We start from the raw sequence: 72,089 nt of genomic DNA, 5'->3' as shown, positions 1-72,089 counted from the left end.
TACATTGTAATTAGACTAAGGTTAAAGTTGGTATTCGTATTTGCCTGATTTACATTCCCATAGGGTAACTCGGATCGAGCCAATGGTAGTAAACAATCAGGGCTATCTGGTATTTCATCATGAGCTACTAAACTCTGCAGCATCGTGAAATTATTCCATTTGTCCTTTTATATTGGACCTCTTCTACTAAGGGTTCTATCAAGTCAATAGGGTAACTTCGTCCCCTAAACGTGGTACTTAAGCTTTCACATTCAACTATGAAGTCCGAGTCTAATGAGACTATTTTTGCTGCTCTAATTAATTGACCTTTTACTATGGAACGCTTTTGTGTAAAGGGATGGCAACTGGAAACATGTAAGAAAGAGTTAGAATAAGTACTCTTTCTGAATATTTTAGACACATATCTCTTGTTGTTGAGATCTTTAATCAATCTGATATCTAAATAGTCTATTTATTTCGTATTAAAGTGGAAAGTAAATTCAAGAAATTTAGTTGTGTTATTCAGATAGCTAACTAATGCAGTTGCCTGTTCTAGATCTCCTTTAAACAAAATAAAGTTGTCATCAAGGTAATGTGTATAAAAAATTAGCTTCTCCATGTGGTCTGAGTTCTTAAAAATGTATTCCTTTTCCAATACGCCATCACAAGATTGGCTATACTTGCACCACATGGAGAGCCCATGGCCACACCTATTTTTTTGGAGGTAATACCCTTGGTCAAAAATGAAATAACTGTTGGTAAGTATTATCTCAAGTAATTCTTCTACCAAGGAAATCTCCAAATAATTTACCCCTTTAGATTTTAGCATTAGGCTGACCCACTCAACACCTTCCTGAGGTGGTATGGAAGTCTAAAGATCCCTGACATCTATAGTTACAAAATTATGTTCCACATTGAAACTAAAAATATATATATTTTCTCGAGAAATGTCCAAGAATCTTTACATATTTGGCATTCAAGCTTTAAATATTTCTGCAGTATTGATTCCACTACTTTTGCACAAGAGTACATAACTGAGTCTCGACCATCTATAAAGGGTCTTATTGGTGGAGTCATAAGGTTTTTGTGAACCTTAGCGATGCCAAACAATATCGATATCTTTGGAAAAGGCATTGTCATGTAATTATATAACTCTATACTTATATTGGCCTCTATAAATAAATCATTCAGATATCCCTTAATACGATTTTGTGCTATATTCCAACTCATTGAGTGAGACTTTCGAATAAGCCTCACTCTCTAAAGCTTCTTTCATCCATTGTATATAATTGTCTTGGTCAAAAATTGCCTACCCTCCACTTTTGTCGGGTTTTGTTACTCCAACCTTTGAAAATCTCAACTGATTCAGTGTCTGCCATTTGTCTATTGTAACATTCTTCCTACTTGATGCATTCCCAATCATGTCCATAAAATTAGACACATGTCTCAAATCTAGTTTACACATACTTTCAGATAAATTTAGCACTGGATGTAAGGGTGGATTATACATGCTAGAGATCTTAAATTTGTTGTCTACCCCTTGATTATTACCCAACAAGACTGCTAAGTTAAGTTTTCTAACAAAATGTTTTAGATCTGTGATTGTTCTAGCTACATTCAAGTATTGGCTAGGTACAAATGTATTGACCTTAGCCAATAGATCCACAACAATTGGATCAACAGTACATGATGAGTAGTTAAATATTTTAAAATCACCAGTGCTGTTAGTTATAATATTAAAATTATCATTTCACTCCGTGACTACCATCTGTGCTTGTTGTAGCACTGCTTCTTCCTGGATTTCTGGAAAGATTTCTGTTTTGGAACAGCCCCTGCTTGCTTGGCATAGTAAAAATTTGGATTGTTATTGTTTCTAACCCACGGTAGTGGTGCTGTGGTAGCATTGTTGCCTCACAGTAAGACGCTGTCCGGTTCAATTCTCAGCTAGAGCGCCTTCTGCGTGGAGACATGCATGAATGGGTGTACCTTCATTGAAGGCTGTGCATCAGGGCTGGCAACTGGATATGTAAAAATCAACTGCCAATCATTAGCAGACCAGAGTTCCGCTGTGGCGACCCCTAACCGGGAAAAGCCAAAAGACACAACAACATTGTTTCTAAGCTGTTCATTGACGAGGTTACTATTATTGTACAAGTTGCACTAGTTGAACTAGTTTCTACATTTAGAATGTTAGTCAAACTTTCATTCTCCCTATGGGAGTCTGTTGATGACCAAACTTGGGATGGCAGTGGCTGTGGATATGCTGCGCCTTGGTCATAGGCTAAATGATCAGCCGTAATTTTTAGAGTTTAGTACCCCTCAGTTTCTCAGTGTGTTGGTCAAGAATGGAAAAAAATCCTGGTGTAGTCATACTTGTATCTAAGAAAAGCTAAATATGTTATTATAACATTGTCCAATTCAGAAATGTCTTGTTTAATCATAAGTTCTGTCAGGTGAAATCCTTGTTGGTCAAACAAACTAAGAAGTTCTAAGTGAAAAGTAGAGTCAGGTATTAATCCTGTTGGATATTGGTGCAATCATAAGCCTTTAGGCACAATGTGTTGTTGTAAGCATTCATGGAAACATGACACTTCCAATTGGAGTTTTTTTAAGTTTTAATAGTTTATGGTCAAATATTTTGAGTTTTTCTGAAAGCATTGGTTCACCAACCTGTTCCGCTCTGGTGCTCCCGGCTGGTCCCCTGCAATGACTGTAAAGATCCAAAAGTCAGCTTAGTAGTGTTATTAAGCCATTTGGATAAAGACAGGGATCCAATCAGCCCTATAGCACCTTGTTCATCATTTCTTGATGCCCTCATTTTTCCATCTCTTGTTTCAATGTTCCTTTGTGATAATTGTTGAGACAGATTGCCCACATTGTTGATGCCATGGTCAACACATACAGCTGCTGTAAGGTGGCCTGGGGCGTAAGGTTAAGTGAACTATGAGGTGGTAAACCATTTGGAGATTTAGACATACTGCCAGTTAAATTAATAGAGCCTCTTGGTTGCTGACTCGCATCCACCGTCTCCAACCGAGATGCTATCGTTGGGTTAAAACGTTGATTAATGCTGTCAGGTTCAATAGGTCCATTTGATACTGCTGCTGACTAAACAAACTCTGACTGTTCGATCCACCTGTTGCCATGAAACTAACCAAACTAATGAGCAAAACACAAAACAAACTTGAAACTGCAAAAATCCAGAGACCGAACTATGAATGAAAAAGTAGTTTAATGAAACTCATTTCATTTTGTGGTACATAAACTTCTTCAGGTATCAATGTTAGTAAAAGACAAGGAATTTAAAAAATGTACCATATTATCACATGATTTGCAACAACCAATCTGTGTTCTCCTGAACAAGCAGGAAATACTTCATAAAGATTTAAAAACACAAACGTTTACAAAAAGAACTTTACCCCCATCGATTTCATATCTGCCCTTAAAAGTTGTAATTGGGCTCCTCTCAAACTACTTGACCTTGAGGAAGCTGTTAAATACTTCAGCTCTGCCTTTCTAGAGATCTTAAACCTATGCCCCTCCCACAACTATCAGAATCAAATCTAATTTTGCTCCTTGGCTATTTAAAGAAAACAGGTCACTGTTTAAAGCTTGAGACAAAGCCTGGGACCAGTGGCACACAATTAAGACCCTAGTCACAAAACAAGCTTACCTAGAGCTCAGAAATAAAGCAAAAAAAAAAATAGTTAAACTGGACAAGATTAATTACTATTGCAGCATACAAATTAAGCATCAAAACAAACTTTAAAAGTTCTGGGCAGCCATTAATAAGATAATCCTTTTAGGTAAATCTGGTACTCCCTCCCCAATAACTGGAACCACCTCAGAGAATATATCTACTCAGTTCAATAAATACTTCGGAGACCATTCTTGCCCTATTTAACCACCAAAACTATCCCCTCCACAGAACCTTTCCAAGTCATGTAATAACAACTTCTTCAACCTTTAACCTGTATCTAAAGATATGATAAGAAAATGGCTTGAAAAGCTAAAGCCAACAATACTGGCAGTAGACAAGCTACCAGCCAACTTTCTGTGAATCGCTGCTGATGTGTTCGCCTATCCAGAAGCCATTCTTATTAACAGATCTATGTCTGAAAATCTAGTCCCTGAAATTTGGAAAATTTCCCATATTATTCCAGTATGCAAAGTGGGTAATTCTGCAGAACTGACTAATTACTGCCCAATTGCTATACTGTCCTCTCTGTTCAAAATCATAGCGAGATGAATGCATACACAAATTATGAACTACTTACATAAACTTTTGTCAAACACTCAACATGTCTTTCAACCATTTTATAGCACTACCACTGTCTTTCACCAATACAGTAAACCACCACAGAAACAATGGGAAATTTTGTATCTGATATCTTTCTCGACCTTTCTAAGGCCTTTGATATGATTGCACATAGTAAACTTATCGATGTTCTTTCAGATCTAGGTCTCAGTCAATCCTCCATTGCCTGGTTCCAAAGTTATTTATCAGGATGCCAGCAGACAGTTCATTGGCAGCAGGATCTCTCCCCTCTTCTTCCAGTTACTCTAGCTAAGAGGTCCCAAGGTTCCATCCTAGGATCCCTACTGTTCTCTCTTTCTATACTAATAACCTTCACATTTCTACTCTGCATGCTTCTGTCATCTAATATGCAGATGATTCTACACTAATATGTGCCGCTTCTTCCTTACAAGAACTCTACTCACTAACAACATTCCTTCCTTTCTTTCAGTTGGACATGGCTTACTAATTTCCAACTAACTCAGAATCCTATTAAATCTAAACTTCTACTCTTCCAACCTACATGATCCACTGCACCTGGTCCCTCATTTAACATTATATCCAGGGATCAAACCATTATTTCTCCTGTAACTCACACCAAACTTCTAGGAGTAGAGATTGGCAATACTATGAGACTTGATATACACATCTCCCAGACCATAAAGAAAGTACACAAAAAACTGATGTTCTATATAGAAATACACCAAGTCCACCATTGCACACACTCATCTCGTCTGAACACTTCTGTATCTTTCCCCATTTCTTACTAACCTGAAAAAGACTGATTTAGATAAACTCGACTCCTGGTACAACAAAATAGCCAGGTTTGCCTCTGACTCTCCTAATAGGTCGCATCATTGTACAGCCCAAAAGCAACTCAGCTGGTTGTAAATTCCTCAGCTTTTACTCTACGACTAATTAACTTTAGCCCATAAACTTCTGAACCAGCCAGAGGAAGCCCCTGCACTTCAAAATCTACTACATCCTTACTCCAGTACTAGAATTCTCTGCTTCAGTAATAAATTCCTGCTAGACGTAATGAAAGCCAATAATACAGCTGGTGAAGCCTTCTTTTCTAACTTCATACCCAAAATATGGAATACACTGCCCACTTATATATCATCCAATTCTTCCTTAGTACAATTTAAAAAATCACTAAAAACTCACCTAGCTACTACTAGTCTCAGTCCTGTACCAGTCCTGGCTAGTTTTTACCCTCACTACCCTATTAGCCCTTGTCTGAATAAACATGTAGTAGAAGTCTTTATTTGATTCTTTGACACATTTAAGAAAAATTTCTTAACTATATGTATTTTTTGATTTTATCTGTATTTGTATATTTTATGTTCTCTCATATTTAATGTCGCTATATATATTCTATACATACCTTAATCAAATTGTATTACTGTAGATTTATTTGTGTTCTATATAGATTTTGTTCTGTGGAGCTTTTCTCGCTGGGCCTCAGCTGAAAAAGGATATGTGTCCAGTAGTCTGACTTTCCTGGTTAACAAATGCAAAATAAAAAAAATAAATACTAAATAAGGATTGAGACAAGAAAGGCAATGCTGTTGGCTGTTATGTTAAGGTACTCAATTGAAAAGTCATTAGCTGAGGTACAGCATGGCTTGAGTTTAAAAGGTAAAAGTGGATATGGTGCCATGTTGCTGCTGGGCAGGGATGGGATTAGATGGGAAAATACTTGTTTAGGGACACTATACTGTCTGGGCAGGGATGGGATTAGATGGGAAAATACTTGTTTAGGGACACTATACTGTCTGGGCAGGGATGGGATTAGATGGGAAAATACTTGTTTAGGGACACTATACTATCTGGGCAGGGTTGGGATTAGATGGGAAAATACTTGTTTAGGGACACTATACTATCTGGGCAGGGATGGGATTAGATGGGAAAATACTTGTTTAGGGACACTATACTATCTGGGCAGGGATGAGATTAGATGGGAAAATACTTGTTTAGGGACACTATACTATCTGGGCAGGGATGGGATTAGATGGGAAAATACTTGTTTAGGGACACTATACTATCTGGGCAGGGATGGGATTAGATGGGAAAATACTTGTTTAGAGACACTATACTATCTGGGCATGGATGGGATTAGATGGGAAAATACTTGTTTGGGGACACTATACTATCTGGGCAGGGATGGGATTAGATGGGAAAATACTTGTTTGGGGACACTATACTATCTGGGCAGGGATGAGATTAGATGGGAAAATACTTGTTTAGAGACACTATACTGTCTGGGCAGGGATGGGATTAGATGGGAAAATACTTGTTTGGGGACACTATACTATCTGGGCAGGGATGGGATTAGATGGGAAAATACTTGTTTAGGGACACTATACTATCTGGGCAGGGATGGGATTAGATGGGAAAATACTTGTTTAGGGACACTATACTATCTATGAAATAAGAGTTGAATACTATTGCAGTTTTGTGTAGTGAATTATTAGGCAAGGAGTTGGGTTTAATATTTGGCTGGAATGTAGGAATTCTTTATTAGTTCACCAGAATTTTTTAGGGCTGTGTTTACTACTGTTCCTAAAGTTGTTATAGTATAGTTTTGTCATCATTTATTTGCTTTTTATTATGGTTGTGAAGCAATTTGAAGTTTGAAATATCGTGATGTTTTATAATTTTACCATTCTTTTCACATGTTTTCTCTATCCTGCATTAGCATTCCACACTTTTGGATAGCCAAACCATATTATTTGTTTTAGCATGTTCTTTCTAGGGGTCCCCTCCTCTTTAACATTCTCACCAACCCTCTCCACACATCCACACAACAGGCTTAATGCTGTCTTTTTATTGTGTCTGTCTTGTATGTGGAAGTCTGTGTGTGTGTTGATGTTCAGTCTTGCTGTAGTGCTGTCTTCATAATATGTGGGTGCCTGTGTACTGTATGCGGGAATCTGTGTAACTGTCTGTCTTGTGTCTCTCTATGCCCTGTGTGAGGGATTCTGTGCGGGTGGATCTATTCAGTATTGCAGTACTGCTGTCTTTGTCCAGTGTGTGGGAGTCAGTGTGGGTGTCTTGGTGTACCTCTGTGGGACTGGCTACCTTGATGCAGTACAGACGCTTGTTGTAATGTAACAGCATTGTTATTAAATTCCAATCAGTGTGTGTGTGTACCTCTCTGAGTGACTATCTTGCTGTGATATAGGGGCTTGTCATAATGTAACATTGGTACTAAATGCCAGTCAGTGTGTGCACTTTGGCACTTCCAATTCTTTTTAATGGTTTGAATGTAGTAACACTATACAGTGATGGTTAAATGGTGCTGGATGAGCTTGACAGCAACATGGTCACACTTTATATTCTCCTGGCTAGGGCTCCCAACTTGAAACTTGCTTAGGGCCTCCAAAAGACTAGCACCAGTCCTGACTCTAATCCTCAGATCATCCCATTGATTTTCTGTAAAACCACACATTTTATGAGGAACAGATCAAAATTATGAGGCAAAATTCTGGACATTCTGTGAAAATCTGAACAGTTGAGAGGTATGACTGGAATGCTATTCAGTTTCCTAAAACTATTACAGAATCTGATGCTTCCATTAGGCAAAGAAACTAGTTCTGTTGGGCTGCTCCAATAAGTTTGCAACTCTTATTATGCCTAGGTTGAACATATTTTGAACTTTCACATTTATTAATTGCTTCTGTTCCTCTGGTAATATATAAGATACAAACTCAGGGAAAAACAATAAACTGCTGTAAACTCAAACACCGGAAACCCGCTCAGGCAAGCCAGCCAGCAAAACACTGACACATGAACCAGTCGAATAAAACCAAGGTTGCTTTTAATAAATTTAAGCACAATACAAGCTTTTCATTGAATTAAATAAACCAACTTCCTCAGAAAAAAATCTATACAGGAAACAGGGGTTTAAATTCCCCTCTTCCTTGTCACATGATTACTAAACATAAATAGATAGGTTGACTGCATGATAAAACACTCATAATCCCCTCCCCAGCCTTACCAACTCCAAATGATACATATTATATGATACAGTTTCACGGTACCAAGTGGCAACAACAAAAACAAACACTCAGTAAAGTGTATCTGACATGAAGAAACATTCTTGACATCAACGAAAAATAAATAGAATAGTATAATATACCTAATGTTACTGACCTGTTGCCTTGCTAACAAAGCAAAATTAAACCACAAGTTAAAAACAAATATTCAACTGACAGGTTTAAAATTAATAAATCTTTGGAAATCATGTGTGTGTGTATATATATATATATATATATATATATATATATATATATATATATATATATATGTATATATAATTTGAACAATATTGCACACTTTTAACATTTTAATGTAAAAAAAAATCTTTTTTTAAGACTCTTATAAGGTAATGAGGTATGTTTAATGTTGGTAAAATAAACTTAATTTATGGTAAACTTTATATAACAAGTTCATCATCCATCAACATTATCCAAAAAACTATTATTTATGTATTGTTTTTGTTTTAATAAAACTGGAACTCTAGAGGTAAAAGACCATAAAGTCCCCATAGTTTATCTACTTAAACTGTTCAGTTTCAAAATACACATAATGGAACTCAGTTCATTTATACCTGGATAGTGACAGGCATCTAATCCTAGTTGCCAAATTAATTCACAACGCTCTAAAATGAAGGACTCTGGTCCCCCTCTACTGTCTATAGGTACTTGGTCAATAGCTTGAAAAGTGAAACAGTGGGTTGGATGGTCCATAATGTGTCTCGCAAGGGCGTTCTCCCCTTTACGTCTCCCTACAGCGTATAGATGTTCATACACGCGTTCTTGCAATTTTCTGTCTGTCTTTCCTATATAGAAGACCGGACAGTGAGAACACCTTGCTAGGTATACCACCTGTTTACTCTGACAATTAAATTTACCCCCAATTTTATACCTCCTGTCTTTCACCTCAAAGGTATGTCCTGTTTCCATGTGTTTGCAATACCAACACATGGTGCACTTAGACATACCTAACAAGCTTCCTAGCTTCCTCGGTTTCCTCTCCAGTAACTTTTTCAAATTTGGTCCCCATTTATAGACTATAGTGGGGTGACACTGGAGTTTATTTCTCAGTGCTGCATCGTTCATGAACAAGTTCCAGTTTTTCTGAACTATAGCCTTCACTGTTTTAGCATCCAAGCTAAATGTGAGAATAAAGCTATAAGGACTTATGCCTTCTACAACCTGACGTGTATTTGTCTGGTATTCTGCATTCTGGTTGAGGATGGGTGAATAAATTCCCCTATTTCTTTTTGACTGGACTTTGTTCATCAGGTCTAGAATCAGTTCCAGAGGGTACCCTCTTTTTAAAAACAATTCCTTCATGAAGTTGCACTCGTCCCAAAAGTCTGCATCTCTTGTAACCGTTCGCGCAACTCTAACCAGTTGGCCCTTGACCACAGATTTCTTCTGTGAAAAAGGGTGACAACTGGAGAACTGTAGGAAGGTGTTGGAGTAAGTTTCCTTACGAAATATTCTTGCCAAATAACACGTATTAATGCAGTCTTTGATCAAGTGCACATTAAGATAAGCTATTCTATCTTCAGCAAAGCATGAAGTAAATTTAAGGAATACTGTCGCTGAGTTAAAATGCCGCGGTGGTATGGAGGTAGCGTTGTTACCCCACAGTAAGAGGTTCTCCCATTTGATTCTCGGCTTGGCTTGCGAGTGCCTTCTGTGTGGAGTCTGCATGTCCTCCCCGCGGTTGGGTAGAGTTCAAAAGACATGCGTGCATAAATGGGCATGCCTTCGTTGAAGGTGGGGAGTCGAGCTGGCACCTTGGCATTTCTACTGCCAATCATTAGTGGACCGGAGTTCCGCTGTGGTGACCCCTTACTGGGAAAAAGCTGAAAGACCAACAACAATAACTGTTGTTGAGTTAAAAAATTTGACTATCTCTTATGCTACATCAATGTCTCCTTTTAGTATAATAAAAATATCATCCAGGAAACATGTATAGAATAAAATTTTATCCTGGATATTAGGGTTGGCCATGACAAACTCCCTCTCCCAGCAAAATTAAACCACAAGTTAAAACCAACCTGTCAGTTCAATATTTGCTTTTAACTTGTGGTTTAATTTTGCTTTATTAGCAAGGCAACAGGTCAGTAACATTAGGTATATTATACTATTCTATTTATTTTTCGTTGATGTCAAGAATGTTTCTTCATATCAGCTGCACTTTACTGAGTGTTTTTTTGTTGTTGCCACTTGGGACCATGAAACTGTATCATATATGTATCATTTGGAGTTTGTAAGGCTGGGGAGGGGTTTATGAGTGTTTTATCATGCAGTCAGCCTATCTATTTATGTTTAGTAATCATGTGACAAGGAAGAGGGGGATTTAAACCCCTGTTTCCTGTATAGATTTTTTTCTGAGGAAGTTGGTTTATTTAATTCAATGAAAAGCTTGTATTGTGCTTAAATTTATTAAAAGGAACCTTGGTTTTATTCAACTGGTTCATGCATCTGTGTTTTGCTGGCTGGCTTGCCTGAGCGGGTTTCCTGTGTTTGAGTTTACAGTAATCAATAAGATGTTAGCCTCATTTCCATTCTGGGTATTGTCTCTGTATTATGCTGTATTGGTTTAGTTCTCCCAGGTATTTTTGAGAACATTCTTTTACTTTTTCTGATGTTTTATTTAAGTCTCTTTCTTCTTGCATATTGCTTTTATATTTTTTACAAGGATTCCTTAATATGCACTTCAAATAGAGACTCCCTTGTCTCTCTTGTATGAACTTCTGTTTGCTTATTCACAAAATTCTACTTCTTTCCATGGCTTCATCATATGAGCGTAATAAATTTTTCCCTTTCCTAGTTGTCTGTCTTGTAGTTATCTGCTTTTAATTTCTCTGTCACCTGAAAATATCTCCTGTTTTTGGTGGGAGAGTACTAATGCTTGTACCTAATCTCCTGGTTTAAATTCTCTAAGTTGGGCATGCTTGCAATAAACTTGTTGCATTTCCTTGGCTATTTGCATGTGATCCCTTTCTATGGGTATTGTCAACTTTAATTTGTCCTGCAGAGTAACACAGCTTTCTGTCACATTTTAAGATCTTCAGAATGCTTTTTACCAACAGGCTTGAAAATAGCTTTTAAAACAGCAATTTCATTTGGGAGTCGATTCATATCATTCAACTCTTAAGTTCTTCAACTGAGGTGCTGTGTGCAAGAGGCTGCAGGTATTTGAACTTTTTAAAATCATTCACTGTGTGATGGTACTCTACTCAATATACCTGTTCCGTTCTCCTAAACATTTTACATAAAATTTCTCACAAGTAGTCCTAGCCCTTTGAATACTATATGCTGAGGAAGCCATTACATTTCAAGAATATGACCACTCGACTGTTAGGTGTAACCATTAACAACCGTCTCAACTTCGATGACCATATTAACTCTACTATTAAAGCTGTAAATAAAAAGACTGGGATGCTCTATAGAATTAAACCCTTCCTTACCCCAATAGCAAGAAAAAACATTGCTCAGACCCACCTGATCTCTACTCTTTTTTATGCCTCAGCTTTATACACTAACTTATCAAAAAAAAAATACTTCTAAACTCTCTACCTGCTATAATAGTATAGCTAGATTCATTACTGCTACTCCCCTCAGAACTCACCACTGTCTCAACCTCAAACAACTCAATTGGCTAGAGCTAAATAATCACTTACGCTACCAACTACTCATCATTCATAAGACCCTTTACTTCCCTGACGATACTCCTAGTCTGACAAAACTAATTTCTCCTTATAAAAACCTAGCCACACTTCGCTCTGCCAATAAACTTCTAGTATCTGTTACTAAATCATACAATAAAGCTGGTGATGCATTATTTTCAAATTCCATAGGTAAAAACTGGAATAAACTTCCTCAAGAAATAACTAATCAACACTCTACTACGCTTTTCAAAAAACATATCAAAGAACATCTTAAAACTCAATGGCTATGTCCGTGTACTAACCCCGACTGAAAACATGTCTCCATATACCTCATCTTGCTCCCCTTCCCTTACTGAGCTCCTTACTCACTCTTTCAATTGTTGAGTCACTTCTTAGACGTATGCCTTACTAATAATCTTTTTTCTCCCCTTGTAATTTATTCCTGCATTGTTTCCTTCTGTCTTGTTAGTTTAACTATAGCACCATGCTTTTATTTATTCTCTTTATTATTTCTACTTTTTAACTATTTTAAATTCTTTTGCAATTTCTCTGGTTAACTTGTATATTTTTGTGATATTAGTTTTTTCTTTTTTGATATATAATTGTTGCGTGCCTTTCTGGAGCTTTTCTCCCCGGGCCTCTACTGTAAACGGATACATGTCCAGCTAGACTAGCCCGGTCAACAAATGTAAAATAAAAATAAAAAATAAAATAAATAAATAAAGAATGAATAATATTTCAATACATTTTGGTTCAGGGAACTAAACTTCTTCTGCAACATTAACAGATGGTTTGAAGGGGCAGGTATACCTCGCAGAGGATACCACTGCACTGGAACAGATTCCCCATCCACATAAAACAAAGCTCATTCCAATCCATATTTAAGTATACCTTGGATCTATGAATGGGAAAGAGAAAATATGCCCAGAACTGTCTGCAGTACTGATAATGGGCAGAGGCAGTAACTAAATGGTTTATCCCATGCATGGGCTTCCTCAGATTATCTGTGGTATGATCCCAGTAATGATCATTAGGTTGATATGTACAATTACTGACCATGGGTTGGGTAAGGCCAATCAATAACCAAATGGGATAGGTTATTTTCAGTGCAAAAAAGGAAATTTGCTAGGCTTAAAATGGCCCACAAGGACAGCTAGCCTGGTACTTACATATGAACCTATTCACCTATAAGAAAAGTAAAATGACAAAAAACAAAAAACTTCTCAGAAATTTTGCTGCAACCACTTCTTGTACTTTTTATGTATATCTTTAATTTGCACTGACTGTACGGACAGTTTATTTTAAGTTACTATTCTAAAATCCCTTACAGCTTTGAATTTTGTTTGCTCTGCGATTGGTGTAAACTTCAATAGACAACACTTTTTACTGTCTAACTGCAACAAAAAATATGGTTCCTTATGTAGTTTCTATGCCAACTCCCATTTCCTATTTTGATTTTGAACCACACCATGCGTTTCAATGTCTTGCTCTTCTTTCTTCCCATTCTCATACTGAATGGGTATATCAGTGTACCAGACCATGTCTGCAGATTCTTCCTTCTCACATATTTTTTGTGTTGATTTAACATGGTGAAAGTCATTTTGTAGTATTACACCATGAGTCAATGTTTCCCTGAACTCTCTGAATGTTTGCATGTCCATGCATAAGGTACAATTCCTACTATGAATGCAAGGCACTTTGTTCTGGCACATTGATGCAGTGTTTTGGTAGTTCGGTGTAATGGTTTAGAACAATATACTGCTGAGCAGTAGTTCTGGGTTTGATTCCTCCAGCTTCTATTTGTCTAATGCGTGATTGTAATTAAGATATTCAATCAGACATTGCTCTGAAAAGGGTCTGCATTTCTACTGGGTCTGCCTGGTTAACAAATGTGTGTTATTATCACTTCTACATTTTAATTGCCACTAATTTCATTCTTACCTCCTAGAAAAAGCATGACAAGCAGAATCATGCTTCTAGATTTTATCAGGACTTGAATATCCCTTCCTTCAAAAAAGACAGTACAAGCTACTTTCTCGGTTTTAGCCAAATAACACAGAACTGACACAAAATCTTATGTGTAGTCCTATCACACAGGTACAACTTCATCTAAAACACACATTTCAGTTTTATGCATTCCTAAAGACAGTATTTTATTCAGCATTAGCAGCACAGAACTTAGCAATTTACATAAAAGAGGTAATTGCATTGACATCACAAATTTTCATCCCATAGCCATCCCCCCCCCCCCCCCCCCCAGTTCTTGAAAGATGTATTCATCAACAATTTCTCCACTATCTCTTACAAAATAATCTAATCATCAATATGCAGCATGGATGTTGGTCAGACCACAGAAACTCTACTGCAATTCCTTCATTTACAGACACTGTTATCAAAGCGTACATCTCTTATAAACTTGTATCTACAATATTTCTAGATCTATTAAAAGCCTTTGACACAATCTTTCACTGTAAACTCCAAAGTCAACTTTCCACCCTGGGTCTAGTATCTCCATCTAATGAATGGTTCTCTACCTTCCTTGCCAACAAGCAGCAAGCTGTAAAATTGCAAAGATCCAGTCCACATACCTTTCCACTTCCACAGGAGTCCCAAAAGGATCCTTACTTGGCCCTCTATTATTCTATATTTTTATCAATAAGCTACATTCATCTTCTTGTGAAGGCACCTTGATTCAGTATGCAGATGACTACCATCATCTGCTCTTCAAACTCCTTAATTCACCTCCAATAAATCACCCAAGCTGTCATCTCCATTGAAAAATGACTTACAATGGCAAAATACCTACTCAACCCCCAAAAAATCAAACTCCTCTTCTTTACCCTAAAAACTCATCCCCCTAATAAAGCATCTTTCAAAATCTTTTCAGTAAATGGTGCTGAAATTGAATTAGTCCACCATGACAAACGATTAGGTGTCATAACAGATGATAATCTTAAATTTGACCTCCACATCCAAAGCAATATCAAGAAAACTTATCAAAAACGAGGCATGCAATACATAATATCATACACAAACCAATAGCCTGCCCAGCTCTCAGTGTCTGTTATTCTAAAAGTGTATTAGTTCTGGTTTAAGCACTTGGGCTTCAGGCCAGTTATTTTACATTAAGAGGGTTCGTGGTCTGCACTCTTGTGGGAGGAGAGGCTGGACTCTGCCCTTCTGAGCTGGGAATTTCTGGTTAAAGGCTTATAGTGCCTGCATATTTGAACTGATTCTTACTGAAATTGGTACACCTTGTTTGCTGTAGCATAGACTAGATCCAGGCCTGCAGAATCCTAGCTTTGTTTGTATAACTTGAGCACTAATCCAGGCATTCTTTAAAGTATTCAGTTGTGTTTATTACTGCTTGGTAGTAACTTGATTAAAGTGCAGCTATCATTCTAAGTCTTTTGGATTAAGCACTTGGGCTTCAGACCAGTTGTTTTACATTAGGAATGTTTGTGGCCTGCACTGTGGTGGCAGGACAGGTAGCTTGCATCCTTCTAAATTGGGAACTGCTGACTGAGGGCTCAGTGTCTGTTATTCTAAAAGTGTATTAGTTCTGATTTAAGCACTTGGGCTTCAGGCCAGTTATTTTACATTAAGAAGGTTCGTGGTCTGCACTCTTGTGGTAGGAGAGGCTGGACTCTGCCCTTCTGAGCTGGGAATTTCTGATTAAAGGCTTATAGTGCCTGCATATTTGAACTGTTTCTTACTGACATTGATACACCTTGTTTGCTGTAGCATAGACTAGATCCAGGCCTGCTGAATTTAGCTATGTTTGTTTGCTTGTTATTTCCCTGAAACGCTAATTCCACCTAAAATGCGGCTTTTCAGTGCTTCTGTGGATCCCTAGTGATATCTGCATTGCTTACTGTACTTATTTCCTTGTTTCACTTGAAAAAAGTTACTGTTTGTCATTTTTGCATTTAAGTTATGTGTAACACAGTCGCAGGCTACACACTCAAGAGTGCTAGCCTCCTTTGTGTATTTAAAGTAATTTAAGCTCTGCATTTCTGTTGTTTATGAAAAAAAAAAAATTTCCTTGTTTTCCCACCTTTCTGAACTAGTCTAGTCCAGTTTTCAGGCTTTGCTGAATCCAGGACTGTGGTAAAGGTTCCTGTGTTGCCCATATCATACTTGGATAGTTAGGTGGCCTCCTTGTTCACTGTTAGAGAGGGAACTCTGAGCAGCCTATCTGTCCCTGTAGGAGTGGTCCCAGCCAGCATCTTTTAGCTCATTGGCCATTTTGGGCTAATTTCTATCCTTTTTGATCTCCCTGGTATAAAAACTGCTTAGCGCGGGTTTGCGCGGGTTTGCACACCGCACAGCGCTCTTTAGCTGTGGTTAAACTATTCCAGGCTCCAGGAAGTCTGCACTTCAGTCTTTCCCTTGAAACTTGAAACACTTCAACCCAGCACTAGAAATAAGGCAATTTAAGACCGGCACTTACTAAAACTCACTAAAACTAGCACTAGCTTACAGCTTGCACTTCAGCCCTATACTCAGGAAGTATAAGGCTCTTTACTCATACAATCAGCAATACAGTCTCAACCATCTATTCAGGCATGTTCAAGGGACAGCTTCAGATGTGCTCTCTGGTCCAGCTAGTGAATCTGGGCATCCTGAGGCAATATTACAATTGCCTCATGTACACAGACAACCCCCTCCTCCTCCCAACCAACACAAACATATGTGAGAGATGCAGCTACACAGCCAAACTGGAGGCTAAGCTCTCTCAACCCATGACTGGATCAACCAGTCACAAGGAGAAGGGCAACACTAGCACCACATTACCAGACTCGCATAGACCAGCCATAGCTGCACCAGAAAACAACTCTCAGAAACACGCAAAAACATACTCGGAGGATCTAAATAAGAACCTGCCTAAACAACAGAGATCACCTAAGCATCCACCCAAACAACCCCCACCCCACAACAGAAACCAGGTAACACATATGTCACAATGTCAGTGTGCCAAGCAAAAACAGCCCCTAAGGCTAAATAACACACTAGTAATTGGTGATTCTATCATCAGGCACACAGGCGTCCCACTCACTAGATTGAACAAGGAGAAGGTTACCGTAAGCTGCCTGTCGGGTGCCAGAATCTGCCACATAACGCATGCACTCAGGTCACTCCACAACAAGTACAAATATGACTCTGTCATTGTACATGTTGGTGTAAATGACCTGAGATGTACCTCCCTGGACTACATGAAAAGAGACATGGAGTAGCTCTCTGACCATGTAGCCCAGGCTGGAATGACTCTGACTCTGAGTAGCATCCTGCCCTCACCCAAAATTATGCCAGCATACAAAGAAAAAATGATCAGTTTCAACAATTGGTTAAACTACTGGTGTCATTCAAAGGGGATCCAGTACTTGTCAGCCTGGGACGACATGCTTGACAAGCCACGTTGCTTCACCAGAGATGGCTTGCACCTGTCGCCCCTGGGCTTTCAAATACTGGCCAAAACTATTGCCGCCCCAATTCTGCCTTTTTTAGGCAAGGCTCAAAAGACAAACCCACCTCCATAAACAACAATAATAAACAAAAACTGAGGGTAATGCTGCTTTTAACGACAGAAGTCTAAACCTCAAAATGCACGCACTCAATGCTCTCCTTAGTATGGAAGAAATCGATGTATGTGCAGTGACAGAAACCTGGTTCAAGGCTCCAGAGAGCACCCCAGCACTACCAGGCTATAACTGCTACCATACCTTTAGGTCCCAAAACCAGGACCGGAACACAAAAGGAGGGGGTGTGTCCATATTCATCAAGAACACCCACACCTCTAGGTTAGTAGCACAGCACGCGGAATCTGAGACCATCCAAGTGCAATTGACAGCGGGTAAACTGACTGTTCAATTTATAGCTTGCTACAGATCTCCCACCTTGTCTCAGGACCCTCTCACAGCATTTCTGAGAACATTAGAAAGTATGAAGATTCTACCCAACACCATGCTACTGGCTGACTTCAACTATCCAAACATTGATTGGGAAAACTATTCAAGCTCAAACGCTCTAGCCCAATGCTTCCTTGAGTTTATAAACTCAAACGCCCTTGAACAGCTGGTCACCAGTCCCACAAGAGGTGACAACATACTGGACCTGGTCATCACCAACATGGGGAACCTATGTTCCACACCTGAGGTAAACTCATCATTGGTAAGATCAGATAACAAACTAATCACACTGGACATCCACATTCCGACCCCCCCCCCCAGTCAAGGAAATCAAGGTAAAAAACTTCTCTAAAGCCAACTTCATACTCCTCAAGACCGAGGTGGGAAGTTTCAAAGCTCCCAATCAAATGGAAAATGATGACCCATCGGCAGAATCCTTTACAAGTGCATTCTATGAACACCTTCAAGAATGCATGGACCAAGCCATCCCAAGTAAAACCAAGACCAACTCCTCAAAAAAGAGGAAGTCAGTCTGGTGGACCCTGGCCATAAACTTTACAACAAAAGGAGGAAACTCTTGTAAGATAGAACAAAATCCCAAAATAAGAAGGCATCTCTGATTAACATCAGTAAAAAAATTGCGCTCCCTCATTAAATCATCCAAGGCCAACTTCGAAAGAAAAATAGCCAGTGACTCTAAGGATAACCACAAGGCCTTCTTTAACTATGTCAAGAGTCTTGGGGCAAACTCTCAGATATGCTCCGAGATAGTGCATAATGGCCATAAATACACTGAACCAACTGACATTGCCAACATCCTGACTGACAAGTTTAGTGCAAACTTCACCACCCCTCCACCAAAGGGGCTAGCACCCATCCCAGAAGAATCTGGCACTCCAGATATCTCAGACACACAAGTAAAGACAGCCCTTGCAAAGGCCAAAAACACAGCATCAATGGGACTAGATGCTATCCCAGGTTGTGTCTTACACGAGCTTCAAAATGAACTAACCCCCCATTTCAAATCACTATTCAAACTCAGCCTCTATACAGACTATGTACCCAAAGAATGGCGTACAGCAAGAGTCGTACCACTCCACAAAGGTGGTGCCACAACTGACCCTGGGAACTATCGCCCTATAAGCTTGACTAGCTTGGTCTGCAAAGCCATGGAACGCATTATCATGGAGCTCATTAACAGGGACATTGGGAACCTCCAGACACTGGACCCCACCCAGTTCGGCTTTGTTAAAGGCAGATCTTGCCTCCTGAACTTGGTCGACTTCTTCGAAACAGTCACCAAGGCCATAGATGAAGGGAAGGTGGTCCACACAGCATATCTGGACCTCACTAAGGCGTTCAACACCATCCCACACTCAGGAATCATAGACAAACTCACCAGCTTAAATATTAACCCCTATGTCACGAGAGGGGTTGCCAATTGGCTCTCAGACAGAACCCACATGGTAAGAGTGGCAGGCGCCATGTCTGACTCTAAACCAGTCACAAGCGGAGTCCCACAGGGCTCAGTCCTGGGACCCCTCCTGTTCGGTATATATTTCTCCGAAGTACAGGCAAAGGCAGAGGGACTGTGGCTAACCAAGTTCACAGATGACTGTAAATTGGGTGCAATTATTGACTCTCCAGCTGACACAGGCATCCTGCAAAAGGGTCTCACAGAGACAAACACCTGGTGTCAAAGTCACGGTCTAAAGCTAAATGCCAAAAAATGCATAGTAATCCCATTTGGGAAAAACAAAGTACCTACAAACTACCACATAGATGGGAATCCACTAAGTACAGAAGAAGTAATTAGGGACCTGGGTAGCCAAGTAGATAGCATGCTCTCCTTTGATAACCACATAGCCAAAATGGTCAGGAAATCCTTCTATATGGCACACCTGATCACAAAGGGTTTCTCATCCAGATCCAAGGAGGTGATTATGCCCCTTTACTCCTCACTCATTAGGCCCATAATAGAGTACAATGCCCCATTTGGGATGTACCTCACTAGACACCTGCAACAACTAGAAAGACCACAGAAGTACCTCACTAAGAGGATTAAGGGCCTTAAACTATTACCCTATGAAGCACAACTAAAAAAGCTCCAGCTCTACTCAGTCGCTTACCATCTGCTCAGAGGTGACCTATGCCTGACCTATAGGGTCATGCCAAACCTTGAACTAATGGACATGCTTCACCTCAAAAAAATGAGATCCCTTAGAATCACTCATTCTAGAGACTTGAACCTATGTACAACAATAAACAGGACATGCTGGAGGGATAGATTCCTGTCCCAGTGACTCCCCTCACTCTGGAATAGATTCCCAATCCATATTTGACAGAGCTCCTTTCTGACCCTTTTCAAGAGAAATCTTGATGAGCGGATGGGTAATCGTAAGTTCTACCCTGGGATCACTTCAGGAGCCCTGCTGACAGAGGCCCAGGTTACTAATCTAATGGGGAGGCGAAAGCCATCACTCTGTGGCTAAGCTTATAAATGCCCATGGGCAGATAGCCTAGTACTTACCTATGAACCTATGAACACAATCCCACATTCAGGCATTACCTATAAACTTAGCAAAGTGAATGTAAGCCCCTTTGCTGTAAGCTGGGTTTACAACTGGCTCACAAACCAGACACACACTATCAAAGCTGGTGACTCCACATCAACCAGCAGACCTGTTACCAGTGAGGTGCACGGGGGTCAGTACTGGACCCCCTACTGTTTGGTATATACTTCTCAGAAGTCCAGGTCAAAACTAAAGGGTTGTGGCTGACCAAGTTTGCAGACGACTGCAAACTAGGTGCAATCATTGAATCTCCAAATGATGTCAGTGGACTCCAGGAGGGTCTCAAACTGAATGAAAGGAAATGCATAATCATTTCCTTTGGCATAAACAATTTCCCATCACACTATCGAATCAGTAACAATACCCTAAGTATCCATGAAGTGGTAATAGAGCTGGGATCACAGGTTGACTGCAACCTTAACTTCGACCACCACATGTCTACCATTGTAAGGAAAGCTTTTGATGTGGATCACTCAATTAGTAAATGCATTGCCTCGACAGCAAAATAAGTTATAACCCCCTATACTCGGCACTTATTCTGCCCATAATTGAGTATAACACCCCATTCGGTATATACCATACTAAGCACCTACAGCAATTAGAGAGACCTCAGATCTGCATGTGCCTTACATGGACCGACTAAAATCCCTATCACTATACTCCGTATCTTATAGACTTCTTAGGGGAGACTAATGCCTGGTCTACAGAGCAACCCAAGACCCAAACCTAATGAACTTACTGCGTATCTGTAAATCAAATGGGTCTAAGGTAACTCCTTCCAGGGACTTAAATATGGCCTGCAACTTAAATAGTACATGCTGCAGGGACAGCTTTATCTCCCAGCGACTGCCACATCTTTGGAATAGGCTACCAATTAATGTGAAACAGAACATCTATATGGCACTGTTCAAGAGGATCCTGTATGCGTGGATGGTGCTCCATAAATTCTTACCAGGGATATTGGCTACAACCCTCCTGGACATGGGCAGTCATCACTAAATGCAATCTTGAGTATTGACTAGTACCTCTACAGTATTACATTGGGTTGAAATGGCTAGGATTAAAATGACCTCCGGGTTGATAGCTCAGAAATCGCCTATGATCCTATTAATATGTTACTCAATTTCACCTCACTGTCTCTAATCATGTAATCTCTGGGATCTACTTCAGTAGATTGAATTGACAGATGACCAAAATTTAAAAGAATGAGATGAGAAGATCATAAAGTCAAAACAATGAACGTTTATAATGCAGGAACTAGAAACAACGAAACACCAACTGCACATGTCAGACACCAGTTGGAGCTTCTGAATGAAGATCTTGGAGCACAGACAAAAAAACAGCTTCTCCATTTAAATACATGATTTAACAGCAAAATATACCCTTTTCAATATTTTTGAAGGGAACAAGCCCCCTTGTACCCCCACACCCCCTGAAAATTATATATACCAACTCAGAGATCATACAACAGTGGGGGAAAGGGTAAATTTCACAACCCTCACTGTATAGCGATCTCCATTAAGAAGCATTGAAAAAGGTACATTTTTTTGTATTAAAATTAAGTGTTTAAACAGAGTGCCTGTTTTTTTGTCTTTGCAGTCCAATCTCCATTCAGAACTTCAGACTGGTGTCTGACATGCTCAGTTGGTGTTCATTGGTTTTAGTTTTGTCAATGTAAACATTCATTGTTTTGGCATTATAATCTTCTCATCTCATTCTTTTAAATTTCGATTTTGCATCAGTTATATCTACTGAAATAGATCCAATCTCTGATATTACTTTAAATATCTTATAAGAATTGTCTCGGGTCTCATTTATCACATACTAATCTATGTAACAAATAATATGACTATTGTGTTTTTCCTCAAATATTTTCTTCAACTTATGTTATTGTTTTTCATTGCACTCTACTCTGAAACATATGTTTTATGTTTTTCTCATACAACATTTTTCACTTTTATGTTTTGGACTATAACGTGATAGTTTGTGATTTAAAATATTTGTACCTGATATTATGTAATGTAACGTGATACTTTGTGATTTAAAATATCTGTACTTGAAATATTGCGATTGTGCAGCTTTTCCCCTTGGGCCTCCACTGAAAATGGACACTTTCTTGACCAGCTGGACTTTCCCGGTTAACAAATGTCAAATAAATAAATACATTTCCCCTTTCCCCCACATTTAAAGCAGATTAAGATTCATTGCTGCCTTTCTTCACAGAAGAGGGTGCCTTGCTTACTGCAGTTTCAGCCTTGGCAGCAAGCTATTAATTTTTAAACATTGTGTTATTTAACAATAAGGGTTCTGCTAAAATTACTAGCTTAGCAGATTTCTTGAGTTCACATTGCAGTATCTATTTTCTTACAATATTAAGCAAAGATCTTTTAAAGTAGTTTGCTGCTGAAATATCTAATATGTTTGCTAAGGGTTACCATCAAAATAGAGAGTGAAGGTTCGGTGAACACTGGATGTTGAAATTCAGTTGAGTGAATCCCGTGTTGCCAAACCTACATGTGTGCGAGTCTCTGTTTCAGTGAATGCACTGTTCATTTGCACATATTTGAAGACCTTATTACTAATAATCGCAATACAGTGCAGATCAGGAAATATACCATTTTCTCCACTGTAGTGCAATCTTGGAGTTGGAATATATAATCTGCAGGGGCTGTGGGGAGCACAGCCCCTACATGGGAGGTGCAAGGGGGGCTTGCCTATGATGTGATGTGCAGTATAGAACTGCAGTCTTTGGATGTTGAAAAAGTTCGAATTTGCAACAGGAATTGTGTTTGCGACATTCTGACCTTTTCAACATTCCGAAATTGGACGTTTGAGTCAGTCTTTGGGTCAGTTTTTGTTTTGACATTCACACATGTGATAGTAAACCATTTGCTATACTGTTGCTATCAGTTTTTAACCAGAGCTTTAAAGTATGCTTAAGTCATATATCTGTGCACAATGAACACAGTCAGAAGCTCAGTTCACCTATCATGGCAGTGGTAAGTGCCAGGAAATTTAGCAAACATGTAGTGTTGGGGGTGTGTACGTGTGTGTGTTTGTGTGAGTGAGTATATGTAGTGGTATTAGTGGTGTTATTTTGTGTGTGTGTGTGTGTGTGTGTGTGTGTGTGTGTGTGTGTGTGTGTGTGTGTGTGTGTGTGTCTGTGTGTGTGCGTGTGTCTGCCACTTCACATGACTAAAAACACAAAATACTGAGATTCATTTGACTGAGACCACAATCCTGAATTTTCAAAATACTGAAAACTCATTTGACTGAGTTTCATTATACTGAAAACTTACAATGCTGAATTTCAAAATGGAAATTTTTAAGCCACAGACATGAAGTGTTTCCCTTCACCTGTGAATTGCTTAACATAACAAAAAATGCAAAGATCCATGAATTCCAAACATTTTATCACAAATAACATTAACATTCACAAAACCTAGGTTTACAATACCAAATAAACCGTGCAAATATCACCAACAATTCGTCTCGCCAAATAAAAACTATAAAAGAAAAAATGCATACATACAACACCAACTAACTCTTTCCAAAATTAAATCTGCTTACTTACCTTATTAACAAAAAACAGATGACATAAAACCAAACTAAGAAGGGGGGCTACGCACCCTACACCCAGCACCCCCCAAAAACTATATATACTAACTCCGTGATCATACTACATTGGGGGAAAGGGCATATACCCTTTACTTACCTTACAGTGCTGTACACACTGCCATTTGGTATTTTGAAATTCAGCATTGTAAGCTTTCAGTATAATGAAACTCTGCCAAGTGAGTTTTCAGTATTTTGAGTTTTCAGTCATGTGAAGTGGACCCATATATGCCAGATGTTGAACTAGTGTAGCATAATATTTAAACTAATACCTGTGAACAAATTTAACTGATTACCCTAGTCAATGTATATGCCGCATTCTGATAACTAAATCATAAATCTAATTGTCAATAATTAAATGAATTCTTTACTTTTCTAAAAATAAATAACAAGCTTAATAAAATACTGCCTACTTGATTTCTTTCAAGTGTATATTTGCAAATTTTGACAGTTGTAGCTTGCGTGAACAATATCACATCCAAAGAAAACCACCTGATTTTCTTGTTTTGGTTATTAGCCAAAACATTTGGTGGGATTCAATAAACCTTACATAGTTGTTTTCCACTATGTGTACATTGCGGCAAGATGTGAACACTGGCATGAAAACGTTTTGATTCAGTAAGTTCCGTGTAGTGGCTCGCACCTCCACACAAACAAGGTAGACATTGTACTATGCTAAGTAAGTAATCTAACATAGTGGAGCTATTTAACAAGCTATAAAGCAACCATGTAGCCTCCTTGCTGGTGTTGCCAATGAATTTGAGAATGTTTCGAATACAGCCATGGAAAGGGTTCTACACGGACAGAAAAAAAAAATGTAAAATCTGTGATATTTGTACAGAACTGACTCTAACATGTGACAGCAGGCTGGATGCAACAAAAGGAGAGTACCAAAAGCAACACCTCTGCGCAAACACGGAGCTCAAAAAGTGAAGGGATCCATTGCTTCTCCAGCATTGCTAAAGTCTGATAGTTAGTGTTCAGTCAATGGAATACAGCTGCTGCTTAACTGACTCTGTGGCAGCAGATGTTAATGCACTTAATGCAAGGCTATGTTCCTTTTTGGGGCCAGGTGGTACTAGGTTCAAATACAGCTGTATCTAACACTTTTCAGTAGTACTGTTGGTGCATGATGTGTGCCACTGCATGAAAATGCATTAAAGAAAATGGTGAAGACAGGACAGTGGGAAATGGGGAGCAAGCAGGGGAAGAACAGATGTAAAGCAACACAGGAATGTGCAGAGGGAGGTAGGAAAGAACCAGAGCTAGCCATTTCTTCAACAGTAAGCACTGATAATTTATGCACTAATATTAGCTGAATTTGGACTGTCACCTCCAGATAGAGGGGTGACTACAACACAGTCATGTTGTATAGCCAGTTTGACCGAATCAAGTGTGTCAAGAAAACACGTGTGAAATGGAGAGCTATATATGGGATGATTTTTTTTCTCTTTTCTTTTTCTTTGTGGGACAGGAGCCCTTTTTTTGAGAGAGAGAGAGAGAGAGACAAGAATGTTGGGGAAGGGATGTAGGTATAGCTGGGACTGGTAAGTTGGGTAGGAAGCAGTTGCAGATAAACACGACAAATAAGACAAGACACAAGGATGGCGATGTACACAAGAGGTTGGTGGACATCATGGATGGGATGAGAGTGGAGGCATCCAGAACCTATGGACATCAAGCTGTTTGACAGTGAGAATTGAGTCCTTATCCACAGGACTGTCATCACTATCACCTTACTCTGAAAATGGCTGGAACCTTTGAAGTCTGCTTCTCCTCCTGGTCCTATGTAAAATGAGGGAGAGCAGCCCTTCCATCTGGAGTAGGTGTGCACCAACAGTGTGGTGCACAACCCTACATACCATCCCTAGCAGTTCAGCACAGGGGATATACTCACCACCCCTGCCACAGCTCCCACAAGGAACCACTGGCCTATCCTCTAGGGCAGATCTACCTGAGGGGGCAGATAGTGCAGGAGCAGCAGAGGTGGTGCAGTCAGGTCAGGTCTCAGATGTGCTAGGCAATGGTGCTTTGGCTGGAGGAGTGGGGACAGGTGGATCCTCTGGGGCAGGCCTACTCTGGTGTGCTGTAAAGAATCTTGTAATGTGGTACACTTGGATGTCATTTTGACAACATATAATAAAATAAAACAACATAAAAAAATAAAAAGAGATAAGGGTTGGGTGAGAGGAAAAAAAATAAAATTAGAATCTTCATATGTAACATACAATGCATTAATACAATTATTTCACCATATTATCTTAACTTTTACTCTTAAGATGACCACTCCGTACCAGAAAACATATTACTTTTAAAACTAGCAGCTCCTAATGGATGCACACTATACTACTGATTTCAGCAAGTCCTCCTTTACATGTGCATAAATTGCACATATGCATGTTCCAATTATTCAGATTACAGTTTACAGCAGGACATGTGTGCCACTGCTATAGAGCTTTTTCTGTAAACTTTTCAGTTACACATACTTGAAGAATTAAAGGTTATTGTATAGTTGGCAAGTGTGGTATTTGAACCCACCACCTTTGGCTAAAGTCTAATATTGTACTCTTCATTTGTGCTACAGATTAATGCATACATATTTGCTTTTTCATTTGGAATATGCATGTTCAATTTGATACAACTGTATAAAATACTAAACAAGCTATCATTGTTTGTACTACTGACTAATGCATGCATACTTGCTTTTACAGTTGAGATATGCATGCTCAATTTGATACAACTATATAAAATACCAAGAAAGCAATTATTTAACTTTTAATGGTACAATAACAGTACTCTTCTTCTGTATACATACTACATGTTTTTCTCATTCTCACCAATCTAGTGGCATGGCTCCTAATATTCAATTGTCTCTCTCTCTCTGTCGCAGCTGTGGAAAAACAGAAAATAACAGGACACCATTAAGAATACCAGTGTTGCCTATATTCAGCACAATATGCAGTTGATACTTACACAGCTGTGGGATGTTCTCCATCCTAAATTCCTCAATCCAAGCATTAAGGTACCCTTTTCCTCCTCTGGAGGTCACTGTAGTGATGCCTACACTGTTTACTAGTGTGAGGGATACCGGTGGCACTGGTTGCAACCTGGGCCAAACTATCCCAAGCCTCTGTCTTAAACTAGCTCCGAGAATAGTCCTCCTGTAGCAACCTGGCACTGTGTTGTTTTACTAAGAGTCCAACAAAAATCTTGGACTCTTTAACACTCTATCTCTGAGCCCTAAATATCATACTCTCTCCAAGAATGCCTGCCATGTCTACACCACATCAAGAGCAATGGAGACTGATGATTTCCCTTCAGTTTCCAGTTACTGCATTTACGGGGAGTGTGCACACTGAAAATGTTGAGCATCACTTACCATCACACAAACAGTGTGCTCTGGGGGGGGGCACTGCTGGATACCATGTTTGAGCGATGCTAAGCAGTACACAACAGTGGCAAGCAATGCAATTTCAAGGTTATTTGATGTACAAGCAGTTGTGTAAGTGTGTTAGTCAAATGTGAAGGCCATGCTAGTCCAGATAGCAGAAATGCACTTACAGGAACACAGTATACCCATAGTCATACATTTGATAATAAGTAGACAATACTGTACCAACCTAATAACACTCCTATTCTATCACAACTTATACTCCCTTATAACAATCTCACCTCTCTTCGATCATCCTGTAAACTTATGACCAAACCCATAAAGGCTCATAACGTAGCTGGTGACTCCCTTTTCACAAACACTGTTGGTAGGGCTTGGAATTTGCTGCCTAAAGACTTAACTTTAATCCCATCTCTACCTCTCTTCAAAAAACAAATCAAACTGTACTTCCATAACCACTGGCTTTGTTCCTGTACTACTCCAGGGTAACTTCCTTCACCCCATCCACTCTGTACCTTTAACCCTTGTGTTTGCTTAATATTTAGCATCTACCCTACTTCTTCACCCCTGCTGTCCTACTTTTCTCCCTCACCTCCTCTTGACTGTCTTCCTTCTTTTCCTCTCTCATTCCTGACTCCTGTCCCATCACTATTATTTATCTCACTTTTTCCTACTACTTCTCTACCCCTTTGAGCTTAAACCATTATTCTCTATGGTAAATGCTATATTGCACATCCTTTTATGTACTAGGTAAAATTATTGTGAATCTGATCGAACTTATGTATGATCTCTAACTGTTTGAATTCCAGAATATATGTACATTTTTTTAACAAGTTGATGTTTATTTCTATTATTGTATGTTTTTATTAACAAGTCTGTTCTTTTATGTTTTGTGTGGAGCTTTTCTCCCCGGGCCTCTACTGAAAATGGACATATATCCAGCTAGACTAGCCCGGTCAACAAATGTAAAATAAATAAATAAATAAATAAATGAATAAATAAGTAAATAAACAGCACAATATTAGTGTCTCAGCCCTCATACATATAAAAATTAATATCAGCTACACTATATGCAACGTGTTATAAGTGAGAGTGAGTGTAATGGCAAGTAGAAGAACATTATAAGTGTATTTAATATGCTAGATTTGAACCCACTGCAATGTGTATGGTAGCCCTACACTTACACCTGTTGCCATAAGCAGGTCGAAAAAACACTTGTCTGTGTTGCAGTTCATTGCTATAAACGGCAATATTACAACAGTAAAACAAAGGTTACACAACCTGTACTAGGACCCAGGACCTTCTAGACTCCCGCTTTGCATGTAACACTTGCTGCCACAGGATTAGTTTCATGCCCTTCCCTATCTTAGTATTCATTGTTAAATCCTCCTTGTAATCCACAGCAAAAGACACCAAAAAAAGAAGAAATGGATGCATTTTGGAGAAGTATATATAAAGATCCTGTGGAGCATAACAAAGATGCTAAAAGGATAGAAGAAGTAAAAGAAAGAATAAGAAGGTACAGCATATGAAATGGGATGGGATGAAGTAACAACCAGAGAGATTCAAACAAAGTTAACAAATGCCTCTTGGAAAACCCTAGGCCCAGATGCAGTACCTAACTTCTGGTTAAAAGTATTAACATCTTACCATGAAGATTTAGCCATGAGTAAGAGCTATTTATATGCACATCCAGAACAGACACCAACCTGGCTAACAACAGGAAAAACAATGCTCCTACTTAAGAGTGAACCTCCAAGCTACCCTAAAAATTATAGACCAATAACCTGCATTTTGACAATGTATAAACTATAGACTGGAATTGATGATGACAGAGTTCATAGTCATTTAGAAGAAAACTCAATTATGGCAATAGAACAAAAGGGCAATACAAGAAAGTCATCTGGAACAAAGGATCACTTATTCTTAAATAAAGTCATAGTGGAGAACTGTAAAAAGGGGAAGAATCTAAGTATAGCATGGATTGACTACAAAAAAAATGTGATAGTATCCCACATTCATGAATAAAAAAGTGCTTAAAAATATATAAGATACGCCCTACACTGACCGTCTACATTACAGTGACCATGAAACAGTAGTGGACCACTATGCAATTAAGCCGTAATAAAGGACAAATTATTATTGCAAAATACAAATTCAAATGGGTATTCCAGGGTGACTCCATGTCACCACTGCTATTCTGCCTTGCCCATAACCCATTAAGCTGCCTACTTAACAGTTTAGGCCATGGCTGTAATTTGGCTCCTAGTAAACAACAAAGTGTAAAGACCTCTCATCTTCTCTTTGTTGATTATTTAAAGCTATACAGCTCATGAGATGAGGAACTCAAAGCACAACTGCAAGTTGCCAAAACTTTTTCAGATGATATAAGAATGTCATTTGGTCTTTATAAATGTGCAAAAGCAACCTTTAAAGCAGGAAAATTGCAGCACCAAGAAAACATCAGTTTGGGACAAGAATGTGATATAAAAAAAACTTGAGCAAGAGGGAGTGTATAAATATTTGGGAACTGATGAAGGATCAACAGTAAAACATGAACAAATGCAAATAAAACTTAGTAAGGAATACTTTTGAAGACTTAAATTAATTCTGAAAACAGTGCTGACATCTAGGAACAAAATCCAAGCTATAAACCAATTTACTCTTCCTGTTCTAACTTATAACTTTGGAGTGACTGACTGGCCCCAAACCATGTTGGATAGATTAGCTAGGAAAACAAGAAGGATACTTCCTGCTCACCAAATGATTTATAAAAATCAGTGCATACCAAGATTATATATTCCTCGGTCGGAAGGCTGGATGGGCATCCTTTAAACTGATTACATGTATAGATCTGCAGTTGTGGGATTCCACACATATCTGCTGACCTTACACGAACCAGATGTAGTGAAAGTGTTGAAACACAAGGAGAATAAATTTTATTTTATTTATTTTATTTTATTTTACATTTGTTGACCGGGTAAGTCCGACTGGAATCAAAGTCCATTTTCAGCGGAGGCCCGGGGAGATAAGCTCCAGACATAATACAAGAACGAAAAAGCAGTTGAGAAAAAAAGAAAACATTGATTATATATAGCATTATGATTTTAGTTATAGGTGTAGTTAAAAAGGGAAAACAGGGAGAAGTACATCCAGACAGTCAGTGTTACAAATTTCCATATTGAGGTAGCAGTAGATAAACAATATCCAATTAGATAAGTAATTACATACATTATGATGATTTAGTCAGGCTTGTCACAGTGGCATATTCATTTTAGTCAGGCTTGTCACAGTGGCATAGCCATTTTAGTCAGGCTTGTCACAGTGGCATATCCATTTTAGTTCCAGATGTTGTTTGATTGAGGCCTTGAATCGGTCTGGGGAGTAGAGCATGGTAATGGCACCTGGTAGTTTGTTCCAGGTTCTGCTTACAGAATTAGCAAATAGGGCCATGCCAGCAGCATTGTTAATTCTAGTTCTTTGTATTTGTAACTTATTGGATGAACGTAGCAGTCTTGTGTTTTTATGGAAGAGGATGTAGTTACTAAGGGCTGGAGTGTTATTTGGGTTATTTAGGATTTTATTAGCAAATATTAGAAAGTTGTAGTTGATGAGATTGGGAAATTCCAACCATCCGAGCTGTTTGAGGTTAATGCAGTGGTGGGTTCTGAGATGACTTCCCTGCTTAGTCTAGCAGAAGCATATTGCCGTTAAGCAGGAATGGAAATCAAACCACAAGCAGATAAAAATCAGGCAGCAACTGAATGTGCCAAAAAACAAAAAAACAAAATAAATAATATAAGGTGAAGGACCAGATGAGAAGGCAAGAAGTGTGAAAAATGCACAAATATATTTGCAAGTATAGAAAACTTCTGGAAGAACCTCATGTTGATCAGGAGCGAAAACAGGAATGGCTAAGGAGAGGCAAATTCAGACCAAGAGATGAAAGGTTAATATTGGCAGCCCAAGATAGTGGGCTACATACACTTTGGTTTACAAAGTCCATTGAACATGTGGGAGAAACAGACAAATGTAGGTTTTGTAAAACAGAACTGGAAACAGTTGCATACCTCATTGCTAATTGTGACATACTAATGGCAAAAGGACTGTATACTGAAAGGCATAATAATGTGGCAAGACTGTTGCACTGGGGATTGTGAAAACATTATTGCATTGAAGTGGCTGAAAAATACTGGAAACATGAGCCACAAAGGATCATAGAAAATGATTAAGTTTACATCACATGGGATCATCCATTGCCAACAGTTCAAAAAATAGATGCTAGAAAACCGGATATAATGGTCCATGAAAAGAAGACAAAAGTAGCATTGATCATTGAAATCACCACACCCAGCGTTTCAGTGTCTTGCGAACAGAGGGACACAAACTCATACATTATCATGATTTGCAGGCAGAAACGAGACCGATGTGGAAGAAAGATTCTCAGACAGTTCCAACAGTGGCAGGAGCAATGGGTCTTGTAAAAAAGAATCTACAGTCATCTTTAGATCTGTTACCAATACATGTAACTTCACATGAATTGCAGAAGGAGTCATTACTGGGCACATTGTGGGTGCTGTAAAGAGCATTTCTGGCTGGCATTAAGGATTGAAACAATACTAATTTCATGAACTTTAATTGTACTTTGACTTAGGAATGGGAGCCATTCCTGTCATGGTATTCGAAACCCAAAAGTTTTGGAGAAATTAAAAAAGGGATTAACCACACAGCAACATCACTTACCAGGTTTGTGAGATGGCCAGTATTATTAATTGAATGCATCTATCCAGTTTCTATTTTTGACTGTCTGGGTCTTATCTGTTTCCTGGGTGGTCCATTTTGTGCACTGCTGTGCTTTATGCAAAGGAGATAAGCCCAACTAAAGACATTTAAGCTAAGTGGCACATCGCGCAAACACTGGCAAAATAAAAGAGAGAAATTGTTGAAATGAGGAAAAACAATCTATGACATACACAGTAGAAAATGTTAGTTACTCATGAGAAATATCTACATAGGTCTGGAATTTGACTCTCACTCCAATGCACCTTTAGAAAAAAGGATGGGTGCCTTATCCCTCTTTCCCACCCAAACAGCTTTGCAGGAAAGAGCTGAAGTCATTCTTCATACAACCAACTACAACAAAATGTACATTGATATCAAAGCATAAACTGTTTTTTGTACATTTATTATATTTATTATATTTGGACGTGCACTTAGTGAGAACACAAATTGTTATGATTATTGCTTACAAATATACAGCTCTGTCTTACCTTTCTGTGTTTCTTGGTCATTTATCCATTATCTGACAAGTACTCTGAGACATGCAGTGTGTAATCCATTCTATATCACTGTGTTTAAGATGTCTGAGGATATTAAATGAAAAAAAATTGATATGCAGTTGCCAACAACTGAGGGGCAGGTTGTATGTCACCTACAAGCATAGATTGCTTGATTAGGGGACAGCAGAGGTGGGTACACTGTTCTTTTGAGGGGAGATGAAGTTGAAGTACTGTCATGGTAAAATCAACCACAGACTGTTCTTTTGGGGTGAGCATAGGTGAGTTACTGTTATGGCACAAACAATAATGGACTGTTATTTTTTGGGGGAGCAAAGGTGAATTACTGCTAGGGCATAGACATGGATATGAGGCTCTTTTTATTCTCCTTATTTTGCATTCTGCCTGTTTGATCTTGTGACAGTTGTGAAGTCTGAAATTGTAATGTGTGTCATTACTTTATAACTTATGTTTTTAATTATTTTCCAGTACAAACATATGGTGCTAAACTCAGGGCACGCAGTGATCATCAACACTTTTAAGAGGTAGGACTGTGTGAATCTTTGATGCCTGAGGCCTACTATTTACTAATAGGCACATATAAGTCAAATAAGTCTCTGCTGTCACATGTTAATGTAATTTCTGTACAAATCTCCCACCTTTTACTTGCTTACTGTACCAAGTGATGAACTACAAGGATATGCCATAATATTATTAAACAATACATTCCAGTTTAAGGACTTACCTTGTAAATGCAGCAGTTGCCACAGTGTTAGTTCAGCTCTGACTCTGTCTGATGCAAGCTGTACACAGTCAATACATGAGGAGGTAAAGGTTGTGTGAGTTGCCTGGCATCAGTGCTACTGTATGTATGTGAGTAGGAGGAAGGTTGTAGACCCCTAGGTGGTGAGTGAATGTGCTTTGCATTGTCTCTTAGCCAATGCAATAGCATGCTGAGACCGCCTATGTCTGCCTATACCCACAGCAGGTGGTGGTTCCCACTCTGTCTCCTTTTCTGCTTGTGGTTGTGGTGACCTTGGCATTGGTGATGGGATGCCTGCCCCTTCCCCTCTCTGATCCTGTGGCAGCTGTTTCCTCAGGATTATATTGTGTAGCATGGCACATACTGTGAAGATTTCATTACATGTCTGTGGATTATACCGCAGGGATCCAACAGATGTATCTAGACACCTGAACCGTGACTTCAGCAGCTCAAATACGTACTGTATGATATTTCTGGTTTGAGTGTGTGCCTCATTATGGCATTCTTCCGTGTATGTGTGTATATGTATTTCTGATGGGCTTCATTAGCCACGGTTACAGTGCATAGCCTGCATCCCCCAGTAAATGACCCTGTGGGATATCCTGCCTAGCAAACATCTGGTACAGTTGGGAGGTGTGCCAGATATGTGAGTCATGGTAAGTGCCAGGATTGCTAGCACACACGTTCAGGATGATTCTCTTAGCATTACACATGGTTTGGCAGATGTAGAGTGGTAGCCCTTTCTGTTACTATAGACAAGACCCTACTATGTTCCCCAGATAGTGCTTTCATTTCTACATGAGTGCCATCTGTGACACCCAGAACTTCAGGATAGTGCACTACCTGGTTCCATATTTCTGTCCCTCTCCTCAGAACTATGGGGAAAGTATATGTGCTCACTGGCATGTTGGAATATAGCATCCAGGAACTGGTGGAGGATCCTGGATGCTGATTACTGCGACACCCCTAGCATGTCCCCTGTTGGTCTATGAAAGGTATGTGTAGCTAAGATTCTAAGGGCAACGCATACCTTAGTTTCCACTGAGATGGGTTCCCTCAGTTTGCTCTGGCTATGAGTTGAGGGCGGCAGAGGTCACAGAATTCCTGTAGTGTGTCCCTGTCCACCCTGTAGCGCTCTACATTTTCCATGTTATGTAGGTTGTGATAAGTTAAATAGGTCCTGAAAACTCTTCTCCTTCTCAGCCTAGTCTGCAGCCTCTAGCACATGCAAATGAATTAAAGAAGCAGCAGCCCCTAACATTCTGTCTGTGTAGACTTTCTGTGAATGTACTCCAAAATGTTTGAAATCTGCAGGAAGAACCAACATTTCTGTGTCTGTACTCCAAAATGTTTGAAATCTGCAGGAAGAACCAACATGGAGTTTTCAAGGATGCTTTATAGCTTGGTGAATAGCTTCACCAGACTGGGTGACTACCATGCAATTCAGCTGCTTATGCTGTAATTAGCATTTATGAAACACAGACTAAGACAGCTGCAACCCATTAATAATCTACTCCATTATAAAAAGGCAAATGTGTAGCGAGCCAAACTGATGGTGAGGAGAGTTGCTACATGTTTGTAAGACTGCACAAAAGCTTTTTTCTTCACTACTTATCTCTACAGAGAAGTATTGCACTTCAGCAGGTATACTCCTATTTTGTTACCTACATACTGCATATGCTGGAATGTATTTAAGAATAATGTGAAGCAAAGGCTTTTACACTTTTATCTGTATGCATTAGTTAGAAGGCTAATGTTAATGCTAATTAGTTAATTAATGTTAATGCTAATTAGTGTTGGCATGGGCTCGTCTGTCAAGCCATTTCAGAGGTGCACATGATTGACATTACATGAAAATGGAATGCTGTGTGATAAATATGTACAAATGTTTCAAGGATAGGTCCTTTGATAGCACTTTTAGCATTTCAAAGATATTTTGTTAGCAAAATGGTCATTTGCCTGTTCTTTTGGTGAGGGGGGGGGGGCCGAGGTGAGTTACTGTTATGACATAAACAAGGACATGTCGCACTTGTTACTCTCCTTGTTTTGCATCCTGCCCGTTGTTTGATCTTGTGACGATTGTCACACTTTTATCAGTTTACTATTGAAATCTAGATGTGCCTTAAATCAAATAGTCACATAGTTGAACTAGAATGTTGTAAAATAAAATGGCATTTCACCCCCTTGTTGAACTATGTTAATATCGACGGTTTGACATTTGCTGTTATGGAATTGTGGCCGTTGGAGTACATGTGCCGTTCGATATTCGATTATGTCAGTTTGCTACATTCCTGTTCGATGTGTAGCTGTTTTGAATATGTACTTCAAGGTAACACCATTTGAGTGAAGGCGCTTCTAAATTTCAATAGTAAACCCTTTTATCTGTATGCATTAGTTGGAAGTGTACTGATGGCATTGGCTTGTTTGTCAAGCCATTTCTGAGGTACACATGATTGATGGTAGATGAAAATAGAATGCTATGCGATACAAATGTACAAAGGTTTTGGGGACAGGTCCTTTGACAGTGCTTTTAGCATATCAAAGATGTTTTGTTAGCAAAATGAGACATTTGCCTGTTCTTTTGTGTGTGTGTGTGGGGGGGGGAGGGGGGCAAAGATGAGTTACATAATAAAGCAAAGAAATTAATCATTGCTGACAAAAAAAATACTTCTCTGAACAATTGTTCAGCCACAAAAATAACCCAAAAAAGTTTTGGAAATCCATCTCAGCACTCATTACCCAAGGTTGCAAACAAAACCCATCACCTTTCCTGGATAATACACCATCTGACATAGCTGACATGTGAAATACCCACTTCACTGATAGAATTCTTAAACTTGTAACAACAACATTAAATTCCAACACAAATACTAACTACACAGAAAATCTTATTCCACCCCCCTCTGAAACATCCAGTAACAATACCTCCACTCCTACCTCCCCTTACCAAGGTACTACTATATCTAGTACTTCCCCTGCTTTCTTCTCAATGCAACCAGTTTCTACTTCATTAATATGTAACCATCTTCTCAAACTACAACCCCCCTTCCCTTTCTTCTGATAATCTTCCATCAGAATATCTAAAACTTGCTACAGGGGCAATAATCTACCCTGTCAGCATTCTGATCAATTGATCCATCATAGAGTCCCAAGTCCCTAACCTCTAGAAGAAATCTGTCATAACCCCCCCCTACAAAAGGGAGGAAAAAACAATAAACTAATAAACTGTTGACCCATCTCTATTATCTCTCCTCTATCCAAACTGCTGGAAAACTATATAAATATACAACTATTAAACTACCTTACTAATAACAACCTTTTTGCACCCACCCAAAATGGTTTTCGACCAGCACGTAGCACAATGAATCCTCTTCTCTCCTTCATGGATACTGTCAACAAAGCCACAGACTCTGGCCAAATAACTTCAATTATAGATTCATAGATTCATAGATTAGTACTAAGCTAACTGCCCTTGTGAGCCATTTTAAGCTTAGCCAATTATCCCTTGTGAGACTCAAACCCTGCACCTTGTGTTTGTAAGGCAAACACCTTAACCATTAGGCCACCCTCCCAACCTAAATAATCAGCCCTGCCAAGTCTTGAACCCAGTATACTGGCAGTACAATCACAGGAACATACCACTACACCATCTGAGCTGTATTTTACTGGATCTGTCAAAGGCTTTTGACATAGTATCACATCATAAATCAAGTTTTCACGAACAGTTGCTCACAATCCTCCCAAAAATGGTTTGCTAGCTGCTTACCCAATAGACAGCAATGTGTAAGATTGCAAAGTAGTTTGTTTCAATACCAGATTAACAGAACTGGTGTGCCTCAAGGATTCATTCTTGGATCTGTACTCTTCAATATTTTTATTAATAATTTATACACTGCCTCCCTCCAAAATTCATTTATTCAGTACACTGATGATTCCACCATCATTCCCTCTTCAAGCAACCTCCAGCATCTTTTGCAAAAAACACAATCCACTTTCACCTCCATTGAATCTTGTTTAATGGAGCTCAAGTACTTCTCAAACCCAACAAGACAAAACTGCTCACCAAAAATCACTCTTGTATGATTTCAAAATATACTCACAAAACAATGCAGAGATAGAAATTGTAACACGTGCAAAGCTGTTGGGCATCACCATAAACAATAAACGCACATTTGAACAACACATACATAATGCCATTACAAATATATATTTTAAACTAGGAATACTATACAGACACAAACATTTCATGGACTCTCATACCAAAAATAAAAAAACAAAACACACGTACCAATGCCTATTTGTTCCCCTGTCCCCTATATGGTCCTCTCATTTTTACTAACCTACATATGACCCTAAAAATAAGCTTCAGTCTTGCTATAATAATATATCAAAATGTTCTGCAGGTACAGCTTATCATTATATGCTCTGAATAAACTAAACTGGCTTGAATTCCCTCATCATCTTGATTTTCTACAGCTATCTTATGCACACAAAATAATATACAAATCAGAAAGCTGCCCTGCCGTAAAACCTATTCAACATTCCTACATTACCTCTTGAACCCTCCATCCCAAAAATAAACACCTTATAATTGTATACAGACCTAACAAAAGAGATGGTCATAGTCTTTACTCCTACGCTATTGCTAAACTATGGAAAACCCTACCTACAAATATCAGTGCCATAGAATCAATTAAGACTTTCAAGTGTACACTAAAAAACTACCTTCTCAACACTCATATCTGCCCTTGCTCCTTGCTTAACAGATAACTACTTTAACTCCCTAACTAACCCTACTCTACGTACTGCATTCACTGATCTTCTCCCCTACCATTCTCAGTTCTCACGATCTTCTTACTTCCTGACTTCTTTACCCCTTGCTCTCTAACCCTTAATCTTCCTTTCACCCCTTCTATTATGACCCCACACTATCTGCCATTTTCTGCTCATCTCCCCTCTTTTATCTCTCTCCCTGCCTGCTATTAAGACATTATCTAAGTAAATCATTCAAGTATTCTTATTATTATTTCTTCTAAACAAATTTCCTACAATTAATGTATTCTACACTACACTATATATCTATCATGTTAACCATATTTCCACCCAGCACTATTCTAGATTTTTTTCTGTGGGTTTTCTCCGGGTGCTCTGTTTCCTCTTACATCCCATTGAATGCTGCAGGTGGATTGGCTAATCATTCTGTGGACCGTTGTTGTGCTGTGGCGACCTCTAATGGGAAATGTTGAAAAGAGAATAGTGGATTCGACTTTTACATCAGTTCGTTTCATTTTCTATGCTCGACCTCCATATGTTTAATTACTGTACTGTTTTACTCGAAAATAATAAAAAGAACTACTAATACTCCACCTCTATGTTTTTACTATTATATTTTCTATTATTGCATTGAATCAACACAATTTTAATTTAAAACCAAAAATCCATACGCATACACGCTGTCCTGCTGGCTATGAAACGCTGGGTAACTTCATACACAATTCAAACTCCACATGAAAAAGAGCAGCTTCATACACAGTTCAAACTCCACGGAAAAAAGCAGCGATACTCCAAGGAAATGAAATAAAGCTTATTTAATGAACAAGAACACAGTGAGCGCTTTCGCCAATGGGCTTCTTCAGACTGACAATAATTTACTGATTTGTAACCATTTAAAAACTCTTACATAAGATTTCATTGGTTATTCAACATAACCACTAATAGGCACCATGAGTTAAAGTGCTCAATGCATTAAAAACACAATACATTAAAATCCTCAGCATTAAACATTTCTTACATCTGTAGCGACATATCGCAAATATATCTAAAGCATATATATAACTAAATAATTATATATAAACATATAAGTATTGATGACATCCTAACCTAAAAACATAAATGCAACCATCAAATGAAGAACAGGGAATTAATTTTAATATTAAAAATATAAATTTATACATATATACTAATTAAAAGGTCCTATCATGCTGACATGAATTATTTCAGTTACGACATGCATAGAAGCAATAAATCAAAAACTTTCCAACTAAGAATGAGATGTACATATAAAGATATAATAAAATAAAATAAAATAAAATGAAATAGAATCATCCTAGTGGAATCAATCATGAAATGGTGTGGCAAGCAGCAATAAAAAATATGTCATATATCTGAATATAACAGCAAATTGAATTAGCTAAGGGGGGCATACACCAAAGCAATGAAAAGTATGTACAATCATCTACCAATTAAAATTGGCCCAAAGAGAGAATATGTACACTCAGAAGCTGAGAATGAACAGAACACTATCCATCTGCTCCCACATTGCTGTGAAAACCAATTCGTGGGAAGCTAGTACCGACCTACTATAAACGTAACAGTGAATAAGATATATACAACTATAAAATACATCTGACTAATGTCATAGACTAACAATAGGATCATTAAAATCAGTGTGCGTCAAAAAACAGAGCATATAAAGACAATTAACATACAGCTCTAGCTAAATACACCTCACAAACCAGAAATAATAAACATAAAGGATTTCGATTCAGTGTGGTTTAAAAATCTTCCTATTCTTCAGAAATGGTTTTATTTGTATTTTATCATTTAATCCTGGTGGGTTATCAGATCTAAGTCTGATGATCCATCTCATTTCACATTCAAGGGTCCTATTGATAATGTCTCCCCCTCTAATTCCTTGTTTTAAAAACTGTATAACATAGAAAGAAAATAAATGATTAGCTCCAGCTTCCTTATAGTGTCTAGATAAGGCATTGGTGTCAGAGCCTATTCTGATTTGATAGTAATGTTCCCTAATACGCTCTTTTAACATGCGATTGGTTTTCCCAACGTAATATGATGGACAAATTTTGCACATTGCCAAATAGACAACGTGCTTAGTCTCACAGCTAGTATGGGTATTAAAACAATATTTCCGCATGGTATTCGGATGTATAAATTCTGTATCTATATTAATGTGGCAGCATTGATTGCACTTACCACAAGGAGTGGTATTTGTGCTGTCATTAGTATTCATCACTTCTAAATGTAAATGTTTCGGTTTACATAATATTCTCTTTAAATTAGGAAAATTCCTATACACCAACTTTGGTTTAGGGCCCACTACCTTAGCCACTTCACTGTCTGAAAGTAATATATCCCAATGTTTGTGTAGCATATTCACTAAATCAGCGCTGTTCCTACTATAATAAATTGTAGCTTTAACAAAATCATCGGGTACATTCACAGCTTGCAAATCTTCCTGTTGTTCCATAAAATAAGGTCTGGCTCTACCCAGCCTCATAGTCTCTACTTCTGTAATAATATTACTAATTTTATCTTTGTCATACCCTCTTTCCAAAAATTTGTTCATTAATTCTGAGGTTTCAAGTTTAAATTTCTCATCATTGGGATTAAGTCGTGAAGCCCTCATAAATTGACCCCTAAGTACATTATTAAATACATAGCTGGGGTGCATACTTTGTTTGTGTAAAAGACTATTCCTGTGACATGCCTTCCTATGAATGGAGGTATTCAATAGCCCATTCTCCATCCTAGTTATCTCCACATCTAAGAATGATATGCTAGACCTAGAAAAGTTGAGTGTAAATTTAAGGAAATTAGTGGATGTGTCTAGAGTGTGGACGAATCTCTCGAGGGTTTTCTCATCTCCAAACCAAATGAAAAAAAGGTCATCCACAAATCTACGATACATCCTAACATATCTCTGAAATAGCTCATTCGTGCATAGGAACCTATCTTCCCAGGTGGCCATGACTAAGTTGGCGTAGCTATTGGCACATGATGTGCCCATAGCTACGCCATCTTTCTGTAGATATATATCCGTATCAAACATGAAAACGTTATTGGTAAGAATCATTTCCAAAAACAAACCAATGAGCTCCACTTTAGTATTCGAAAACTGGGAGTGAGTGCCTAAATAATCTGAAATATATGACATACCTAGTTCATTAGGAATGACTGTGAAGAGACTGACTACATCAAGTGTTACCATTATAAAGGGTTGGTCATCTCTTAAGTTTCTTGTAAAAGAATACAAATCTAGTAAAAACTGTTTACTATCTTTTAGTATTCTTGTGTTAACATCAACCAAAGGTCTAAGAAGATTGTCCGTATAAACTGAGAGGGGTTCCGTGACCCACCCATGACCCGCTACTATCGGTCTCATGGGTGGGTCTGTAAGGGATTTGTGTACTTTCGGAAGACCCTGGACAATAGGTATAGTAGGATCTTTAACCTTGAAAAAATCATATAGGTCTTTAGTTATATCAGAGGACATCAAAAGGTCATCTAATGTATAATAAATGTTAAACACTTTATCAGCTACTATACGTATGTCTATCTTCTGGTATGACCTATCATCGTCTAGTAGATTTTTCATCCTTAAATTGTAGTTGAAAATGTCCATAAGGACGATAGGGCCGCCTTTGTCCGCTGGTCGAATGACTAGTGACCTGTCGTTCTTAAGGTCATTCAGAGCTCTTCTTTGTGGATAGTTAAGGTTAGAATTATGGTGAATGGGCCTAACATGGTTGTAATAGTCATAAACCTCATTGTCCAAGACATTACTGAACACCTCCAAAGTGGGGTGTAACTGTGGGACATATGTGCTGTTCGCTCTGAAAGTTCTAGGTCCTACCTCCTGTCTATCCTTACCAAAATCTAAAGTAAGCTGTACCTTTCGAGTAAATAGCTTAGTATCAATGATCGTATCAACCAAGTCCGTCTGTCTAGTTGGAATGAAATTCAAACCTTTACTTAAAACCTGTTCTTCGTGATTAGTCAAAATTCTATTAGATAAATTAACGACTAGTTTGTTGATTTCTCCCACATTTTCTTTAAGGTGGGTCCTTGTTGTTCCTCCATGGAGCCCTTTCTCTTTTGTCGGCCCCTGCTCCCTGACCTTCTTTTTCCCAAAAAATTGTCCTGTGCAATTGGGAAAGGGGTATGAGTTTTACTAAAAGAACTATTACTGTTGCTGTAATCTTTGGGTCTGACCACCTGGACATTAATGTTGTCAGTAGGACGGGTTAAATTAACCTGTAAATCTCCCATTATCCGTGGGGTCCTAATCTCACTGTCACCTCTATTTAAAGGTGAACCTGCTCCTTTCCCTGACACTGAATAATTAACTTGTGCAGAGTTAGAATCATCATTACTTATATTCACTTCCAAAGTATTCGGAAGTGCAGTTGGACTAATCGTCAAAGTTTCAGATGTATGTTCAACATTATCTTGCAAATGTTCAACTGGCTTTGGTGTCCTAACTACATTGATCTTAGCTTCATTGGGCCTGTTAGGCCTACGCTCTAGTGTATTACCATTCCCATACCCTCGTTGTTGAAAGCGAGGATTATTATTATTAAAATTATTATTAAAACTTAGAGCATCACTGTAACTATCTCGTGGCCACATAAATACATGGTTACTATTAAAATCACGAGTGTCCCTCGTGATTTTGTGTTTCTTTTGATCAAACAATCGTTTTTCAAACAACGTAACATCATCTAGGATTTTCTCTAGTTTTAGTGCATATACATTCTCTTTATATTTAGTTGAAAAACTTTCAAACAATTCATTAACCATATGTCTCAACTTATTCTCTTCTGGCTGATGGAAATCAATAAGTAATTTCATGTAATTGCGACTCAGCTCCAAGTTGAGCTGTTGCCAGTGATACAATAGTTCAGGGAACTGATTGCCTGACGTGGGCATTTTTAAAATGCGGAGTCCACGAGGCACTATATTCCTGTCCAAACAAGTCTCAAAATAATGCCTCTGTACCTGTAGCTTTTTAAGCTTGTTGAATGCCGTTTCAAAGTCTTGTAAGTCTTTTAGTACATTAAAGTCCTGTGCTGTATTAGGAGCATCCTCCAACCCCTCGATGTTAACTACAAACTCGAGGAGCTGGTTATTCCCCCCAGTCACACATGCTTGAAATCGATCAGAAAACTTGCTGGCCCTCGTAATCACGGGCGGAATGTATGGTAGCTCAATGCTTTCACTATTATGCGTACCCTCGTTCGCCATCCTCCTCTGTCGCAGTTCCGTCAACAAAAATAAAAATGAAATAGCAAAACCAATGGGAAATGTTGAAAAGAGAATAGTGGATTCGACTTTTACATCAGTTCGTTTCATTTTCTATGCTCGACCTCCATATGTTTAATTACTGTACTGTTTTACTCGAAAATAATAAAAAGAACTACTAATACTCCACCTCTATGTTTTTACTATTATATTTTCTATTATTGCATTGAATCAACACAATTTTAATTTACTTATGTACAAATGCTGCTAGCAACTCTTTTTCTTTATAATACAATTGTGTAAACCTCTGTAATTGTTAGAGCTTTTCTCCCCGGGTCTCTGCAGAAAATGGGTTCCTGACCCAGTCAGACTTTCCTGGTCACCAAATGTCAATAAGTGACTGACTAAATAAATAAATAAATACTGTTATGGCACAAACAAGGATATGGTCGCTCCTGTTGCTTTCCTTGTTTTGCATCCTGCCTGTTGTTTGATCTTGTGACAGTTGTCACACTTTTATCTGTATGCATTATTTAGAAGTCTACTGATGGCATGGGCTTGTTTGTCAAGCCATTTCAGAGGTACACATGATTGACAATACATGAAAATAGAATGCTGTGTAATAAATATGTACAAATGTTTCAGGGATGGGGCCTTTGATAGCAGTTTTAGCATTTCAAAGATGTTTTGTTATCAAAATGGGTCATTTGCCTGTTCTTTTTTGTGTGTGGGGGAGCAAAGATGAGTTACTTTTATGGCACAAACAAGAATGGACTGTTCTTTTTGGGGGGCAAAGGTGAGTTACTGCTATGGCACAAACAGGAATATGTTGGTCTTGTTACTCTCCTTGTTTTGTGTCCTGCCTGTTGTTAGTATTTCACATCTCTAAATTGTCTGTTTCTCCAGTGGGTAATACTGACTGGCTACCTTTACTTTTTTTCTGGATGCAGTTATTTTTGTAGTTATGTGCATTATCATTCTGTAGTCTTTTAGGACACATCAACTATGTCAGTGAGGTGTACCCAGTCATGGAGACCCCCCCTTCAGTGATGCAGAAGTTTTAAATGTTTGTCCCAACATGGTGCATTTCTTCTGGGAAGGCATCATTCAACCCTGCCCTCTGTAGTCTGCTCAGCACCTCCCTGACATGTTGAAGGTGCTGTTGTCAGGAATGGCTGTATATGGCAATATCATCCAGGTAAGCAAGGGAAAACCCTCCTGCTCCTTCTAGGATATGATCTATCAGCCTCTGGAAAGTTGCTGGGGCATTCTTCATCCCAAAGGGCATCTTTGTGAACTCATACAAGCCAAAAGGAGTCACAAAGGCTGACTGAGCACTGGGAGTCAAGGGCACCTGCCAGTAACCCTTGGTGAGATCAATGGCTGTAAGATACTTAGCCCCACCCAGCTGCTCTAGGGCTTCATCTGTCCTAGGCATGAGGTAAGCATCCAACTGTGGGTGACTATTTAATTTCCTGTAGTCCACAGAGAACCTGGTGCTGCCATCCTTCTTTGACACCAGCACCACTGGGGAGACGCAGGGACTGTTGATCTCTTGAATCACCTCTAGTTCCAACATCTCCTGTACCTACTCTCTCAGAGTCTGTTTGACTCTCTCAATCACTCTATAAGGGGCCTGCCTAATAGGCCTTTGGGGTCCTGTATTCACCTGGTGCTGCCCCATGTGTGTGCACCCTGGTTTCCCAGTGAACATGTCCCCAAATTCCTGCAACAATGCTTGGATTAATCGAACCTGGGTAAGAGATAGCTGCTGGGACATTGCTACTCCTTCCATTGAGGTGTCAGCCTGAGTCTCACAGAGGAGATCAGTCCCCAGATCTCCCTCTGACTCCTCCTGCAATCCACTGCAAATGCTCAGCACAAGGGCCTCCCTATCATGGTAAGGTTTAATCATGTTAACATGGTACAATTTGTGCCCCTGCCTTCTGCCTAGCAGTTCCACCATTTAATTGACATCACTTACATTTCTTACCACCTTGTAGGGTCCCTCCCAAGCTGCTTGCAGCTTGTTGTGTCTGACAGGAATGAGAACCATTACCTGCTGCCCCACAGCATACTCTCTAGCTCGAGCATTCCTGTCATACCACACCTTTTTCTGTTGTTGGGCTTTTGCCAGGTACTCCTGGGCCAAGCCCATGAGTTCCCTGAGCCATGTCCTGAGGTTTAAGATCTATGCCACAACAGACTCCTTGTGAGACTCGTACTCACCTTCCCACTCATCTCAAATTAAATCTAGAGGTCCCCTTACCCTATGCCCATACAGCAACTCAAAGGGTGAAAAACCTGTGGATTACTGGGGAACTTCTCTGTAAGCAAACAACAGATGGGGCAAATATTTATCCCACTCACTCTTAAACTGATCTGCAAATGCCTGTAGCATGGACTTGATTGTAGAGTTTAACCTCTCAACAAGACCATTTGTCTGGGGATTGTAGGGGGTGGTCTTCATGTACTTCACCGCACAGGACTTCCACAGACAAGCCACTAGGTCTGACATGAAATTGGCACCTCTGTCAGTCAGTATTCCTTTTGGGAAACCTACCTTGCTGAAAATCTCTAACAAAGCATTTGCCACCTTCTTGGCCTCAATGGAGGACAAAGCCACTGCCTCAAGGTATTGTGTAGCATAATCCACTACCACTCAGATATACTTTTTCCTTGTAGAACTTGGGGTACTCAATGGACCCACAATATGCATAGCTACCCTCTGAAATGGCTCCTCAATCACAGGCAAAGGCATCAAAGGAGCTCTCACCTTGTCTCCTGCCTTGCCTACCTTTTGGCACTGCTCACAGGTCCTGCAGTACCCTTTTACATCTCTGGAAATACCAGGCCAATAGAAGTTCTGCATAATACACCTCTTTGTACGTTTTATGCCCATATGACCTGCAAAGGGAATATCATGGGCTATGGCTAGAAGTGCCAGAGGGTAGGCTCTAGGCACTACCAACTGCTGTACTCTCTCACCTTCTAGCCATCCCTCAGGGGTCCACTCTCTGTATAGTAACCTTTTGTCCCAGTATACAGATTCCCCCTTTCCTTGAGAATCAGGTGCCTCCCTAGCTACTTGCCTCATGCCTTGCAATGTAGGATCTGAGAGCTGAGCCTGTCTCAACTCTCTCCTTGTAACCCTTCCCAGCTCCCCTCCCACAGGAAGTCTGACATCCTCTGACAGTGGTTCCTCACTGTCAACCTGGGTACTACTACTCACCTCTACCTTTGCAGTCACTCTGTCCAAGGGACCATCAGTACCCCCAAGCAGCCATGGCTCACCTTCAGTTTCACTGCTACAGGATAGCTCTCTCCCTGAAGTAACCACCTCACCAGTCCTAGCTGCAAGTATTCAGTCTATCTGGGTCTCCCCCAGGCTACCAGACTTACCTGATTGTCTCCAAGCCTGACTGCGTGTTACTGCAGAAGTACAGGGTACCACCCTATCAAATCATTCCCTATCAGGACATCTGCAGGTATAGCCTCAAACACACCTACTTGCTGGCTTCTTTTTCCACCCTCCCAGTCCAGGTAAACCCTAGCCAAAGGTTTTTGGAATGGGATCCCTCCTGAAGCCCTGACTGGAGTAGATTGTCCAGGCAAGTAGTGCTCCTCTGTAACCATTGCAGGCTTTACAATGGTTATAGCAGAGGCTGTATCTCTTGGCAATGGCCTCTTTGCCATTCATTACAATAGGATATAATCTCTGTTGGTAGTTTGGTAGACTTGTTGTCCCAAGACAACCTACTATTGGCATTTATCATAGATAAAATTCTTTGGTAACCACCACAGCTGGACCAAATAGTATAATAAAATAAAAACTTTAGTAACTTTAATATTTTGATACAATTCGTAGGGCACAAAATTCCATAGATAAGCACTTTTAGCTTAGTTAGCCTTCATCAGATCAGATCCCCCTGCTACTGGCAGATTCTGTTGGGGCAATCTGTGCTGCCCAACATTGTTTCCTTTAGACCCATGAGCAGTACTGGGGGTCCCTTTTTTGTGCAGGGCTGCTCTGCTTGCCAGATATAGGTCTCCCTTCTTCCACAACTCATCTGAAGTAGCACGTTATCTATCAGCTAACCAGATCCTCATGTCCTCAGGCAAAGTGCTAAGGCTTTGTTCCCTCACCAAAAGGTTTGCCTGCCCTTCAAAAGTGGTGACATGACATCCACTCACCCACCTATGGAAATAAGTGCTTAGTTTAGTCACATATTCACACACACTTTCTTCTGCCTTGCATCTATATTCACAAAACCTTTTTCCTATATGTTTCAAGTGTTAGCTTAAACAATTCTAACAAGTGAGTTTTAACAGCAGTATAATCAAAACATACAACATCAGACACTTTTGACAAAACAGTTACAGCTTTACCATGGAGTAAGGGGGTCAAGAACAGTACCCAGTGCCTTTGGTTAACACTATACTGTTTGCACACCATCTCAAACATATGAATGAAACTATCAAAATTATTCCCCTCTTTAAACTGTGGAAGAAATTTACTGACCTTTTTTGCTTCTGGGGTCCAGTTACTTCCTTTCCCATTACCTCCATGACTTTGGAAAAGAGTTAGTATTACCATCTCATGCTTCCTTTGTTGCTCCTTTTCCTCAGATTGCAGGCATAGCAGTTTCTCATTCTCCTCAGCCTATAGATTCCTCAGTCTCTCAGCTGATTCCATCTCCAAACACCTGGCCTCCAACTCAAGTCTGTTTAGCTCCAGATGGATTTTTAAGTTCTCTGCAGAAAGGTTGAGCTGTCCATTCTCTGAGGGTATTATATCTCCACTACCAGTCTGATTGTCCTCCTGGTTGCTGTTTTCTGATGCAGCTGTAATCAAGGCTACAATCAGGTCTGCCTTAGTCAGGTCTACATGCACCAGTCCCCTAGCCTGGCACATCTTAGCCAGCTGGCTCCTTGTCAGCTTTCCATACTCCTCTTCTGACATGCTGTCTGCTCACCCTGACTAACTAAGCTAACAAAAGAAATAAAACAATTGTGACATGAACTCTGAAAATTCACTGCGTGGCTGATTTAGAGTACAAAACACCTTCAAAGCTTACTGTACCCAAGCTACAGGAATTCACTCTACCTACACCACTACAAGCCAATTAGTATTTGCCACCAATTATTATGTGATATGGATATCCCACCACTGCCACCAATTAATATGTAATGCCCATGCCTTGGCCCAGCAGTCAAGGATACTCAGTCTTCACCACTAACACCAGTGAGGGGCATCTCATATAGGAGGAAAGGATAACAGCTACACACAGTAACGTGCAATTTCCCTTAAGAGCACACAGAGATCACAGTAATTCCGGGGCTGGCCACTCCCTTGCTCTCCAGGTCCCCAGTAAGACTCTCCACTGGCACAGCTATAGGGTCAAGATGTCAGCTTAGTGGGCAAGCTAAAACCTCCAGAACCCTCTCTGTCCAACCAGTGCTTCATGTCCCTGCCCAAGTAGCTGACACACACACACACACACACACACACACACACACACACACACACACACACACACACACACACACACACACACACACACACACACACACACACACACACACACACACATACACACACACACACATACATACATACAAACTTTGAGAAAATTTTATACAACCACACAGACACTCCTGGGAAAGGCTGGTACAGGTTCTCAAGCTGTGCCCCCTTTTCCCAGACTATATGGTAGTATCAACTGCCACCACCCACTAATATTTATCAGCTACTCAAAGGCCCTTACAACAGTGTCCATTTATTACTGTGCAATATTATTATCCAATTGGTAGTATAGCCCAGGGTTAAAGCTATTAGAGTGGCTTTGTACAGTTTTACCAAAGGCATGCAAGTACTCTAGAGAGCTTAAATTACCTCTAAAAAAACAGCTACAGTTAAAAAGGTTTAAAATTATTTAATAACAAATAGTCAAAACACAAGACAATACTTTTTACTACACAGTGCTAGTCACGAGTTCAGAGATCACTCAGAAATACTTAAAATAATTCAGTAATACAGTTTTGACATCACAGAAAACACTTAGTCTAATCTTTCTAGTTTCTAACTATTCCTAAGAGAAAACACAAGTCTAAGATAAACTTACATATAAAGCAAGACAGTGCTGAGTTGGATGGTCAAGACAAAAATGCTTATTGCTCTCTGATTCTCTCTGTTTTTAAAATCACATTCCTGGTTCACATTACATCATTCTTCACACTTTCCTGGGTTCCCAGGCTAACAGAAACTACATTTTTAGTAAGCTCACACCTGGTCAGGAAGCAAAGCCATAAAGGACATCTATGCATGCAAATTCTCGCCATTAACTCTGGCCTTAAAACAGCAAGAATTCCTTCACCTAGACAGGCCAGCTTTAAAGATCAAAGACAGTCATAAAATGTTTGACGTATCTTCCTTACAGCAGAGTGCACTGTTACATTTTTTCAGTTCCACATTTAGCACTATTTTTTCCATTTAAGACAACAAGCCTGTGGCTTACATTAATATTTACAAATTGCAGAATTATCTATAAAATTCTATCTGGCTAGGCTGGCAGCCTTCATCTATCTTCACCCAATCGTCACATATGGCATCAGATCATAACAGACATCAATGCTGTGTGATGTCACAGCAGAACCTATGAGCAGGTGCATCACAGGGCCACTGACATGATTACCTGTGCATTGAGGAGAGCAGTTGCAGTTGGCTGCAACAAAATAGTAATTGGGGGAGGGCCTGCACGGAAACCACCTCTTACCCCAATGAAGAGTGCTTGGTAAATATATGAGAGCCTAACAGCTCACAGGAGAGTGTACAAACTCATGTGCTGGATGTGGGTGCCACACCTTCTGAGACAAGAAGCACTTCCCATGAGGAGCTTCCAGGTAGCCTCTGTTATATGAGCAGCTGAATACTATTTCATAGTAAAACAATTCAAATGAATGTTAATTCTGTTTACATGTCTTTTTTTTTTGGTGGGTGATTGAAGATTGCTACAGTTATAAGCTTAGTTTGGAGTTGTCATCCAAGTTCTTGTTGGAATTAGAGTTAATGCACATATAAAGGAGTAAATGTATTACCCCCTGTATTACTGTTAAGTGTGATGATCCTGCCCTTACCTCTTGCTTAACGTCTTCCAAGACTGTCAGGACTCCAGCAACGTATGCCTCCTGCAGATGGCTTGTTGTTTGTCTTTTCGTCTTTTCCGGGTTAGGGATCGCCACAGAGGAACTCCGGTCCGCTAATGATTGGCAATAGATTTTTATGGTGCTGAGTTGCCAGCCCAATGCGTGGCTTCAATATGCCTCCTGCAGATGGTAAGCCACATAAATGTATGTCAGTACTGCAGATCTATTTAAAGAAATAGCGTAATGTCTCATCTTAGGCCTGTAGTGTGTATGGCTGTACTGTCTGTAATAGTGGCAGCACTGTTAGTTTGCTAGCATGTATTGCACCATAGCAGTACAGGTATTGATGTGTTCCTGTGTTTTTTTTCTTTTTATCACAGGCAATCATGGCAATGGGAGTGTGGGCCCTGTGCCATCTGATGCCAGTGTCTCAGCAGACTCTGATGAAGATGGTGGCCAAACTGAGGCACATTTGGGGGGGTGCATACATTGAATATGATACAGAAATTTAAAAATAGCCATCTCCTGGAATTTCCATTGGACACAGCCAGTATGTCTATGCCTTCCCAATCCACTGAGCTCACAGATATTGGGCAGGTGGAACAGGAGGACATTGATCAAGGAAGTGTGGCTACAGTGGCTTTAGTGCCTGTTGAATCTCTCCATATCCAAAGTGTGGTGGAGGTACCACACAGGATGATTGGTAGGGGTGCTCAAAGGGAGCCTGCTATCCCTCATGCACCTGGTTCAGGTGTCACTTCCTGTGCCAACAATGGATGCTTAGGGCCACCATTTGGCACAGGCATGTTTCCATGGGTGCTTCACACAAATGATCAGGGTTGTGGATGTGGGACAGTCTGACATGCATGACTGCCTCGACCATGTTGCTGACATATGTAGCTCTCAACCAATCAGGGACAGATCTCCGCAAAATTAGGGACAAATCCAGAAATAATCAAGGACAATAAGAGACACTTTTAAAATATCAGTGTTATTAACTTGAAAGACTGACAGAACAAGAGAATGTAAATTAATATAATTTTTTTGAAGTAAAAGAAGTCTATAACTGTAATTATTATCATTATTTATTAAGTATATTTCACCACCTTTTCTCCAAAGGTCATCAGTTTTAGGAGGGATTAAGAGGGACAGAGCTACAATTTAAGTCAAAATCAGGGATGTCCATGAAAATCAGGGACAGTTGAGTGATAATTGCATGTTGGAATGAGGGGTCTCTGTGATGGACTGAGGGGTGTCTCATGAAATGAGCAGTGTTTGTGATGGATCTTCTGCTGGGAGGGAATGGCATCCTTATGGGCGTAGGTCAGCCACACCATGTGCTGTCAGCCAATGTGGCCATTCCAGGTCATGCTCCCAGATTGGCAGTACTTCCTCTGCTCCATCAGTGAGCATACTGTCCACACCCAGACATGGCAGGTAATGGGGTCATGGTCCTGGGTGTCCCCATGAAGGGAGCTCATCCAGCAGACATTGGTCACATTCAGGTAGCAGCACAGCATCTGACCGTGGGCATGGACATGCCTGTGGAACTCCTGGCAATGCCAGTTCTTGTGGTTGAGGATGACAGTGATGAACTGCTACCACTATCATGCATTGCTCACACCTGTTCTATAGACCAAGATACAGAGCTAACACAGAGCTTGGCTGTTTTCATGCAGACACTGACACACCAATTTCACCTACAGGATCTGTATAGACACACACCTACCCACACACCCACAACAGTTACTCAGTTAGTATCACTGGCTATTGCTTGTTTTATCCCAATGTCTGCCTTCTTCTCCTTCTTACTTATACACACTCACCGACCTTTGTGTTAACCTACTTCCTGCCCCCCCCCCACACACACACACAAAACACCCTGTGCAAGTGATGATAACTGTGCCATATCCCTGTTTTCTATCTTTTGGATTCACTGATACAAAAGCTGTGTCTGAAGCTCAGGGTGCATAGCTAACTTAGTGCTTAGTATATCTGCATTTGTGTTGTTGAACTGGTCCTTGTACCCTTGAGTTATACTGGCATTGGCAAGTTATACAGTTGATAGCATCATAATTTCATAAGTTTGTAGTGAATGCTTTTGTAAGGGTTGTGAATTCAGAAACTGCAATGTGTATCATTGCTTTCCATCTTTTCTCTTTAATGATTTTCCATGACAAATGTATGGGGGCACATCATAAGTCACGTCATCAAAATCAGATCTTAGGATTGTATAACAGCACTGTATTCAAATGTCATCAGAGCAGTAATAAAGTATAATGCTCTCTTTAGCACATTCCTCACCAGACACACACATCAGCTGGAGAGACCACAGGGCTTTCCTATCAAGATAACACAGGGACTACAAATTATGCCATGATGTATGTGGATAGATTAAAAGACATGTCACTGTAATCTGTCTGGTAAAGGATGAGGTGATGTCTGGCTGATCTCCAGGCCAGTGTCTGACACTGGTCTGGTGGAATGACTGCATATCTAATAATCTGATATAGCTGATGACATCATCATTGTCTGTTGAGAATATGGTAATAGTGTCCCACATGCTGCTTTAAAAGGCTGTCTATAATGCCAGGTAAGAGCTCACACACACAAACACACACACACACACACACACACACACACACACACACACACACACACACACACACACACACACACACACACATGCTTGACTGCAGTGAGAATAGATCCCCTACCTATTTAAGTACACAGACTACAGAACATACTACGTAACACAAGCACCGTGGCAAAAGTTTGACTTTTGCAAGACTGCTGCTGAACTTCTAGTAGATGACATCAGTAGCCCATGTGTGAGACAAGATGTTGGCAGGCCTGCATAGGTTCATAGCTTCATAGGTTCATATGAAGCTGTGACCATAATTGCCCTAGGTTCATAGGTTCTTTCATAGGAGGTTACTAGGCTATTCACCTTAGGGCCTTTTCAAGCCTAGCAAAGCAGTGCCAGTGTTCCCTTATACACCAAGATATGTAGTCAATATTTGCAAATCCATGATCAGCAGCGGTTGCCCCTGTCTAAGAGTGTCATAGGTGAAAGTCCTAGGGTAAATTTACGATTGCCCATTCAATTATCCAAGTTAAGCCTAAACAAGGTCATTGAGGAGCTCTGTTTTCTGTGAATTGGGTGTTTGTTTTATAGGAGTGGCAATCTCTGGGACAAATATCTGTCTCTCCAGCATGTCCTGTTGGTGTCGAAGGCTAGGTTAAGGTCCTTACAGTAAGTGTGTCTTGTTCCATTAGATTTATGGAAGTGTAGAATTTCCATTAAAGCAGGCTTTGAGAGTAAACTGTTGGCCAGGCACAAGCTGCTTCTCAGCAGTCTATACGATACAGAGTACAGTGACGGGGCATGTCATAACCTTACTTATGAGGTGTGCAATGTAAAAGAACTACCTTACCACTGTGGACACATGATGATCAAAGTTGAGGTCAGCAGTCTAGATGATACAGAGTACAGTGACAGGGCATGCTATGCCCTTACTTATGAGGTATGTAATGTAAAAGATCTACCTTACCACTGTGGACACATGATGATCAAAGTTGAGGTCGCTATTAACCTGCATTCCAAAATCTCTCATTGGTTTGGAAAATAAGGGAGTATTATTAATATTGTAATTTGCAGGGACTTCTTTGCTGAATGGGATAATAGTGCATTTTTTAGGGTTATCTTTAAGTGTGTGGCTTAAGCAGCAATCATTTATGTATGTCAGTCCATTTTGCAGTATGTTGACATCATTTGGGTATTCAATGATTGCACACAGTTTACAGTCATCAGCAAAGTTGGTGAGACACAGGCCATCTGTTATCACCTGAATTTCTGAGAAATACACTCCAAACAGTAGGAGGTCCAGCAGAGACCCTTGTGGAACACCACTGGTAACAGGTCTGCTGGTAGAGGTGGAATCTCTAACTATGACTGTATGCATTCTGTGGGTAAGACAGTTGCCTACCCATCTAATGACATATGGGTTAATCCTGAGCTGGGGTATTTTCTCAATGATGCCTGAGTGGGGAATTGTGTCAAAGCCCTTGGCCAAGTTGAAATAGGCAGTATGTACTGATTTGCCTTCATCCAAGCCTTTGGTGACACTCTTGAAGAATTTCACTAGGGTTAACAGGCACGATCTGCGCTTAACAAAGACAAACTATCTCAGCTCCAGAGTTTGAAGGTCACCAATGTCCTTGTTGATAAGGTCCAAGATGGTTTCTCCATGGCCTTACAGACAAGGGTGGTCAGACTTATGTGTCTATAGCTCCCCAGGTCAGTTGAGGGACCCCTTCTGTACAAGGGGATTACTTTTGCTGTTTTCCATTTTTATCAGGACAAAGCCACTACTTAGACTGTGGTTGAAGAGAGTACCCAATGGTTCTGTTAACTCTCTTACACTATTTAGTAAGTAGTCTGGTATGTTATCCTGTCCCATAGAGGCTGTGTTTTTGTACTTGGCTAGTGCAGTTATGACCTGTTCTTTGCAGATTATAGGTAGAGAGCTGGTGACAGGTATGCTTTAGTATATGATTGGTGGAGACAGGGTTGTGAAATGTTTGCCAGACTTGTCTGCTAACAGGTTGGCAATGACCTCAGGTTCAGTATGAGTGGTAACGTCTACTATGAATTCAGTCCAAAGGTGGACCTTCCCTTTTATATTAAGGACATAGCTAAAGAATACATCCATAAACCTTATCTTAGGCCTTCCTCTTTTCATGTTACCTGGTAGCTTCACCCTTAGCATCTTTTTCCCACTATACTCTGCATCCCTCCTCAGCACATGTCCAAACCAATGTAATCTTGCCCCTCTGGCTTTCTCTCCAAACCTTCCAACTTGGGCTGATCCTCTAATATACTTATTCCTAATCCTGTCCACCCTTGTCACACCCAGTGCAAATCTTAACATCTTTAACTCTGCCACATCCAGCTCTAACTCCTGCCTTTTTGCCAATGCCACTGTCTCCTACCCATATAACATAGCTGGTCTCACTACCCTCTTGTAGACCTTCCCTTTCACTCTTACTGGTACTCATCTGTCACAAATCACTCCTGACACTTTTCTCCACCCACTCCATCCTGCCTGTACTCTCTTCTTCACCTCTCTTCCACACTCACCATTACTCTGAACTGTTGAGCCCAAATATTTAAACTCATCCACCTTCACCACCTCTAATCCCTGCATTCTCACCATTCCTCTGTCCTCCCTCTCATTCATATATTCTGTCTTAGCCCTGCTGACCTTCATTCCTCTTCTCTCTAGAGCATATCTCCACCTCTCCAGGGTCTCCTCCACCTGTTCCCTACTCTCACTACAAATCACAATGTCACCTGCAAACATCATAGTCCTTGGGGACTCCTGTCTGATCTCGTCTGTCAACCTGTCCATCACCATTGCAAATAAGAAAGGGATCAGAGCTGATCCTTGATGTAATCCCACCTCGACCTTAAACGCATCCGTCACTCCCAACGCAGACCTCACCACTGTCACACTACCCGCGTACATATCCAGTCTTGAGGTGTATTGGTCTTTTATGAAGATGGATGCACCTCCTAGTTTGGTACTTTCATGTTAGTTTTGTGGCCTGAACATGTGGAAGGCATTATAGCCTTTCATGGCTGGAGTCCTCTCTGTGGCCCCAAACCACGTATCTGTGACCACACAAACATCAGCATGTTCCCAAGTAGGTGTTGCCTCCATTCAGTGCAGTTTCTGATTTAGATTCCTAACATTAAGCAGCATAAGCATCAGTTTGTCTTTCGAGGATATGTATATGTCAGGGATTTTGTTCTTATGACATTGCCTAGAAAAGCCAGTATGGGCGAGTCAAGTAGTTTGGCAGTAACTGAAAGGAAATAAATGACAGATGAACATCATCCTTGGCAAAGCAAAGTGGTCTGTCGACTATCTCATCCCAGTCTGAGAAAGGGTCTATATTAGAACATCAAACTTTCAGAACTTTGAATGTTCTAATATCAACCCCTATTCAGCGAAAGCTGAAAATAGCAAAGTTACAGAAAATCAAATTCATTCCTAAGGAAAGAATTCAGTTGTCCGTTCCTGTCGCTTCGCTATTTTCAGCACTGTGGTGGAAAGTTATGGGTCAGGTTCAGGTAAGTGTGCGATTGTGTGGATGTGAGGGTTAGGGTAGGTTAGGTGAATTAGGGTTAGGGCGCGGGTCAGGTGTGTGCGCGAATGTGTGGACATGATGGTTAGGGCGGGATAGGTGAGTTAGGGTTAGGGCACGGGTGAGATGTGTGTGCGATAGTGACGGACCTTAGGGTTAGGGTTTGGGTTAAGGTAAGTGGGTAGATAGTGGTGTATGTACAGTTTATTGTAGGGTTAGATGTAAGAGTTTAGGTGTATGTGTGTGGATTGCTGTTTGTTTGGCATGTTTGTGTTGTGTGTATGTATTTTTGGAACAACATTTTTTTTCCCTAGGAAAAAATTCACTGTTGTAAATCTTCGATGTTTTCAGCTTTCGCTGAATAGGGGTCGATATTAGAACATTTGAAGTTCTGAAACTTCAATGTTCTAATATAGACCCTCCGAGAAATACTGGATCCCCCTGGACTGACACCAGTAGCTAACCCAATTGTTGAAGTTGATCATTTTTTTTGTTTGTGTTGAGCCATCATCCTTGGTGAAGGTAGAATGCTGCTTAGGGCTACCAACATACCTGTCTGGGACACATAATCTGACAGCTCAGTCATATATCTTTCCATATAGTCCAGTGAAGTATATCTGAAGTCATTTACTCTAACATGGTGTATGACAGAAGTACAGCTATGCTTCCTCTTGAGCGACTTGAGTGTGTGCAGATCTTGATACCTGACAGGCAGCTGACCATGACTTTCTCCTTGTACAACCTGGTGAGGGGGGCATCAATGTGTCTGACTATGGATTCACTTTGTCATTGGTTTTCAGATGTTTTGCCTTAAGGGCTTAATGGCTGACACATGGATATGTGTGTTTTTATGTGTAGTGGGTTCTGCTGATACTGTAATGTGTGCAGAAGGTTTGCATTTGGGAGATCTCTGCTCTTTTGGTAAGCTTCTAATGAGTACCTCTGCATATGTCGGGTTATGTGTTGTGCACTTGATTTTTGAGAAGGCAAAGTGTGTGTGCTGACAACCTATTTGATATCTGTTTTGTTGTCACCTGAGAGACAGAGCATTTATTCTAGATTCATTGCATAGTTGCATCTGTCACATATTGTAAGTTTAAGTTTTAGGAGTACATGGTTATCAGTATACATGAGGCAATCAAAGCCTAGGTGTGTAAAAACACAAGTAACCTTATTAAGCATATTTAGCTGGTCAATGGTCATTGTTAGAAGAGTGATTTTGTGAGCTACAACAACTGGGCATGTCTATGAGGAGCATAGATGCAACCCTAGAGGTGACTTGATAGTCGCTCAACCAATAGTGCAGGTTGAGCTTGAACAGGGGGATTGAGGAGTACTGCTTCACACACAGTGGGAGCCTATTACAGAGGAATGTGAATCCTTGTTGGATATATCTGTCTCCCTAGCATGTTCTGTGTATGACACAAGCTAGGTTGAGAATCCTGGGGCAAATTATAATTGTCCTAGTTGAATTTCAGATGTCCATCATTTCCAGAAGGGCAGGGTCTAAGACTGTCCTGCAGGGCAGACATAGGTCACCACTCAGTAGCTTGCATGACACCAAATACAGTGACAGGTATGTCAGGCTTTCTATGTATGTCATGTTTGTAGGCCTTGGAGTCTTCCAGGCACAGCCCCTGTGTTCCCTACAGTTGCTGCAGGTGTGTGGTGAGCTACAGAGAGATGTGAGCATTGTACTCCATTACTGGTGTGATAAAGGTAGAGTACAGCAGAGGTATGACGACCCTGGTCTTGGATGTGATGTCCATATGTATGATGTGCAAAATGCAAAATATGTGTCTCACCACTATGGATGCATGTTGATGAAAGTGTAGATTGCTATGAACATATGCTCACATGTCTCACAACACTGTGTTTGAGCTGAGAAGGGTGCTGTGTATATAATAATTAGTAGGGGTACTTCAGTGCCAAAGGGAATGAGGCATTATTTGCTGTGTGGTTCAGTTTGTGAGTTTGGCACCAATCATTTGTCTCTGTCAGCCCCTTTTGTAATATGTTACCATCATTGGGAGAATCTATATGAGTGTGTCCAATTAAAAGTAATCTGCAAACATGGTAAACTACATGCCACCTACCATTGTCTGTTCTTCAAGGAAGTACTTACCACACAGTTGAGGGCCCAGCTCAGATCCTTGAGTATTCCATTAAGTGGCTATTTGGGGGGTGCAAGCATCAACTTGGAGAGTGTGCATCCTCTTGGTGAACCAGTTGGCTATCCAGCTTGTACTGTATGGCTTAATTCCTAAATAGGAAATTTTCACTATGGCACATGAATGGGGGATATTGTCAAAGGCCTTGGATAACTGAATATAGGTGGCATATTCTGTCATCCAGGTATTTGGGGTCAATATCGAAGAAGTCAATGATGTTCAATAGGCAAGATCAATCCTTCACATATATAATGTGGGTTGGAACAAGTTTGTTGAAGGTCACCTGTGTCTGTGGATAAGGTCCACACAGATCCCTTCCCTAACCTTGCAGATAAGGCTTGTTAGGCTTATGGATCAATACTTGTAGTTCTCCATGTTACCACATTCATGTGCATTGCATCTGACACATTTGATATTACTTTCTGCAGTGTAGGTGATATATGTGTGGAAAAAGTACTGAGACACTATGGTTGCAATGTTGGGGGGGGGGGTTAGGCAACACATGGCTGTATTGTAAATATGTGACATAGTGTGAGATAGGGCCTTCATTGTTTAATATGTCCACATGTAATGTCATGTCATACACAAGAAATGCCAATAAACAGCAGTAATGCTTAATAACATATCGTTTTCCATTGCACAACAATTAGCAAAGTGTATATGTATGCGAGATATACCTGTTTGCTCATCCATCCTATTTTCTGAAGGAGCACTGGAGTGAGATCTGAATTCCAGACCTATGTAGATATAGCTCACGTGTACTAACATTTTCTACTGTGTATGTCATAGATTGCTTTTCCTTATTTCATCTATTTCTCCTTTTTTTGCCAGTCATTGCACAATGTGGCGTTTAGCGCAAATGGCTTTAGCTTTGCTTGTCTTGTATGCATGAAGTACAGCAGTGCACAAAGTAGACTACCTATAAAGCAGACAGGATCCAGCCTGCCAAAAATAGAAACTAGATGCATTCAGTTAATACTATTGGCCAGCACGCAAACTCAGTAAGCAACATTGCACTGTGGCTAACAGGGAGGACTTAACAACAAATAGTAAGATAGGGAATATCATGTAACTAATCCTGCAGCAGTAGGTGTAAGCGTAAGGTTGAAGTCCAGAAGGTCCTGGATTCTAGTACAGGCTGCACAACATTTGTTTTACTGTTGTAACATTACAGTTTATAACCATGAACTGCAACATAGACGAGCATTTTCTCAACCTTCTTGTGGTAACAAGTGTAAGTGTAGGACTATCATACACATGGTCCTGGGTTCAAATATTGCATATTCCATACATTTTAATGTTGTTCCACTTCCCATTATAGACACTTTCACTTATAACACTTGAGATATAGTGTAGCTGATATTAATATTTATATGTGTGAGAGATGAAACACTAATATTGTATCAGATATTTGCTTATTTATTGATATATGTCTTGCCCATTAATTATAAAATGTATGACTGTGGGTATACTGCATACTATGTTCCTGTAAGGATATTTGTGCTATATGGAGTGGCATGGCCTTCACATTTGAGTAACACACTTACACAACTGTCTGTACATCAAATAATCTTGAAATTGCATTGCTTGCCACTGTTGTGCATCACTTACCATTGCACAAACATGTGCCCGGCAGTACATACCTCCAAACACCCGGTTTGCATGACGGTAAGTGATGTGCAACATATTCAAACAGTGTGCACACTGCCAGCAAATGTGATAACTGGAAAATGGCAAAAAAACATCAGTATACACTGCTCTTTATCTGTTGTAGACATGGCAGATGCTTGTGGAGAGGGTTTGAGATTTAGGGCTGAGAGATGAGGGTGTCCAGGAGTCCAAGATTTTTGTTGGACCCCTAGTGAAACAACACAGTACTGGGCTGTTGCAGGGGGACTATTCTGGGAACCAGAGTAAGACAGAGGCTTGTGATAGTTCGGCCTGGGCTGTGACAAATGCCACTGGTATCCTTCACTTTGGTGAACAGTGAAGGGTTCACCACAGTGACCTCCGGATGAGGAAGAGGGGTACCCTTGATGCTTGGATCAAAGAATTTACGATGGAGAACATCCCACATATGTGTAAGTATCAACTAGATAGAGTACTTGTAAGTCTTAAAATCTGAATATAGGCAAGACTGGTATTCGTAATGGTATTTTGTTCTGTTCTGTTTTTTCCACAGCTGAGACAGACAGGGAGTTCAATAGTAGGATGCATGGCGCTAGATTGGCGTGGATGAGGGAGGCATGTGGTATATATGCAAAGGAAGAGTACTGTTATTGTACCCTTAAAAGTTAAAGATATCTCGCTTGGTATTTTCTGCAGTTGTATCAAACTGAGCATGCATATCTCAACTGTAAAAGCAAGTAAGCATGCATTAGTCTGTAGTACAAACAAATATAACTTGTTTTGTATTTTATACAGTTGTATCAAACTAAACATGCATATTCCAACTGTAAAAGGAAGTATGCATGCATTTGTCTGTAGTATAAACTAAGAGTGCAATATTATACTTTATTCAGAGGTGGTGTGTTCAAATATCACAATTGCCAACTATACAATAACTGTTAATTCTTCAGTTATGTCTAACTTAAAGGTTTAAAGTAAAAGCTCTATACCAGTGGCACACATGCCCTGTTTTAAAATGTAATCTGGATAACTGAAACACACATACATGCAATATATACACATGCAAAGGATTACTTGCTGCAATCTGTAGTGTGCATCTGTTAGGAGCTACTAGTCTTAAAAATAATAAGTTATCTGTTAAGGGGTGGTAGTCTTAAGAATAAGGTTTAAGATAATATAGGGATATAATTGTATTAATGCATTGTATGTTACATATGACGGTACTAATCTTATCTTTTTTTTTTCTCTCATCCCAAACCTTATCTCTTTTTATTTATTTTTTTGCTGTTGTATTATTTTATTATGTGTTGTCAAAATGTGTTCATATCACCCATGTGTACCACATCACAAAATGCTCCACAACACAGCAGGGTAGGCCTGCCCCAGAGGATCCACCTGCCCTCACTCCACCGGTCTTGGCACCATTGCCCACATGTCTGGAAGCCAACCTGTCAGCACCACCTATACTGCTCCTGCACTACCATCTCCCTCAGGTAGTTCTGCCCTGGAGGATAGACCAGCAGTTCCCTCTGAAAGCAGTGGCAGGGGTGGTTAGTTTATCACCTGCTCTGAACTGTCAGGGGTGGTGCATAGGGTTGTGAGCCCTATTGTTGGTGCACACCTATGATGGTTGTAGCGGCTGCTCTCCCTCATTTTATGTAGGACCCAGAGGAGGAGAAGCAGACATCTAGCAATCCAACTAGTGGCAGAGTGAGGTGACAGTGATGACAGCCCTGTGGGTGAGGACTCAATTCTCACTGTCAGCCAGCTTGATGTCCATGGGTCCTGGATGTCCCCACCATCACCCCATCCATGGTGACCACCGTCCTCTTGTATTCATCACAGTCCCTGTGAGTTTGTCTTGTTTGTCTCATCTGTGTGAAATTGCTTTCTCACATACCCAACTTATCAGACTCAACATACTAATGTCTCTTCTCCAAGATTCCTGTCTTTCTCTCAAAAAAATAAAAAATGGGCATCTGCCCCACAATAAAAAAAAAAAAAACATCCCATACATAGCTCTCCATTTCACACACATCTTTTTAACACACTTGTTTCAGTCCAATTCGTTATGCAACATGACTGTGTTGTGGTCACCCCTATATCTGAGGAGAAAGTTCAAATTTAGCTAATATTCTGCATATATTATCAGTCATTACTGTTGAGTAAGTGGATAGTTATGGTTCTTTCCTACTTCCCTCCTGCACATTCCTGTATTGCCTTCCATTTGTTCTTTCCTCTGCTTGCTCCTCATTTCACCACTGTCCTATCTTCCCAGTTTTCTTTTCTTTAATGCATTTTTTTACAATGGTGCACATTCTGCACCAACATACACCAACTGTAATACTAAAAAGTGTTAGATACAGCTGTATTCAAGCCCGGGACCATCTGGCCCCAAAAAGAAACATATCCTTACATGAAATGCATTAACACCTGCTGCCACAGAGTCAGTTAAATAGCAGGTTTATTCTACAGACCCAGTGTTAACTATCAGACTTTTCAATGCTGGAGAAGTAATGGATGCCTTCACTTTTTGCTTCCATGTTTGCATGGAGGTGTGCATTGCACACCAATGATGAGTTGCGGCAAAACCTGCTATTACCCCTGCACAATGCCACTTAACCTAGCTGCACTATGCAAACATACAGCAATATATCTCATGTAAACAATACATGTCATTGCATTATCACTCTGTAGTGAAAAGTATTTTAAAGTATTAAATACACCTGTATTTGAACGCAGTACCATATGGCCCCAAGAAAGGAATGTAGCATTGCATTAACACGAGCTGAAACAGAGTCAGTTAAGCAACAACTGTATTTCCTAGACTCTATAATAATTATCAAAATTTATCAATGCAGTTGGTCTCTCCCATGCGTATACACTTTGCTAACCATTGTGCAAATCCAATGCTCACCGTGCTATGGAAATGTACAGTATATATTATTCTGTATTTCTACTGTTTACTGTCCATTTCCCTTGTATGACATGAAATTACATATAAAAACTTTGCAAACAACGGGCTCTATCTAATTTATTTATTTAATTAACACTGGTTTACCAGGACGTCCGACTAGGACAGAGCCTATTTTCAGCAGAGGCCCAGGGAAAAACTCTCCAGACACAGCTTTGTAACATGGGAGGAAACCTGAGCACCCAGAGGAAACCCACATGAATGCAGGGATGACATGCAGACTCCACACAGAAGGCACCCCAACCAAGAATCGAACCAGAGGACCTCTTGCTGTGAGGTGACAATGCTAACAGCTACACCACTGCACAGTGTATGCCATATATTTAAAACAAATCCATGTATTAGCACCGTCTCAGTACTTTTTCCACATATATATCAACTACACTATAAAATGTAATATCAAATGTTCTTTGGTATGGAATGCAAATCAATCTGGTAACATGCAGAACTACAGCTATTGACTCATATGCCTAAAAAGACTTATCTGCAAAGCTACTGCAAGAATCAGCATGGACCATATCAACATGGATAGAGCTGATCTTCATCACACTTGACCCTTGCTGCCTTAATTTTGCCAGAGGTAGAGCTTGCTTAATGACCCTTGTGGACTTCTTGGATACTGACCCCAAAGACCTGGATGAGGGATAACAGGACATACCACATATGTAGAATTATCCAAGGGCTTTGACACTATCCCACAAACATGCCTCATACTGAAGATCTCCCATCTGTGAATTAGGGCACACAGCACTAGATGGATAGCCAACTGGCTCAATGACAGAATGCTCACTGTCAAAGTTGGGGACTGCACTTCCACCACTAGCACACTCACCAGTGGAATATCACAAAGATCTTTGATGAGCCCTCAAATGTTTGAGAAATACTTCCCTGAAGCACAGACAACAGTACATGGCATGTAGTTTACCAAGTTTGCAAATGATTTTTAACCAGATGCACTCTTCTAGCATCCCCCAGTGATGGTAACATATTACAGTAGAGGCTGATACAGACCGATGATTTGTGACAAACTCAAGGACTGAACGTTAAGCATACAATGACTTTGTTACCTTTGTCAAGGAAGTACCCTTGCTAACTATGATATACATAGCACCCGCTAAGGTCAAACACAGTATTGTGAGACTTGAGAACACATACTAATATCAATCTACACTTTCATCACTATGTACCCTTAGTGGTGACACACATGCATTGCACACACCATACATATGGACATCACATCCAAGACCAGGGTAGTCATACGTCTGCTGTACTCTACCCTTATCACACTAATAATTGAGTACAATGCTCACATCTCTCTATAGCTCACCAGACACCTGCAGCAATTAAAGAGAACATAGGGTTAGGGCTGGGAGACTCCCAGGCCTACAAACATGACATACATGGAAAGACTGACATGCCTGTCACTGTACTCAGTATCATGCACACTACTAAGAGGTGACCTATGGCTGCCCTGCAGGGCAGTCTCAGACCCTGCCCTTCTGGAAATGATGTACATTTGCAGTTCAAATGTGGCAACTATAATTTTCACCAGGGTTCTCAACCTAGCCTGTGACATAAGCTGAACATGCTGGGGAGACAGACATATCCCACAATGATTCACACTTCCCTATAATAGGCCCCCACTGTTTGTGAAGTAGAGCTCCTCAATGACCTGTTCAAGGGCAAACTTAACTACTGATTGGATGATTGTAAAGTCATCTCTGGGCTGGCACCTATGTCCCACATGGAGATGGCCAGTTGGTGATGCTCACAGACACTCTCTGCTAAAAATGACCATGCAACTATCCTCAATAAGGGTACTTGGGTTTTTACACAGATACAGTTCTAAACACCCTAGTGCTATTAGGCTAGTAGCCTCATTTGAACCTATGAAGCTATGTGCCTAGGCAGGCTTCACAACATCTTGTCTCCCACATGGCCTGCTGATGTCATCTACTGTAAGTTCATCAGCACTCTTTTATAAATCTGACTTCTGCTGTGGCGTATGTGTAAAGTACTTTGTTTTATCATCTGTGTACCTTAGATAGGTAGTGGTTCTATTTTCACTGCAGTCAGCTGTGTGTATGTGTCTAGACAGCAGAGCAGCTGTGTGTACCCTACAGTTACTTCCCAATTAAATGGATTACCAGTATTTTGATATTTGCTCATGCCTACACATCCATTAAATACAGGCCTCCCAACCTCTTGTCTCCCACATGGCCTACTGATGTAATCTACTGTAAGTTCATCTGCACTCTTGCATCGATCAGACTTGTGCCATGGCACTTGCATTAAGTGCTGTGTTTTGTAGTTTGTGTCCTTAGATAAGTAGGGGTTCTATTCTCACTCCACTCAATTGCGTGTGTGTGTGTGGTCATTTGCTTGACATCATAGAGAACATTTTGCACAAGCATGTGGGGCACTGTCATCTTCTCCTCAACAGACACTGATGATGTAATCAGCTGTATCACATTTTTGTATATACAGTATTCACACCAAGTCAAGGTCAGAGACTGGTCAGGGGGCCAGGCAGAAGTGACCTCATTGTATAGAGTAAAGTTTACAGTGAAATGGCTTTTAATCTATGCACATACATCATGGCATGGTGCGTAGGGCCTGTGTTACTTTGTTGAGAAAGCCCTGTGGTTTCTCCAGCTGCTACACATAAAAATGCAAATTATACTCTATTAGTGCTGTAATAAGGTTTGACTACAGGGCTGTCATACATCATACAGTCCTAACATCTCAATACGATGGGATGTGCTATGATGTGCACAACAAAAGCTTTCAATGGCAGTGTGGACAGTTGGTACTCATATTTCAAATTGGCTATCTAAATGTGTCTCCAGTGCTTGCATCACTGGGTTTCTGAAAGTTGTCAATGCTGTGATTAACATGGAATTCCACTTTTCAAATGGACAACATTACAAACACACATTTCTGTATTTTTTATACATCACATACTGTTGTCACTAATCAGTTGTGTGTGTTAGCTCCTCCTGTACTATGTTATCACCATTGGGTGGAATCATGAATGCACACAATATGCAGGAATCAGCAAACTTGTCAAGCCAAAGGCCTTATACCTTAGGCTGAACTGTCAAGAAATACAGTTCAAACAGTGAAGGGCCAAGCACAGATCCCTTGGGTTTGCCAGTGGTGACAGCTGTACTAGCACAGGTTGATTCACCAACTTTCACCTGATGTGTTCTGTCAGTGAGACAATTGTTTACTCAGCAACTGATGTAAGATTTCATCCCAAGCTTGGAGGTTTCCTCAATGATATATGTGTGTGTGATTGTGCCAGAAGCCTAGGCCACATCACAGTAGGCAGTATGCACTGTCTTGCCTTCCTCCAGGCCTATCCAAATTACCAATCATCTATGAAATGACCCAGCACATACACCTTTGTGATAAAGTTGGATACACAGTTAAATACAACCTCTACATGGCCTGTATACAAGGTTGTGCATCAGCATGCATCCACCTGAGCTGTGGGGATAGCACTTGATGCGTACATGTACAGGGACATCCTGACTCTCCTCGACTGTGAGATAGACCAACATGTCATCATGAACCCCTTCTACATGTACAGTAGTAATATTCCAGGTGTATGCAACAGACCTATGTGAGTTGTTATTGCTACATCAGGTCCGTCACATCTAATAGATGTCCTCAAAGAGATCATCAAGGGCATGCATGATGACAACAGTATTATCTTGTGGAACTTGACCAGGTCAAGGCATTTGACAAAATCCACACTGAGGTATTCAATCAGCACTGTCATATGTAGCCAGGAACAGCTACATCATGAAATGGGTAGGCTAGTGTATGACATACAGTATGTGGCATCTCAGTATGTTGAAATGTGTAACATGACATATATCTCAGGTCCAGTGATCAGTCTGGTACATCAGCTGTGTCTGCTAGGCCCTGTCCTGCCAATTAGTTAAGTGATGGACATCACAGATGACATACACATGCTGTGTCCTAGCAGCTGCCTGAAGGACTACAACTTGTGTGCAATCATTGACTCCAACTGGGATATTAGTATAATACAGACAGTATCAACACAAACCAGACACTGCTGCCACAGCCATGACAACACCTGCATTGATGAGACACATGGAGAAATTTGTTGAATCAAGGAAAAAGACACTCCACCCAAGTATAATGTAGACATCATACCCTATAATCAGACCAATAGGTATGTGACCTGTGTCCTGGGGTAGAGGGTAAGTGGTACATCCACTAGCATGTGGCCACAGTGCTAACTACTCCTTTGAATGTAACAGAACTACTGGGTATGTGAAGGACATGCACATCAGAGGCCATAATAACTTCATGGTTCCCAGCCTTTATCAAACCGAAAACTGTGTACAATGCACCCTTCGTCATGTACCTCCCTACACATCTTCCAGTGATGCGTAACTGAAGTGTACCACCTTTGTCACAGTGTGCTGTCACACAGCTTATTGACTACACCTAGGTATTCTGTCTGGGGAACATACATGGCTGTCTGATGTTGTGGAACACCAGTAGATTCATAGGTGTTTACTAGGCTAACAACTACAAGGGCATTTTTAAGCCTAGCCATGCATCCCAAATCTATGACAAATTCTGATAACCTTGATAAGTATAAGTAGAGGTTTGGGAGATGAAACATTTACAAGTAGGGGCCGGGGAGATGAACCATGTACAGGCTGCCTGTGTCCATTAGAGACATAGGTGCCAAACCAGGGATGAATTTCCGGTTCCCCATCCAATTGACTAAGCTATACTTGAATTGGGGTTAGGACTGTACTTCACATGTAGGGGGTGCTTGTTCCAGAGACGTGGTAGTTTCTGCGATACATACCTGTCTCTTTAACAGGTACTATTTATATCACAGGCATGTGTTAACTGTTTAGAATGGGTAATTCTGGTGCTGTTTATTTTGTGCATGTGCAGAAGGTCCATCAGAGTGGGATCTGAAATTGCCCTGTATGCCAGGTGTAGATGTCCCTTCAAAAGCCTGTAGGAGACATAATACAGGGATAGGGCCTTGAGGCAGTCTGCATAGGACATTTTACATATGCCCTGTATTCTTTTAGTAAGGAACCCCTGTAGACATTCCAATTGTTGGATATGCCTGGTTAAGTACATACAAAAGGCAACATTGTGCTCCATGATAAGTCTGATGAATGCAAAATATAGTGGAATAATGACTTCCTTGGACTTAGTTGCCATACCTTTGTTTACAAGTTGCATACCAGAATGATTTCCTCAGTACTGTGAACATGTGATGGTCGAAGGGCTAGATTACTATCTATCTGTGTCACTAACTCCCTGACTGCTGGGTCAGCTCTAAGGGGTGTGTTGTTTGTCAGTATGATAGTTAACAGTGGTGGATGACTTCCTGAAGGATATTATTATGCATGTTTTGGCATTTAGTTTTAGTCCATGGCTCTGACACCAGTTGCTTGTCTGTGTCAGCCCATCCTGGACAACACTTGTGTCAGTGTGGGATTCAATGACAGTTCCTAATTTGCAATCATCTGCAAGTTTAATCATCCAGAGACTATTGACATTGGCCTTGACTTCAGAGAAGTAAATGCCAAAACTAGGTGGTCCAGGGACTGATCAACGAGGGGCTCTATTTGTGACTAGCCTCTTTGTAGAGGTGGACTTCCCAATTCTAACTTCCTAGGTCCTGTCTATGAGCCAGCTGGCTATCCACCAGGTGACATACAAGTTTGTACCTAACCTATTGAGTTTGTCAACAATACCTAAGTAGGGTATTGTGTCAAATGCCTTGGCTGTGTCAACATAGGCAGTGTGAACCATTTTCCCTCATCCATTGCTTTCGTAACCTTCTGACTCAAAGAAGTCCACCACGGTGACTAGGCATGACCTGCCCTTGAACAAAATAAAACTGGGTAAAGTCCAGTGTATGGAGTTTTACTATATCAATGTTGATAATTTCCATGGTAATTCTTTCCATGCCTTTACATGTAAGTCTAATGAGACTTTTGGTTCTGTAGTTTCCAGAGTCTGTAGATGGTCCACCTTTGTGTAGAGGGATGATTGTTGCTGTTCTCCATTCATGAGGCATGAAGCATCATTGGAGGCTACAGTTAAATAGCAATTCCAGGTGGCATGATACATAATATTTCATGCTATTTAGAAGGCATCCTGGGATATTGTCTGGGCCCATTTATGCACTGTTCCTGGCCTTAGAGAGTTGTTACACCAGTTGCATGTGTGCTTCTTGTTCAGCTTATGCACACACTGCATACATAGGTGTTTGATAACATTAATGGCATGTAAATCATTTGTGACAGTGTGGACTGTGCCATAGATATATGCCATGTATGCAAGGCAGCTAGCCTGTATTGCCAATGCTGTCACATACAGGTATAGCAGTGTCTCTCCTAACACCTCCAGCAGATATTACAGTACCAGGACAGTGTACATGGTTACTGTTATAGAGTGTGGATGTATCATAATAGTTGTCAAGTGTGTGTGTGTGTGTGTGTGTGTGTGTGTGTGTGTGTGTGTGTGTGTGTGTGTGTGTGTGTGTGTAGGCTCATCTGTTATTACTCTACATCACATATGTTATGTCAGAGGTATGGGATTAGAGGTATTATTATTCTGATACTGTCCATGATTGTAATTGGTTCTTATAATGATTACTATGATCCTTTACCTGTGGCCACCTTGCTGGAGACCTCTGCAGGGCGTGAACTCATATTCATGTATAAACGTTTGCACAGCTTCCCAGTATGCCCCCTACCCCAATTGCATGTCAGATCCCTGACAGATGCCTGATGCTTATCTCACATACACATCCTCCCTATTGTTATGTCACCTTGTGTGACAGTCACATACAGCTTATCTCACATACACATCCTCCCCATTGTTATGTCACCTTGTGTGACAGTCACAGACAGCTTATCTCACATACACATCCTCCCCATTGTTATATCACCTTGTGTGACAGTCACAGACAGCTTATCTCACATACACATCCTCCCCATTGTTATGTCACCTTGTGTGACAGTCACAGACAACACATTTTCAATGTACAGTCTGTACTGTACCATATAGCTATGTGCCTGGTGTTGCTGCTACAACCATCTTCCACTGACATGCGCTCTGATCATTCTACATGGCAGTCCCAAGTCCTGTCACAGATCATTAACACAGCTTCAGTACAGTATACTAGGAATGGAATATCACTATAGTCTGCACTGTACATGCACTGTACTGTACTGTGTTAGAACCATATACTTCACATTCATACCTCTCAACTGTCCACATATTCTCATGATGCCTGGATATTTTCCTTATCAAATATGTGGCTTCCTGTCATATAACAGTAATGATCTCTGGACTGATGTGACTTAGTAATACATAAATTTGAGTGCATACTGCTCAATTGTCCTGATCTGTGCAGATTGTGCAGTTTTTATCTCATATTTGTGATCTTTTCCTCATAACATGTTTTTCCTGGCAAATCATTGGCATGTCATTGCAGAGTGCAGTCAGAAACTGATGACTGACATTTGAGTTTCAAACTTCATGCAATTCAGACAGTTCATGCTCATGTACATCCTATAAATTCTATCAACTTCCTAAGTTTGGAAGTGCAACATTAAACATCCGTTCTTTTTTCACTCAGAGTTTGAGAATGTTATAGTCTAACACATTCCTATGCGACATCTATGTCAAATATGTTCTTATTACTGGTTATTTGTCCTCTGATTAAGTTTGTCTCCATGCAGATGTGTTGCACTAACATTATGACAGCTATTTGTAAAGCTCTGATGATCACTGTGGTATTCCGTGCAAATCCGTGCACATTAGCTGCTCTTCTTTACATGGCAATGCTATCTGCATTTGATTAAAAAATGTGTTGCAGCCAGCAACACTGCTGCAAGCCATAAAACCTAGCTGAAATGCCCAAACTCTCATTAATATGTACTGCGTGATGAAGCACCTCAACACCGTCGCGCTAAGACATATACTTTGTGTAGGCTCTGTGCGCAGTCTACACAGAGTTAATTGAATCCCAGGGATTATTTATAACAAGATCAAAGAAAACCTATAAAGCTTTCCCAATATTCTGTTAGTTCTCATTTTAATAATTTTTGCATATGTATTATGTGTTCATTTTTCTATGAACAATATGCTCTGTGCCCATAATGTATTACTTCATATGGTATTTATTTGAAAATGCATGAATTTAAAAAGATTATACATGTTAAAGCCAGCCAGAACAAGCAAGAATGCAAAAGCAAAAATAAGCAAAGTTTACTATAGAAACAGAAGCTGTCAGTCACTGTCATTATTTATTGTTGCATTGGATGTACAGATGGCTCAATGCATTCTCCAGCTCTGAATCTTCATCATTGTCCTGCAAAAACAAATATAGATAAAACTGTAAACTTTGAAACTGCTTAATTTCTGTGAAAAGTTAAGTACGTATATT

This window comes from Protopterus annectens, chromosome 2.part1 (genome assembly GCF_019279795.1).
Source record: "Protopterus annectens isolate FY-2018-M chromosome 2.part1, PAN1.0, whole genome shotgun sequence".
Classification (NCBI taxonomy): Eukaryota; Metazoa; Chordata; order Ceratodontiformes; family Protopteridae; genus Protopterus; species Protopterus annectens.
This window is presented reverse-complemented; position numbering follows the sequence as displayed.